The sequence below is a fragment of the Dipteris shenzhenensis genome, chromosome 30, assembly GCF_047967505.1.
Source record: "Dipteris shenzhenensis isolate YYH24624 ecotype China chromosome 30, Dip_SZ_1.0, whole genome shotgun sequence".
NCBI lineage: Eukaryota > Viridiplantae > Streptophyta > Polypodiopsida > Gleicheniales > Dipteridaceae > Dipteris > Dipteris shenzhenensis.
Window position 1 is genome coordinate 11,661,522 of NC_141625.1, and position 72,089 is coordinate 11,733,610.

Below are 72,089 nucleotides of genomic sequence, written 5' to 3' on the forward strand. Positions count from 1 at the left end.
TAGGGTCAAGTTGGCATGTTCCATCTGTTTAAACTCATGAAGCAGCCCCAATAGTCATGCTCAGTCAAGTTGGCATATTCCATTTGTTCAAACTCATGAAGCAACCCCAATAGTCATGCTTAGTCATGCAATGGGTCTAGGTCGTTCAGCTCAGTGACCTCAAGTGATGTCATAATGTTTGCTCGTAGCAATGGGCACTTCTGTAACACCATGCTCATGATCTGTTGTATCCTCTCTTCTACAATTGGCATTGGGCGTACTTGGTGATGTACGTCTCTAGGTCATTCTCTATCTTGATGAGGCCATGTATTTGGCATTCATCAAAGTAGGACCACACGGTGTTGCTCATTGATATTAAGAATGCCTCAGTTCTAAACGGTACATCATGGAGCATGAGATTGAAAAAGAAGCCCTCTGTATGATGTTCTGGGTGATATTCTGTAAAGCGGACCACACTTGATGCAAGAAGATCTATCAAGAGATGGTGACACATGCCTTCTATACAATAGCATGTCATGAGCCAATTGATATCTTATGAAGACTATTGAGCTTGTTGCATTGATTGCAACATCAATTTTAAAAAAAAACACATCACTAGAAGATTTCATCATTAGTCTCTCTTATCTGCTCAGCAACCTCTCTCTCTCTCTCTCTCTCTCTCTCTTCTCTCTCTCTCTCTCTCTCTCTCTCTCTCTCCATGTAATCTCCCTTTGTGTATTGTTGGCCCTCTTGGGCTACACTTTTTCATCCATCCCTTATTGTTGATTTATTGTCATACAATCATGGCCAAGAACATCTCCACGTGGACACAATTTTGTGGCCATTTGTATCATAAAATCAAAATTTCATTGGGTGAATGGATCCCGTGCATCTACAACTTGAATGACTAGATAGACATGAACAGATCTACTAAGGGTCCACATAAGCTACCCAAGAGCAAGAGAGGGGATGGTCTACATTAGTGGAGGGGTCCCATCTTGAAGTTAAGTTTGGGACAAAATGGTGGCTTGCAAGGGTGGAACATGTCTATGTGGGCAAAAGACATGTGCTTGCCTCCACCAATCAATCAAGCTATGATACCATCACATTGTAAGTCCTTTTGCTCTGCATACATTCTTTATAACATGATTGCATAAATTTACTATTAGGTTTGATAGAGTGCTTACTCATAGCATATGTATTTCCTTTGGGCTTTGAGGATGGGAACCAGTGGATTATTTTATAGGAAAAGTTCATTGCCATTCATGAAGATGTGGGTAAGCAAATGCATGTTAGGGAGAAGTCTTCTTCTTTACAAAAGATGAATGTGTATTGGTATAATGTAACCTACATTGTTCCAAGGGGTATAGGACACTATGGCTATCTTCAAAGCATTCCACCACTGCAACTTCAAGATATGGACTATAACATGGTAGACACAACAACAATGTACCTTTTGTTTGTACCTCCCTATTCAAGGGTTCATTTCTTAAGGCCACTCTAGTGAGATATATGCCATCCAAGTCCTTAATTGTTGCAATGGCAACAATTGTTGAGCCATGTTTTCTTGATCAACTTTTCCATAGCCTTTATCTCAACAAGTAGTTAAATATTGCTTGAAATCCATATACTAGCCCATGACCCTTATTTGCACTCTACTATAGTGCCTAAAAATGTATACATTACCCATGGCCCTAATCTGCACTCTACTACTACATACACCACACTTGACACTACATGCTACACATGCAACTCCTTCATGATATCTCAACCTTTATTTTTCACAATATCACACATTTATCCACCTCTAAGCTCTAATCTCACAATGACACAACATATGAGCTCTAGTTGCATCTCCTCTTGATCAAGAGATTTGTAGATACACAATGATGTAGTAGTCAAGGAGTGTTGCTTACTCCTCGATTCTCCTCCTCCACATAGCCCATGACCTTCTGCCTCTATCTTGCACATAGAGCTCTAGCCACATAACACATAATAGGTAGATAAAAGATCAAGTGTCTAGCTCCACACATAGCATGTGGTAGATAGGCCATGTTAGACTAGGATGCATGGTAGATTAGATAAGTCCACCACACCTTATGACACGTGACATAGCTACGACACCTTATGACATGGTAGATTAGATAAGGCCACCACACCTTATGACATGTGACATAGATACGACATCACTTTATCTTTCTATGTCACTAAGGCATGTGGGGTTTTGACATTTTGTGAGTAAATTTTTTTGCGAGTTTGCGAGTTTTTCAAGTATTTTTATGTGTGAATTTTATAGCTAGTGGCTAGTTATAATTCTTGCATATCACCATTCAAGTATAAATAATAATAAAACGAGGCAATATATTTCATAAACATAGGAAACACTCAATGGAAACCATGGAGCTAGTTCTATTAGAGGACAAGATCTCATCATAAATATCTTGGATCAATAGATCACCATTAAGCTATAAAGGCAAGCAAGCAGTAGCCAAGCATCATTGCATTCGTGGTTGAGCCAAGCATAAATAGCCAAAACAATAGCTCGCCGGCAAGCTATAAAGACAGAGTGCCAAAAATGTTTTTTCCAGATGGCATTTTGGGGTTTCATCTAAAGGTACCCATGCTTGCAGTTGTTTTCAAGGTTTTTGGGCCTTCTAAGCTTATTTTTGGTGTCAAAGAGATTAAATTGTGTATGTATCAAAAGTTTTTTTCTTCCAAGGAATTTATACCCCTCTGGCAACATAGTTCAAGTTTTGTTTTGTTCCAACAAATTTGTACCAATGGAGCAAAGTAACGATGGTCATCCATAGGTCAAATATTTGAACATCTGTAATTTCTAGTTTTTGTGGGAGATGTGTCTGTTTGTACTAGGTCCTCTGCATGTAAGAATACAAGTTGTGCAGAAAACAATATTTTAAATTTCCCCCAATGCTAAATGCATAGTTCTGCTTAAATTTTCCCATTTAAAAAAATCATTATGGTTGAGTCAAATCAATCCTTGTAGCTAGAGATCAAAGTGGTTGTAAGAGTTCTACACCATACGATCTTTAATGGCATGCCAATAGCTATAGAAAAAATTCAACAAAAACCCACAAAACTCACAAAAACTTACTTGCAAAATGCCAATCCCCAGACATGTGATAGTGCCACATCATCACTACCAGAGAGGCAGTCAATTTACTACCTCAGTATCACTACTACTACAAAGGTAGTCAACTCAACTCCCACCTCGATAGGCACCTCAACAACCACATGGCACATAATGCTACCTCATTCTATGCCATCTAAGCATAGTGTGATGTACAAGGACATTTGTACTTCAACATATGCATCCACATGCCACATCATCATCATCACTATTTTGAACAAAATTTGGCAAACCTTTCAATTACAATAACTTTTGATCCATAAATAAGTTTCATGTGGTGAAAAGTACATGGCATCTCATGTTATATGAAATTGTCACCTCACAAGCGCTCTTTTACATTCTTGATTTGTATTTTTATGTAGCTTCATCATCAAAACCACCTCTTCATTGCTTGAAGCTTCTTTATTGACCACAATTTGATAGCATCCTGCATTCAAACTGACACCTAAAAAGAACAAAAAAAGTTCCTCTTATGCCTCGATGTCTAGTCTAGATTTTAGACTAGCACATCTTTAGAGGAGAGCAAGCTTCACAAAGACAAGTAATCCCTTATCTTGAAAATCTCAATTTGTTCCTAACAATGTTAGTCACATTGGATCTATCATTGGTTGCACATTCGTACATCTAACACCTCAGTACTTTTGGCAATGGGTAGTATTAGAGTTTACCACATCGGTGAATCACTTGGTATAATAATCTCTTTTGGCTATAGGACAATTGTGGTCTTATGCACTTTGCATGCCATATTTATAAAGCCATTGGTATGGCTATTTTTGGTATATTCTTGCCATAACCTTGTTTTACAATTTTTATACATCAGGTTTATGAATGCTCATAGATCAACCTTCTTTCTCTTTCTATTTTTGGCATATTCTTGCCATAACCTTGTTTTACAATTTTTATACATCTGGTTAATGAATGCTCATAGATCAACCTTCTCTTTCTTTCCAGATTCAAAAGCTTTCACACTAAAACATCTACCCTTGACTGTAGACCCTCTAATAATTGGGAAAGGCTTATAGGAGAAAAACCTATGAGACACATATGGCAACACATGGGACAAAATCATAAAAATGTAATAAGCTTCTCTGTACATGTAGGGCTCTTATGAATGAAACTAGATGTAGTCATGATATACGAATACCTCATGGGAATTTGTCCTCTCACATTACTAGTGGGTCTCTTGCCTTTGTTTAAAAGGGCATCTTCCCCATTCAAGAGATACAATTCCATAGCAAATCTAGTGTTGAAATTGATTATGCCAACGAAAAAAGAATAGGAACTATCTAAGGAACACATGACATACCTTACATCTAACCTACCCTACCTTTCCCACCTATTCTGACACTCCTACTTTCTTCCCCAATCTTGTAGGACTATCAAGAATCTCAAGCCATATACCTTTCCCTACCTCTGCTTCCCCTATTGCTACCATCCTATAGACTTGCCTTTCTTGATTCCATTCTAGATGTCGCATTCTACCTTTTATGAATGACCTTTCAAGGAGCATCTAACAACACCATAACTCATCCAAACTTCGATGCAGTGTCATGCCAACACAAGTTGAGATGCTAGCATATGAACATGATTGACCAAAAGTTTGCAAATGCTTCAAAGTGTAGTGGTCAATTCAAGGTACACACATATGATCACTAAAACAACATGGCATTAACATGAGAGGTAGTTTTTTTGTGTGTGTGTGGAAAATTCAAACATATATATTACTTAAAGTAATAGAAAATTGCCTCATAAGGGACGCATTGCAATTGATAATGACAACTGCCAATTTTTAGGAAAACTTTCATAAAAGAATTACTCCCTCTCAAGTGCCAAAAAACCATTATTACAGATTCCTCAAGATCCTCATACCAAAGCCTAGCCCTTCCATTCGATTCTTCTTGTAGACCAAACCATTTGGTGGCATTTCCAAACACATTGTATGACTGCTCTCACCACCTACCAAATCACTCAAACATACCATCATTTAAGCTAGCTTTATCACCCAGTATAGCCAGATTCTATCACAATAGAAAAGCAATGTGCATCTGATTAGACCACCTTATTGTTCTCCTCCAAATAGGCATAACAACAACACAATGCCAAAGAAGATGAAAGTGTGTCTCCCTGCACACTTTACAAAAAATGCAAAACAATGGAACTCTAGGATTCCATTTTAGGATCCTATATCTCATTGGTAATTTCCCAATTAAAACATTCCACAACAAAACATTATATTTTATAAAATGGAGTAGCAGACACCACATTTCTCAACCTTCTCTACCATACATCAAAACTATCTCTTGGGTCCTTATCCACCCAAATTTTGTGTGCCATTAAAGCAATCCATGGCCCTTGATGAACCACTAAATCTTTCAAGGAGCATTTCTAAAGTGCCTTCTCAGTTGCATTCACAAATCCCTTTAAATCCCCTTGGTCATTAATAACTTCATTCATCAGCCAATCATCACGGATGTTTGCCAGCAAAAACCACATAACTATAGTCTTTCCATTTGTCAAACTAAATGTCCAATTGAGATTGGGTTGTGATTAGCCATGGGCGATTCTTGCAAGTTATTCGATTAGTGTTTATGGACCTCGGGGTGTTGTAGGCCCATGGCAAGATATTGTACCATGTGATTCACCTATCAAAAGACCGCAGACTAAAATGCTTACCAAACCTTTTGGATGTTGGAAATAAATTTAACCGGAGTTTCATGGGTTGGGAATGCCTCTTTTCAACCACTTAGAATAGAGCCTCTTACATTTATGGCTCATTCGTTCCATTCCTATTCCTCCATCTTTCCTCTCCACAACTACAAGGTTCCAATCGAAAGCGTGCCATTGGTTCCTCCAAAGAAAATCTCTTATGACCTTAACAATTCTCTTAAGCACAATAGAATTAAAAGGGTAAATTGAGAGAAACATATAATGCTACCAAAGATAGCACATGCTTCACAACAATAGACCTTCCCACAAAGGACAGCTTAGCATTTTCCCATCTACTTAACTTTTCCTGAGTTCTTTGAACTGACCAATCAAATTTATCCTTAACTGACACTACAAACCCAACTTGGCATCCCAAGCATCCAATTACTTCACTAGCCTTATACCATTTGAAAGGGAAGTTAGTTGACCACCCAAGAAGATCTCCCCTGCCCAACCACACTATAGTGGTCTTGTCTTGGTTAATGTGTGAATTCAAAACCACAACAAATTCTTCAAATGCTGCAAGAAAAATTTTTAAATTATATTCTTTCCCATATAAGACACTTGTATTGTCATCACCAAAAAATTGAGTGCAAAGGGAAGATCCATTAGGCAATGGAAGACCTCCGATATATCCAATGCTTTGATATTAATTCAGCTAACATAACAATGGTTTAGTAACAATGGCAAATAGTAGTGGATCAAGACCCCTACCAAATGGAATGTTATAAAGCAAAGGATTGCCACAAATAGCCATTCAATAAAATTTTGGCATGTGCCTTAGAAAAGAAAACCCGTATCATATTACATAACCCATGCCCAAAACCCAAACTTTCCATAGCAACTAAAATGAACCCCTAGCCCTATCATGTCATAAGACTTTTCAAGATCCAAATTCAATGGAATAAACCCATCATTCTACCTCACAACATCATCAAACAAGACATGTAAAATTGCTTCACAACATCGTCAATAGCCAACAAGACATTTAAAACTGCATCATGTATGTTTCTTCCATATACAAACCCATACTGTCTAGTATGCACAACTTTGCTCAAAATAAATTGATCCTATTAGCTAGAGCCTTACGAAGTTAGCATTGACAGGGACCTTCAATGACTTGGCAAACATCTATTCTGACCCTCAGGATGAGTTTAACAATGTCAGTATTGAGACTCCAAGGCATCATGCCTTTTTTAAAGCACCAGTTAATTAATTATGTGATGTCTTCACCATAAATATCCCAATTGTCCTGATAGAACTCAATAGGCATACCATCAATTTAGGTCACTTTTGGAACCACATAAGATATCATGAAAGTAAGTTTTCAAAGCCTAAAGTGGATGTGAAATAGTTCAAAGTTTTGAGTACAAAAGACTGAAATGGTTTTTTGCAATTAACTCAACAAAATTCTTCAATGACCTTATAGATCCATTTCCTGTATTGTTGTGTTGTGCAAGGGATAAAATACACTCTTGCGTGATAATTAGCTTGTACCAAAACCACTTCTTAGATGCAAAATAGTGGTACATAATTCAAGTTGCACCAAAGAAGTGAGATGTGGAAGTCAAGAAACAAATGCAACACATCACAATAGATCCTATGGAAGCAAGCACTGCTCATTCTCCTCCCATATAGCTCGAGCCAATATAACCTCTAGAAGATGATAAGTTAAGCTCCTTGGATTATTACTTGGACTCTTCCTCTAATGCTTTTTAAGAATAGCTATACACACATTTGTTACATAATACTCACCTTTCAAGTCTTAATTCATGAGCTATATTACATTTTAAATCTACTTCTATCTATCTATAATCACCACATCCTCAAGTACACTATAATATGATATAGCTTTTAAAACGAATGCTCATTGTTTCCATTGATTTGGGATTTGTTGCTATAAATATTCCAATTAGCTAGAACTTTGAGTGACATAGATATTGTGCTCAAACATTTTGTTTGCTCTTGTACAGTGCCTATCTTTCCCTCATCCTTCATCTCTTCATCATGTTTCTTTGAGCCCCTTGTTTGTACTTACAAAATTTTGAACATATCTCACATCTATTTAAGAAAATAGCTACCTCTTCTCCTCCAGGGCATGATGATGATTGCTTTGTGTCCTTACATTACTACCTAGAGTTGTCACCCTACCCAATAAATTCCATAGGCTCTTCTTCTTCTCACTATACACCTTTACCTAAGCTAGCTTCCTCATTCAAATTTTGTAAGCTAGCTATTCATGTGGACAAAACTTGTTCCTTGATTCAACCTTGCTAATATTCAAGTGCCTTATGGAGATTGTTGAAGATACAATTCTCATAGTGTCCTTTATACCTCCTTGCATGCCTACCCATGCACTTCTCATTGTCTTCTCCTCATTCTAGACACTGAACGAAGCTATCTTCCTCATTTGAATTATAAGCTAAGTGTGCACCAAATCCCTCTATTGCTATATATGCGTGCTTGATGTTGCAAATGTGGATTAAATATTCTTACTATTCTCATTTAAAAGATTTTAATATAGTTGTCCCCCTTGTTTACCTTATCATATATATCTTTTATAGCTTGCTCACGACTCCATGCAATATGATATGTAAACTCGCAATGCACATATTAGAATTAGGTAGGGAATGTTTGCAAGATTTCAAGGGCATATATGGATTACCAAAGCTTATTTTGATAGATTTTTCAATAATAATACAAATGTTGCTTTCCCCAAAAAATTTTAAAGCCTATTTTTTACTCACTAGTTTCCATTAAAAATAGTCACAAACTTGCATTAAATTATAGTAGTGTATCTAATGATTCTTTCAAACTTTTGAAGTTAACATAACCATAACTCTTTAGCATAATCCAAATGTGGCATAGAAGGGTACTTTGCTAACATTTTCATGCAAATTTTCACTGATAGGATTGTATACCTTCCTTCTTTGACTAATTTTCCCACAAGTTGACATTATTTGGAGTTGTCTTTGATCATACAATCTATCACCATTAAAGATTAATATGTAACTTTTTTTCCTAGTTTCCCAATCGATAATAAATTCTTGTCAACCTTGGGAACATATAAAATATATAATCTCATTCATTTTTTACTAAAAATTTGTGTATGGGTACCATCCATGGGTATATACCCTTTATTAGTCATCTAAGTCATGTTCTTTTATCTTTTTAGTGCATTCAATTGTGCAAATACTCCTTGTGACAATCATATGATGATGTACCGCTATCAACATACCAAGGGTCTTTGCTATCGAATTCTTCATTTTGAACCGATCTTTGTAGATAGTTTTCATCTTGTTGAATTGCATAATATGATGTTATTTTTTCCATAACAAATACCTCTTCCTCTATAATCTTTATGATAGTTATTACAATAGCTTCCTTAATCATCATAATGCTCAAACTTGTGATAGTGATTGCATTTAATATTTGTTGAATTTTAAGTTGTTGAGAAGCTGCCTTTTCCTTGAAATTTTCCTTCATGTGATGTCTAAGAGTAGCAACGCTTTCACTATCTTCCTGGGAGAATGCCAGGGTGCCATTAGCAAACATCTGCACACTAAGTTGCTCACCCGATAGTAGGCGGGTGCCTTGCTGCACCAATCGTCTGAGGTTAAAACGCCCCACTACCCCTCCATTGATGCAGAGAACTGCAGTGTGTGTGGGTGTGTGGCCATCTAATAGGCTTAGTAACTGGCTATATTAAGTGCTCATAGAATATGTGCACATGCATAGCTAATAGCTACTCAGTTACCTTGGAACAGATGTACATCTGAAGCTAGTAGTATCCTTACCTTGGGGTGTGCATGCAAATAGGCAATGGCCCTTTACAAGAGATGCTTGTAGTATCCTTACCTTGGCGTGTGCATACAAATAAGCACTTGTAACGGCCCTCTACAAGAGGTGCTTCAAAAACAACAATTTCGGTTATATTAAATCAATGTATTATGATAGCCTCATGAAGTCCTCTTATACATCATATGTAACATTTTGGAATTGTATACACTTTCTTTGAACTTTGGAATTGAAGTCCTTTTCTTTAAAAATTATGTTTAAACACGTTTGTTAATTTATTCATGCATCAATTTTAGTTTTCATGATAGAGCATAACATTTCTACAATATGTGACATGCACTTTCTTTATGCCATATTTTCATTGAGCTTTTGACTTCTTTGCAAATATGATAGACCTTTTTTATAAATCTGCTTGATTCATTTTATAAAACATAAAAAGATTACCTTTCCCAAGGATTCAAAATTCTCAATTTGGTTCTTTGTCCTTCATCCAAAATACTAGGCACAAGGGGTTCTCTTTGGTTCTTTACTAGTCATTCTTAAATGTTTAGCACTCTTGGGTAACTATAAAAATAATACCCTTGAAAAATATTGTCAATGGTTCAATTGGAGCATAGCCAAATCTTGCGATAATCACAAACATGAATGCTATCAAAGCTCTTTGGTCCATTTTTATTCTTTGTGCTCTCAACTCTATTAAACTAAAATTGTCCTGTCATTTCCTAGTTGGATGTCTTGTTTTACAACTCAAATTTTATTTGAAAGTATTGCAATAAGTTTTGTTGGATTTGAAGTCATGTACCATCAGGTATAAATCCTGAAGGACCGGAACACAATCCTCAATGTCACCTTTTGTCTCATGTTAGTCATGTGTCTGGGTGGTTTGAGTTTGGGAACAATAAAGCTACACAAGTCTTTACCTTCATTTACACTGATAGCAAGTCTCCACAGACAGGTGTCAAAAAGAGCTTGAGATTGAGGCTGGTGGAAAATGAACTCAAGGTTGAGTTAAAACGACACCGAGGGCACTCGTCATCATTAAAATTTTTGACCCAACGGTAGAGGAGTGACACGTGCACCTTCCTCCCCCCCCCCCCAAAAACAAATCCCACCTCTCTCAGACACCCATGGCCAACGATGAGGGGCCAAGTGCATGTCGCCTACATTGGCAGGCAAGGAACATAGCTTTGGTGGGCAAACGCCTAAGGTCACCTGTGGTACGAGGGAATCGAATGCGGGCAGCCAAGCCTCAAGTGGCTGAGCTGCTAGCTGCTGGCTGTGCCCCTTAAAACCTTGATGTGTCCAACTAAACCTCCCCCCTCACAAACACTTAATTGAGAAGTAAACACTAGACAGCCCATTGCCATTGCCATTGCCATTGCCATGGCAGACGACGTGGAAGAGGAATTGGAAGCAGTGACTGCCGTCTATGGAGCTGATTGCGTCGTTCTCCAACGTTCGCCCCCTCACATTCTTGTCAACATCAAGCCCCGCACTGCAGATGACACCTCCCAGCAGGTTAGATCCTGCTCGGCCTGCTTTATGGGTTGCTTTGGTGCACTTGGGTCTTACCCTCAGAGCGTGAGCTTTGGATGCTGATGATAATCAATCTGGAAAACGAAATTGGCTGCTTGCGTGCGCTTTTTGGTCTCCCGACGCCAATCGATGCAGCACTTCATCGTCAGTTGACTTAAAGGCTTCTGAGTTGCTGAGTGCATGCCGTTGTATATGTATTGCAATGACTCCACCGTTAAGTTTCTTATTCGTATTTGATTCTCATAAAAACTATGGATACTCCTAGATGATGTTTTCTGGGACGAGAGGTGAGTCCGTCAGAATAAGCTCCGAATGAAATTGAATGGTTAACCTTGACGCAGCACATTGGTCGTTAAATTTGGTTTTCAGTACAAGGACATGGTTTTGAGTGCAAGTATCCTACATCTATTTTGGCAACAAGCAAGTGGGAAAAGCAAGTGAGTATTGATAGAGCATCTAGGCTCCCTACAGATCTCAGCAACGCTTGTGGATGACTAAAGTCTGAATTCTTCTTCTCTATCTTCTCCTTTAGTTTTCTGAATGTGGTTCTTTGTGTGTGTGCCCACTTGCATGCACTCGAGTTTATTTTGCTGCTTAGCGTTACTTCTTCAGTAGTCCCTAGACTCTCACATGGTATCAAAGCTGAAGGTGCCTAATGGACTAAAACCAGCCTTCACTAATCAAAGGGTGGTAGAATCCACTTTAACCACATCATACACAGGAAATAATCAAATTATTAATCACCACATATTAAACCATAGGGAGCTAGAGCGCTCATACTCAGAAGCAAAGACACCGATTGGCCCCAAACACTGGCACCCCTTGCGGTATTTCTTTAATATTCATATAAAGCCAAGAGGTTGATTACAAGGTCTCCTGAAAGCTGCACATAGGCAAACCACTGCCCACAAACTTCCAATATCTTGCACACCTTGCAATTCCCGCTTAACTTTATATGACGGATATGCATCCAATCACTAGGCAATCACGCACTTTCCTTCCGAGTCCCGACCAAGCGTGCAACAGATCCCAAAGGCATAAACTCTCTCTCTGTCCTCTGCACCTGCACAACCAAGTGCCCAACCAGCCAAGCACGGCTAAACAGTTGCAGAAAAGACATTGACAGCTAAACTCTAGCACAACTAACCAAGAAAGCCGTTCCAAAACGGTTTGTTCCAATCTGTAGCCACCCCGGCCATTGCCCAACATCATAAATCAGCCTTTCCCTGCCTGGAAACAGTACCAAACACAATAACCAACCGACAACCAATTCAGGAACGGCGAAAGCAGGCAAAAACAGCCTTCCTTTGCCAGGAATCCTTAGAAAACAAGTCGTTTGGGAAAACCCTGAATCCAACAAGGAACTGGTGATTCAACCCTGGAACAACCCGAAAGCAACACAGGACAGGTCGCCCCAAGAAAGCATGCAGATGTGGCCTGTATGAGCACTCTCTATGATGCGGATGAGCCAGCTTCATTGAAGAAGCTCAAGAAGATTAGCATTGACAAGAAGCCATACAACATGGAATGGATGCTATTCATAAAAATAGCACCTGGGATCTTTGTGGATCTACAACATGGCAAGAAGCTCATAGGCACTAAGTGAATCCGAATTTAAGAGAAAGTCTGATGGCACCATTGACAGGGACATGGCTAAAGGCTATGCTCAGCTGAAGGGCATAGATTTTGAAGACTTTTGCTCCTACTTCTAGGATGTCCACTTAAATAGGGATTGGCAAGAAGTGAATCAACTATGCTTTTGTTGTGTCTGGTCAGGAAACCAAGGTGTAAAAGCTAAGAAGAGCACTTTATGGTCTCAAACAACCAAAACTTGGTATGAGAAGATACATGCCTACTTCATCAGGCAGAAATTCAGATGACAGAAACGTCCAACTGAGAGCACTCTCTATGCTATAGGGGATCACTATGTTCTACTTGTGCTCACTCCATACATAGATGACATGCCACAGCCTGGGAATAACTTTCAAACCTGATTTACAGCAGACATTTGAGATGTCATATCTGGGTATATATGATGTAGGAGAGTCCTATGATATGGATATGTACAGTAAGGCAGCTGGCTGTCTAGAGTCCTATGATGGGTTTATACAGCAAGGCAGCTGGCTGTCTTATCAACTGTCCAACACTATACCAGATATTCAGTTTGTTATTTCCCAGGTCAGCAAGTTAATGCAGAGTCCCGGAGCCAAGCATTGGCAAGCAGTTAAGCGTATCTACCGTTACCTAAAGGGTACATAGAATCTTGGATTGTTTTATCCAAAGAGGGGCAGCTTGCAGATATATGCTTTCAATGTCCAATAGCCCACCCATATCTTGGTTGAGTAAGAGACAACCCCCTCTATCTATGAGGCTGAGTACCCAATTGTAAAGCCATGGTACTAGGGAAAGAGGTACACCAAGTGAGGGCCAAGGAGAATGGGGCTCTCCTCCACAAGTTCCAGGGTAGTGACCGGAGAGCTCAATTGGAGGAGGAAGACACCTCTCCTGTAGATGGTGATATCCTGAATGTGGTCCCCTTCTAGCGCCAAGCTTGCCTAAATACCTGTCTCCTTGGGGCGTGAGACCAACTATTGTGCCCTCTATTGCCTTGTGCTGAAGTGACTGAACTGCTTGCTTTAACTGTTGCTTGTTGGCTGGAGAAAGGAGAACCTTTATGGCTTGGGGATTTGAGGGTGCTGCCATGAGAGCCCCTCTGTCCAGACCAAAGGTCACCGCCAAGTTTCTTTTTCTCCAAAAGAAAGAAATAAACTAGCTGCTGCTGAAAGGAAGGGAGGGGTGAAAAAGGGAAAGAAAAGGGAGAGAAGGCCACCCACTAGTTTGGGCAAAAAGGCTGCTCCAAACACTAGCTGGACTGGCTAAACAAAAAAGGAAAGGGGCCTAAGGATTGGCGAAATGAGACTGAAAAAGGAGCCTTAGGAAGCTCAAACTTGGGGCTGCAAAGGTGGCTGCTGAAGTCAAACCATCTTGTCTAGCAGAGAACCCTGCAAGTTGGGAGGTGCACAAGGGGCCGGTTAGGAGCTGCTCAAGGTACACTAACAGCCAAGAGGGATTTGAAAGAGCAGACATGAGCTGTAGGGGGCTCCCAAGAGCACCAGTGCTGCAATGCTGCCCCTTATCAGCTGGTCAAGGCACAAAAAACAGTCCCTCCGAGGCTCGGGACTGGCGTGAACTTGAACAGGAGTGTGAAACCCAGTACCCAAGTGGTTCGAGACTGGTGTGAGCTTGTTTGAGAGCCTGAAAGCCAGGCGAATCAGGAACTCGTTGCTGTGTGAGAGCCGCTAGAGCACGTGACCATGAAGGAGCTCTACCTAAGCGTACAAATAGCCATCCCTTCGTTTAGGGGTCTGGAAGTGTGCTTGAAAGCACTGTTGCTCTAGTTGGGCTAGAGCTCCTTGTCCTCATGTAAGCTGTGCCCTCGCTACATGGATCATTGTGAAATTGGTCCCTTGAAGACTACCTCGAGATAAGTGTATGACTGCACGATCTTTTCTAGCTCTCCTCGGTAAGTGAAGCTTTGTCGATGAACTACTGATTGTGATGTGTTGAAAATCATAACCTTGGACTTGCCAAGGTCGAGGGTCAAGTCTCTCCCTTGCAAAAAGACCTTGAGGGCAGAGAGAGAGAGAGAGAGAGAGAGAGAGAGAGAGAGAGCTTCTCGAATTGTCAAGAGGGAGTCCATTGGGCACGTTTTTACAATTCTTTCTCAAATTGTTACAAGTCATGTGAAGATAAAAACTTGAGTTGTTTTTTATGTATACGTTGCATTTCATGCACTTCTATTATGTTACTTCAATTCAACTAACGTCTATGTAAACACTGCCTATCTGCAGTTTGTTGAAGCAGTGCTCGCCATCAAAGCTAATGCACAGGTATAATAATATTCAACATGCTGAGTAGAGTAATGTCGATAGATATAAAGATTTTCTGCCTTTTTGCAAGGACAAATATAGATCATGACAACCCTAAGTTTTCTCTTTGTGTACCTTCTACATTTTTTTAAAACGGGGAAACTTGATTTCTATCTCCTGCTTTAAGAATGAAGCATTATTTGGAAAACTTGGATTTGGGTTATGTAAAATAATGTGCAGACTAAAGTGTTATAAAAGTCCTGAATAGAGTTGGTAGAATGCCTTTAAATTGACAAATATCTATCTGAGGGAAGGCATTCAACTTGTTATTAGTTGGAATGAGTCACAAACATCGAAATGCTAGATTTCATGGGACATTTGATAATACTTCCTTATCAGTGTGCATGGACAGATTTGCTATTATCAAAGCATTGGCTTTCACTTTTGCATTTTGAGAAATGTGTTAGGTAGACGATGTTGCTTGCCTTGATTTGCCATGTGTTTTTTCTTGCTTTGTATTCTTTTAGTGTTAAGACAAAACAAAGTAAACCAATTGAGTCTATGCTAGGTTACTGTTGCTGCATAGATGATATGCACGTGTTGTATGGATGAACATAGATGGATGTAGAGTGTGGGTTGTGCTTCGATGAGGTGGAATCTTTAAGGACACCATGTAAATAGACTTAAGGACAATATGAAGGAGATGTGATCAGAATTGGTTGCCATATGCTTCACATGAAGTGAGTGGAAATTGGTGTGCAGAAAATTCAGAAAAGAGCCTTCACTTTGGGTGTTGTTGAATTGCATTTGGAAGCAATTATATGCATAAAGCTTGGGAATCAAGCATGGATGAAACCTCTCAAATTATGCAAATTGTGGGTACTCACCAAAGACAACTATAGTGTCTAGTCCTACAGCATGGAAAATTTCCTCATGGACAAAGGCTTATGAGGCTTGATTATGGGAGAAGATGAATGCCCTGAATTGCCATGGGAGGACCCATCGGATGAAGATAAATTGGCATATAGGACTTGGGTTAAGAAGTCCAGGAATGGATATCAATATGGATTTGAGAAATTCTCATTCCACATATCAAGAAGGCTAACACTCCAAAAGAAGCTTGGGATATAATTCAGAAAATGTATGGTACAACCACCGAAGCAAGAAAAATTCAGCTTTGAAAAGACTCCATGGAAAGTGGAGAGAGAATAGAATTATTACAGAAAAAGGGTCAAGTAGTTGTGGAAGAGATAATCTATTCTACCATAGGGGTGGTGGAAGTGATTTGAGAGGGTGGAGGGAACCCTCACGAGGCCGTAGGAGAGCCTCATACGCTCATGAACACAATATGGACAGAAATGAATACATGCCAAGAGGCTGTGGTTACATGCAAAGAGGAAGGGGGAGAGCCCCAAACCATGGCTTGTACAACAAGCTTGAAACTTCCATTTTGTGAAAAATATGGTCATTTTGAAAGAGATTGCTATGCCAAGCAAAGTTCCAGCCGTAGAGGCTGTGGTAGAAGGCATAAATCTAACAATTATGGTGGCCAAAGGGAGTATGGTAATAAGCATAGACATGGAGCTCATTTGTTTAGCATGGAGCATGTTATGGGCAGCATGTAAGTCCTCTCACAAAGTGATGATTGGTTTGTTGACCTGGGTGCCACTAGTCACACGACCTACCATGGTGAATGGTTTATACTTAAAAAGATAAGATGTTGGATGGTGAGTTTGTGGCTATGGGTGATGATACTATGCATACAATCACCCACATTGGAAATATTCCATTGGTTGATAGAAATGGTGTAGAGAGCACTTTGGGGGATGTGTTATATGTTCCCACTATTATTAAGACTCTAGCATTAGTCGATTAAATGGCTGACCAACATTATCAAGTGAGATTTAATAAATTTGGATGCTTTGTGGAAGAATTTTACAATGGAAAAGTTGGAAAAGTGGTTGGAAAAGGCCATAAGAGAGAAAGACTATTTACTTTTGATGTAGGAACACCTTCTTTACAACAAGGTATGTTTGCACAAAGTGGCCACAAACACGTGTGATCAAGAGGCTGAATAATGACATAAAAGGCTTGGCCATATCAATATAGAAGGTTGAAGGAGATGCAAACAAAAGAGCTTGTGAAAGGGTTGCCTATTTCTGGTCGTGTGGATTTCAGCCGTGTATGCCTAGCATGTCAGTTTGCCAAGTGAACCCACTTGCCATTTCCAAAGAGGGGGAGAATGAGTAAATCTCCTTTGGAAATACTTCACTATGATATTTGGGGTCCTATGGATAATGTAACCCTAGGAGGAGCAAGGTATTATATTCCCTTTATAGATGATTTCAGTTGCATGATATGATTATACTTTTTGAAAGTAAAGAATGATGCTTTCAAAGTGTTTTGTCAATATAAAATAATGGTTGAGAAGGAGCTTGGGTGTCAAATAAAATGCCTTCACATGGATAATGGTGGAGAGTACATGTCTTATGAGTTTGATGAATTCTTGTATAGTCAAGACATAAAGAGATGGGTTACATACATATATACTCCTCAATGAAATGCTATTGCAGAAAGGAAAGATAGAGTGATTGGAGACATGTCTAGAGCCATGATGGATGAAATGCATATGCCATTCACTTATTGGGCTGAAACAATGCACATAGCGGTGCACATAGTGAATAGGACTCCAATGGATGCCATACATGGGATGACACTCGATGAGAAGCTTTATGGGTATAAGCCAACCTTGGCATATTTGAAAGTGTTTGGCTGCGTTTGTTATGTGCATGTGCCCAATGAAGTAAGAAAGAAAATGGAGCCAAGGGTTGTAAATTGTGTGTTTGGGATACCCCACTGAAAGAAAAAGGGTATAAATGCTATGATCGCACTACAAAATAAGTATATGAGAGTCATGATGTCAACTTTTCCCCCCCTAGAAAAATGCAAATTCTATTAATGCTTGAAAAAAACCCATACAAACAGCTTTCAAAAGGAGCTGTTGACAAAAGAGAAACAGGTTGCCAGCTATAAGAAAAGACACGTGTTTTTAGATCTCGTGGCTCACCGCCTAGAGAGATTCCGAAACAGGAGCTAGCAACCAAGATGGTGGTCTATACAACCAGCGAAAAACCCTCGCGGAAAGGGTGTAGAAGACTTATGCTGGCCATGTCTGACGGAAACACTTCCGCCTTTCGGCAGTCGCTCTCGAGCTTGGAGCACCTCGCTCCCAAATGGCACGCAAAGTGAAGATGATATCCTGCCAGATGGCTACTAGAGTAGCCGTCGGAGAAATCGACTAGCCTTCCATCACTCGATTGCATGGAGCTACCCAGATGTTCCAGGCAGTGATGCTGGAAATTGTCTCTCACACACCATCCTCCGGAAGAGGTGGTGGGCGTGAGTGGGAGGGCTGAATTGCATTATGAATCTCAATACGGAAAACCTGCTGTTCATGTATCCCTTAAGCCGGAGTGACAGGGTCGATCGCAAAGGGTGTCCTCCCTCTGTGAGCCAGGCCACCATCCCCCGCGTGAAATCCCAGATCATCGTCTGTGTGCTTGCAACAATCTTGAACGATGCTAGCCATATCCGCTGTGTGATTGTGCAACCCCATAGACAATGAGTGATTTTCTCCAAAACTCCATCCACACAGCCAATGCATCTGCTCTAGCCAGGGGCCAATGGGTAGGCCCCAATGCGCCATCAGTTCCAAAAAAAAAAGAAATCTTCTGGGGGCGCAAGCTCCTCCAAAGATGAGGCCAAAAGCGGGCTATGACCTCTCTCGGGAGATCCTGTTCTAACCAATGGCATTCCCTCGAGGGTGACCATGCTACCGCCTCGAGCTGTAAACGGCGCCCGATGCAAGTAGTGTACGAGAAGGAGACTTGCTCCACTGGGTCCGATTGACCTATGTGGGTAGGTTAGAACTACTCTTGTGGATCCCATTGAATGTCACATAAGGGTCAACCCTCCCAAATCCATAGGTGCCACGCTGCTCCCTCCGGAGTCAATGTACCGAGTCCTGCCTAAATGGCCCACTATCCTGCCACTCTGTCACTCCAGGTCCTCCAACTCCACCTCTGCCTCATCCTCCAACTTTGCCTCAGCCTGCAGCGAGCCTTCTGGTCCTAGCCTATAAAATCGAGACTAGTGGGATTCGAGAGACTCTCGAAAGAAGCGTATCCGGAGCGGTACCCCTGTCTGCGCGAACCAGCAGTGGGGGTTCCAAGGGCTTCATAATCCCTCCACCATGAGTCTGGGATCACCGCCTTAATCTACATCATCCTGGTGCTTGCTCCTCGGAGGTGACTCGTGAGAGAGGGCTTGTTTGTGAGCCTTTGTCTCTCTGGGAAGTCGTCTCCATGCCCCAAAGGATTTGGCCGGTCCATTGTCCTGCTATGCCTGTCCGATATGAGTCCTTTGCCCAAGCATGCGTCCCTTCGAGAATCTCTGATCTCCGGATGCCAAATGAGCGGTTGTCTCTCAAACTTTTCTCTACAAGGCGGCCTAGCCCGTATGAATCGTCCTGCCAACCTGGTAGAGGCACCTTATCAATGGAGAACCCTTCCCTGTCAAGGGAGCCTTAGAGAAGATCCACCTGTAGGACTACTGCGTTGACCTTTAGTGCGAGGCGTGTTCTTGTTCCCAAGAAGCCCCCGTTGGAGTAGGAGCTTCAGGGTTCCGCTCTTGGGGTGAGGCCTCTCACTACTAGCTTGCCCAAAAGGGCTGTTCCTGTTCCCAAGAAGCCCTTGCTGGATAGGGCTCCTGTGACCCTCTTAGACTAGCTGTGGTCTCGTCCACGCAAAGCGCTGTATCATCTGCAAACTCAGAATCTAGGAGCTCCTCCTTCTGTCGAATCGGAAGCCTCATTCATATAAGGCCAAGTGCCGAGAAGGCAGAAAATAGCCCAAGGCTTCCGCCACAAAGAGGAAAAGATAAGGGGCCAACAGGCAGCCTTGCCTCACTCAATGGGAAAGAGAAAAGGTCTCGCTTGTATGGCCCCCAATGATCACCTGGTTGGAGTTGCCTGCATAAAGAGCTGAAACCCCTCTCTGATCCAGCTCCTGGACAAAATCAGTCTGTATCTCGTGAATGATATTTGGAAGGTGGGGAGGTGGATGGGGACCCTGGACAACTTCGCTATCAACCTTCGTCAGCATTAAATTAGTGAATATTGGATAGGCAAGTTGGATCCACAACCTAATTGGCGCCATCCCAAGATCTTTGATATAATCTTCTTGAAAGAGTACCTGCATGCACCTCCATGTCTTAGAACCCATCCCAAGTTCTATGTAGTTCCACGACGTCATAGATGGGAAGCCAACATACACACTTTGGGTGACCATCGCACCATTAATTGGCCAATGATCGAACCATACTCTGGTGTAGAATGAAATATTCAAGACACAATGATCCAAGCACTTCAGCAGCATGAGCAAATAATGTGTGGTAACATTGATCGCTTTCTTCAATCTCGGATCCATTTTATTACCCGGGATGCCATGTGTGTAATCCAGTGGCTATGAAGCTTGTGTCGTGCTAGTTGATCACGTTGTAAAGCCTTGGTACCATACGATTTTTTCTCAGTTTCTAGGTAGCTTGTATCCACTATTTGTTTAAACAGAGATATGTGGCGTGCTTCTAAGAAGATGACTCTTTGATAGAGTCGGCTTGTAATCTAAGCATCGATCCATTCATTGGGATTGAAACAGAGTGGAGGACAATGGTGATTGAGGTGAATGGGGAGCTCCAGAATGTCTTCCAATGTTTTGCAAAAGCCTATCTTGCGTAGGTCTACCAGAGCTAGGTATCCTGTGGATAGGCTGAAATATGATGGATTTATAGCCATTCACTATGTCTATATGGTCAAAGTGATACACGAACCAGAACCCATTTCTTTTGAGCAAGCCATGGGAAAAGAAAAATGGGAGAAAGCCATGGATGAAGAAATTGATGCCTTGGAAGCAAATGCTACATGGGAATTGGTGCCTTTGCCTAAAGACAAGAATGCAATTGGCTGTAAGTGGGTTTATAAGGTGAAGCACAATGCAGATGGTTCTGTGAACAGATACAAGGCAAGATTAGTTGTCAAGGGGTATGCACAGACATATGGCATTGATTATGAAGAAACATTCAGTCCGGTTGCAAGGATGGCAACCGTAAGAGTAGTCATTGCTCAAACGCAGACTCAAGACCTTAGCCAAGACCTTGCAAGCTGTGTCTAGCAGGGTGATCGGTCTCCATTGGCGAATATCTAATCTATCTCCTCCCTTCAGAATCATGCATATCCAACCTCTGCTCAAGGAATGTGGAAGGGATCTGGAGTCAAAGATCTCCTGGCAGGCTAACGGGAGTGGGGTGGAGATATACTCCTAGAATTAGTGAAAAAAGGTCGGGGTCAAGCCATCCTCTTCTCCACACTTCTGGGCTGGATGAGCCTGCAGGCCTCCCACAACTCCTCAACAGTGAAGAGCTCCTCAAGACGTCTTAGCAGACCCTTCGAAACAATTGTGGAGAACTACTTCCAAATTGCCTCTCTAGCCAGAAGACAGATGGGTGACACCTCCTTCGATTGAAAAAGCTGGCAATAGAAGGTTGTAGTCATCTTGAGGATCTCTTGGGGGTGTGTGTGCATATTCTCCTGTGAGTCCCTGAGACGTTGTAACTAGATCCTTACCGACCGTGGTCCTATGGTCTGGAAGAAGTGTTGGGTGATCTTGTCACACTGCTGGACTCTCTCTGCAAATCCTGTGACCTTCTGGGCATCCAATCCAAGTGCACCACTAGAATGGCAATCTTAGGCATCCCATTCTGACGTGACCCAACTGAAAGGCATCCAAGCATCCAAACCACTGGCAAACTGTGCTAAAGCAGTCTCAAGGCTTTCACATGCAAGACACTGGCCCTCTGGCCTTTCCCTTAGGCATACTCTTTGCCTCTGAGTGCTTGCTTAAACCTGTGGGGACCAGAACGGACTCCAAACACAAGAAATACACTATAGATAACTTCAAAATAAGAGATAACAGTCAAAAGGAAGAGAATAACCAAATACGCACTGTCCGTGGTAGAGGGGCAAGTTCAGTCCTCGTGCCTATCCCCTGATCGGGCTCCCAGCAGGGTGCAGGTGTTTTCGAGCCTTTGGGTGAAGAGAGAGAAGAACAAAAAGAAGATGGAAGGAAGCCAAGCAAAGAGCTGGAGAGGCTAGGGTTCACAGATTTGCCCGAATGGCTAGGAAAATCGCATAGAAGGGATAGCTTGCCTCGGGATCTGTGTCCAAAATCCGTACAATCGTCTCAAATCTCGCGCCAAGGAGTTTGTACAGCTGCACGAGATGTCTGTACAGCTTGTACGACAGTTGTACAGTTGCCTCGGGAGTCGTGCCTAGGTTGTATAGCCTCAAGAGTTGTGCAAGAGTTGGAGCATGCGTCAGAACAACAACATGCAAGCACAAGAGCAATAGAAACAGGCAAGGAGATGCCTATACCTTGCCCCTAGGACCTAGTGGGTGCACTTTAAATTTCCCCTAGGGACTGCTCGTATTGCGATAATTCTTTCTATCTTAAATGGTGCGTTGCCCTACCAGCTAGATTTATATTTAGATGCTCGTTTGGGAGAGACTAAAATGAAATCGTTTAGACTTCACAAGCAGTTGTAGCTTGAATGCAAAGATTTGGACTACTTTTTGATTAGCCTTCTCCTTTAGTGCTAGCCTTCATCATGGCTGAGTTTGCCCTTCACCTCCGGAGTGCCGACAAAAACTCAGTAGGAAGACTTTGTATAAATGGATGCTCAAGTATGTGTGGGTGTGTGGATTTGTATGTGTGAGAGCATACTTTTATACTATGGTCTACACCCACTGTTGGGCGCTGATGACGTCAGTGGGGATGTCATAGTAGCTAGTCCTTGCTATGCGTGATGGAGTTTATGGTTTTCAATCTTATGAGTGACTCTCGTGAGATTGAAACTGCACTATGTTGTGTTTTTAGAGGATGAGTTTGGGAATGTTCCTGGATTCATCTAGGTATATGCTTTTGCCGTATTAGCGGACATGCAAATTTCACCTTGTGAAGTTTTCGTCCAAGTTGCGGCCTACTGGTATTGCGATAATTCTTTCTATCTTAAATGGTGCGTTGCCCTACCAGCTAGATTTATATTTAGATGCTTGTTTGGGAGAGACTAAAATGAAATCGTTTAGACTTCACAAGCAGTTGTAGCTTGAATGAAGAGATTTGGACTACTTTTTGATTAGCCTTCTCCTTTAGTGCTGGCCTTCATCATGGCTGAGTTTGCCCTTCACCTCCGGAGTGCCGACAGAAACTCAGTAGGAAGACTTTGTATAAATGGATGCTCAAGTATGTGTGGGTGTGTGGATTTGTATGTGTGAGAGCATACTTTTATACTATGGTCTACACCCACTGTTGGGCGCTGATGACGTCAGTGGGGATGTCATAGTAGCTAGTCCCTGCTATGCGTGATGGAGTTTATGGTTTTCAATCTTATGAGTGACTCTCGTGAGATTGAAATTGCACTATGTTGTGTTTTAGAGGATGAGTTTGGGAATGCTCCTGGATTCATCTAGGTATATGCTTCTGCTGTATTAGCGGACATGCAAATTTCACCTTGTGAAGTTTTTGTCCAAGTTGTGGCCTACTGGTATTGCGATAATTCTTTCCATCTTAAATGGTGCGTTGCCCTACTAGCTAGATTTATATTTAGATGCTCGTTTGGGAGAGACAGACTTCACAAGCAGTTGTAGCTTGAATGAAGAGATTTGGACTACTTTTTGATTAGCCTTCTCCTTTAGTGCTAGCCTTCATCATGGCTGAGTTTGCCCTTCACCTCCGGAGTGCCGACAGAAACTCAGTACGAAGACTTTGTATAAATGGATGCTCAAGTATGTGTGGGTGTGTGGATTTGTATGTGTGAGAGCATACTTTTATACTATGGTCTACACCCACTATTGGGCACTGATGACGTCAGTGGGGATGTCATAGTAGCTAGTCCCTGCTATGCATGATGGAGTTTATGGTTTTCAATCTTATGAGTGACTCTCATGAGATTGAAACTGCACTATGTTGTATTTTTAGAGGATGAGTTTGGGAATGTTCTTGGTACTAGACTTAACTACGGTTAACCTCGAGTTGAGTTACAATAAGCTTTACATCACTTTTCACGTCCCCTTTTCACGTCCTCGTGATAGGAAGACTAAAGGGTAGTATGCATGTGGACAAAGGGAAACAAATAGTTGAGGTTTATGAGGATGAAAGTGGAGATGAAGGGAGTGATTTACAGCTTGTCAAACTTCCAGATACCAAGCATGCCACAAAGTATGTGCCATCACATGCAAGAAAGCAAGTGTCAAATCCACAACCCTAAAGGAGATCGGAAAGGGTGGGATAGGTTAATCCCTTTCTAAATGGTTCATTCTAAGAGGAGGCATATATGCTGCAGCCGGAGGGATATGTACACTTTAGGTTTCCAATGCATGTGTGCAAGTTGAGAAAAGCTTTATATGGGCTGAAGCAAGCACCTAGGGCATGGTGTGATAAGAGAAGCAAAACCTTGCTGAGATTAAACTTCAGACAAACAATCCAAAGCTGATTGCTCCTTGTATGTGCAACAAGAGGAGTAGAAAATGGTGATTATAATCATATATGTTGATGACTTGATCATCACGGGCAACTATGATGTAGGAACTACAGCCATAAAAAAGCTATTGGCAAGGGAATTTGACATAAAGACCTAGGACAGCTAAGGTACTTCCTAGGCATTGAGGTCATTGGTACTCCTCATGGTATTTGGATGATTCATAGACAATATGCTTTAGATATCCTGGAAAAATATGGTATGATAACATGCAAACCGATTGAAACTCCTCTTGAGCAAACTGCAAAGATGATTGATGATGGTTACTACTTGCAGGATGTCAGTATGTTCTGGAAGATGGTTGGAAGCCTAATATATCTCACCATCACTAGGCCGGGACTTGAGCTATGCATTAGGTGTGATGAGTCAATCCATGCAAAAGCCTTGCAAAATTCACCTTGATGCAGTTAGGAGGATACTTAGATACGTGAAAGCCACAATCAATGTTGGCTTGTTCTATGCAAAGGAAGGAGGAATATGCTTGCATGGGAGATTGGGCTAGCAGCATTGATGATAGAAGATCAACTAGTAGGTATGCATTCTCTCTTGAAAGTGGTGTGATTAGTTGGAGCAACAAAACACAACCCACAGTTGCATTGTCTAGCACGGAAGCTGAGTATAGAGGGGCTGCCATAGCAGCATGTGAAGAAACTTGGCTGAGATTACTTCTTCATGAGTTAGGTGTATACATTGATGGTCCGATTGTGATATACTGTGACAGCATAAGCACTATTATGTTGGCCAGAAATCCCATTTACCATGCAAGAAGTAAACACATAGAGGCCCACTATCGCTACATCAGAGAGAAGGTGATAAGTTGAGAGATTGACATGAGATATGTCAAGATTGATGCACAAGTTGCAGATATCTTTTCCAAGTCATTGAGTACAGATACAATTTACTTTTTTAGAGATGCCTTGGGCCTATATGATGTACAAGCTCATGTTGAGGTTGAGGGGGACATTGTTGGTGCATAGATGATATGCACATGTTGTATGGGATGAGCATAGATGGATGTAGAGTGTGGGTTCTGGTTAGACGAGGTGGAATCTTTAAGGACACCATGTAAATAGACTTAAGGACAATAAGAAGGAGATGTGATATATGTGTAAGAGGATAGAGGGCTGTATTAGAGGTAACATCTCCTGCATCACTGAGTGAGGGCCTTGGTTGTGGGTTTGCACGCCCATGTGAGGGAGAGAGAGGGCCTTGCTTGTGGGTTTGCCTATTTGGGAGAAGTAGGGGGGGTACGATGGCTGTCCACACTAGCATGCACACGGGCCTGTACAGAGTAGGAGAAAGGGCATACAAAGCTCGGATTTGCTCGCCATCTGTCTGCCTTTCGAAACAAGAAGCTTGGGATGAGGACGGCGGAGCTGGTCTGTGGGATCTTGCCTGAGAACCTGGGGTCTCCTCCTCTACCATCGAAGCAAGTTTGTCGGCCTGTAGAGCGGGTCCCCGTATACCTATTGGGCCATGCTGTTGTTGAGTGGCTGCTTGTGTGCCTTGGGTCCCTTCCCTAGCGAGATCTGCCTTGGGGACGGACTTCTCCATGGTCTGATCTCCCTGTGACTGAGAGTCTGCCTTGCGCTTAGCATTCGCCCTCATTTTAAGACGGGCTCTCCTTTGTTGGTTCTTGAGAGTCTTTTTGCTTGGTTTCTTCTTGTGCTCCACTCTCGTCCACTTCCCACTAGAGGGCTCCACCTAGGGGGTCTAGGACTGCTATTGCTGCCTATGAAGGTGACTCTGCCTGTCCACCTGAGGCTCTCACTAACAGTCCTGCGCCTGGGGGGGGTTATCTTTGGCCTCGAGGACAATCCCTTGCTAGGTGTCCATGTTCTCTGCATTGGGGGCATTGGCTCAGTAATATAGACATCTCAATCCTGTGACGGAGCTCATCCCCTCTAGAGTCTCGAGAAGAATCCACTCTTGGATGGACTCTGGGTCCTCTATAACCAATGGGACCCCCTCATCTGCCACCACTGACACAGCTGACTCTGGGGGGACCTCCAGTACTGTGCCAAATGCTTTGCCAATGGAGGGGAGGATGGGCTTGTACTCCCAGGGAAATTCAAGAAAACAAAGCGTCAACGAAAAGCAAGGCACATGATAGGATGAGTTCGTGTCATCTACAGTAAAGCCATGGTATGAGGGGAAAAGGAAAACCAGGTGCGGGCCAAGATAGATGGGGCTCTACTCAACTAGTGCTTGGGTGGTGTCAGGTGAGCGCAGCTGGAGAAGAAAGACTCCTTATCCATAGATGGTGACCTCTTGGATGTGGTCTTGCTCTAATGCCAAACTCGCCTATAACCAGTCTTGGATTTGGCTTCGGAAGGGGTGAGCCCTACTATCTGGCCCACTACTGCTCTATTCGTGAGGGATTGAATTGCTTGCTTGACTTGTTGTTTGTCTGGGGGAGAGAGAATAACCTTGATGGCTTTGAAGGTGCTGCCATTTGAGCCCTTCTGGCTAGACAAAAGTTGCTACTAGGTTCTCTTTCTTCCATGTGTCAAGAATTAACCCAAAGCTCCAAAAAAAGAAAAGAAAAAGCCACGCTAGCGCTGTGGGGGGAGGAGGGGTGGAGGAGAAAGGCGCGGGCGTGGGGGGGCACAGAGGGGGGAGCACCAACAAGAGGAGGCGAGGAAGGGAGAGGTGCAGCAGGAGCTGCAACGGGGGAGACAGAGGCAGGGTGGATGGGAAGGAGGGGGGCTATGGTGAGGAGGGAGCAGGGAGCAGCTCTTTCTTTTGTTCTCTTAACACAAAATGGTTGCCATTTGGACATGAAGAGATTGGAACTACTTAATTCTTAGAGGCATTCTATGCATCATTAGTAGTTGTATGTGAAACAAATTGGCTGCAGAGGTTACTTGGTGATCTTGGAATGACATACAGGGTGCAGTCCTTGTAGGTTGTGACAATCAATCATGTCTTGCTTTGGCCAATGACTTGGGGATCTCAATCATGTGTGCTGCGTTTCATTTTGATATTGTAGTTCAATTGCTGCTTGTATGGAAATAATGGCTATTTGAGGTGGAAGGTTTCGCACTTTCATGTGACAATCAAGAGTGCTTTCTTCATGTTGCATGGGATCGAAGAGCTCTTGCTTTAGAGTTTAGCTCGACTCCATCACTCGATGTCACCTCCACCTAGGCTTCACTAGTGAACAAGCTTGGCTTTATTGCTAGGCAAGAGTCACTGTGCATGTATGCATTAAGATGAAGCAAGTATAGGGAAAAAAATTTCCCCTCACAATTCAACCTAGTTACTAAATATATTTTCAAGATAAGCCTTGTTGCTTTATTTTGCCACATAATACAAAATAATTGAATTTTAGGTGAGGGGCAAGTAAAACTTTATTTTGTATCAACCAATATTTTAAGACTCTTTGTAAATTATCATTCGACGTTAACTCTTTAAAATTTTTTGCGGATCTTTGTAAATCACGGTGCATTGTGACATTGAAATGATGGCAATGTAGTTTCCTCACGAATGTAGGGCATGATTGATTCAATGCTGGATTAAAATAGGGATTTAATTTCATATATGATAGCATAGTTTTGTTAATGTGGAGGAGTTGCAAAGGACACTCTTTTGAAGTCAATGGCTTGTCTCTAAATTTGCTTTGAAGTTCTTTGTTCTAGTATCCATGTGATCCACCAAAGCTGGAGCTTAAGGACACCAAAGGTTTGGATGAAGAGAGGCTTGCTTGCTTATTATCAAGTTTGCAGGTGTTGGCAAACGAGCTGGCATTTAATCCAATGTTGGTGGCACTATGTGAGGTAGGCATGATATGAATATATTTCATTTTTCTAACTTCTTCTTGAACTCATAAAATTATATTGTTCTCATCATTGAACACTAATAATGTTTGCATTGTCTACCCAATGATAATGTATGTAAGTGTATGAGCTTGTTAAATGTGAAGTTCGAGTACACAGTTGAGAGACTAAGACTTGCAAAATTTTGTTGAGCAAATTTCACAAGGATTGTCTCCTTGGAGAGTCGAGACATCTAATAAAATTTAAAAAGGAACATTAATGAAGCAAAAAATGTTTTGCAGTCTTAATGATAGTTTAACACTTCTACTGCGATTTTTGCAAATATATTGAAGGGACACATACATGTTTTGTGCCTTGTATGGGATTGCATTGAAGTTCGAGAAAGTTATTTGCTTTTGTACATATGGCAATTTTTTTCTATATAAGGCTATCAAAATAAAAAGTGGAAGTTTGATGAGGAACTGCTATAGAGAGATGGTGACTTCCCCTACCCTAGCCCTTCGTTCTCCTTCGAGCTTTCAGATTTTGGCGCTCAAGGCCCTTACACACGAAGGTCTTATTTGACATTATTAGTTATCTTGACAAGGTCGAGAATATGGGTAGTCCGATGTAGGCAGACAAAGAGCACCATGGTTGGCTCTCTCTACCATTTGTGTAGCTTCTAGAGGTTGGGGATGACAGGTGTTGGCATGCAGGTGTCACTAGATAGTTGTTTATTAACTACCTTCCCCCACACCACTGCTTTGGATGTGCCTTCCATGTGTTTGATACAATAAGAGATCCACCAGATTATTAGGGATAACCTATGGCAGGTGTGCATTCAACATACTTGGGTGTCTCTATGCTACCAAAATGGCACTCTAGAGAGAGAAATTTCTTCATTTGACTAAGGATAATGACATCGAGGTATCTGGATACGTTACAGGTCCACCTTTCACATGCGGTACAGATAGTGATGGACGAGTTCTAGACATTAGCTCATAGAACCCAAAGTGAGATATGGCAAGGGGTTGAGGCTACATGACATTACCTTGAGTTAAGACTTTGTACCCTGCGTGACATGTGAGAGGTGGAATAAAAGGAGCACATACTTATAAGATCCCGCTAATACTATGAGATCCAAGGTGAGACCATTTCTCTTTGAGAAGGGGCTGTAGTATCTAGACCGGCATTGTGTTACCCTCTTGGTGTTAGAGGTCATGAAGCAGGCACACATTCAAGTGACCAATGGTTGACTAGGGCTTGCGATAGCAGAGCATCATCGATTTTCTCCTCTAGCTTGCCTTTGAAGCACAACCACAAGGCCAGTGAGAAAGTAGTGTCCTTGCAACATCATAGCACCAGGCTGCCTAATGCCGCCCATAGGCTTATATCACAGAGCAAAGTATGGGCATTTGGGGTTTCTCCACATGCCAAAAAGCATCTCATTCATTTTATTGCAACATATGACATGTTCCCAAAGCTGAACAAAAATATTAATCCCTAACAAAATGTCTACCTTAGCCAAATTCATCAGATGGAATGACAGATCTTTAGAATAGTAATGAATCTTCACTCAAAGACTCAGAACCATCTCCTTGCAAGCCTTTGAAGTTCTCTGCACGGCCAAATTCATCAGATGGAATGACAGATCTTTAGAATAGTAATGAATCTTCACTCAAAGACCATCTCCTTGCAAGCCTTTGAAGTTCTCCGCGTGCAGTTGACCACATAGTGATGGTCACTGGGACACGAAGCTCTGCACAAGAGAGACATCAATAAAGTTATAAGTACTACCATTAGTATGAATACCCTTTCATAAATGGATGCTCAAGTATGTGTGGGTGTGTGGATATGTATGTGTGAGAGCATATGTTTATACTATGGTCTCTATAACCATCGTTGGGTGTTGATGACGTCGTGGGATGTCATTGTAGCTAGAACCTGCCATGGGTGATAAAGATTATGGTTTTCAACCTTGTGAGTGATTGTCATTTGAAATTGCATGCTATATTGTGTTTTTCAGAGGACGAGTTTGGGACATGTTAACTGTCACATGAAAACCCATTTTGCCTTGTCGAAACCTCGAAATGACAAAACAGGCGAAATGTTTCAAAACAAGACAAAACACTCTCAACGAAACCTTTGTTTTGCCCAAATCAAAATACACGTTTTTGTCTGTTTTTGTCCCATTTTTCCTAGAATCAATATGCTTTTAAGTTTTGATTCCATAAATATTAAATTGTCTATAGTTGAAACTTGAGAAAGGAGATTGAATGCTTGAATTTAAATAAATTTGAAGAATGTGTTTGTATTTTGAATATCCTTTTTTTCCTGTGTCTTGACTTGTATTTCTCTTTGTTCACTGTAAACTTGTATATAACATATTTTATTTTCCCTATCCTTGTATATAATCAGGATCATTTCAAAACCTATCCGAACTTGAGAAATGAGAGTGAAAGCTTGAATTTAAATAAATTTGAGAAATGTATTTGTGTCTTGAATTTCCTTTTTGGACATCTTGACTTGTAATTCTCTTTGCTCACTATAAATTTGAATATAACATATCTTATTTGCCACTATCCTTGTATGTACTAAGTATCAATTTGAAACCTATCCGTTTTGTCCAAAAGGGATGAAATGAAATGTGTGGAAACGATGAAACAGACGAAATGTTTCTTGTGATTGGACATGTTCTGAGATTCACATTTGGAGGAGAGCCCTTGGAAATAGTCGGCTCATATAACTTAGGACTGGATTTCACGGACAACTGCAAATGGAATGCATACGTGGAAAGAAGGATTTTGGGAGGTCTGAAAGCTCTATATAGCTTCCAAAATAAATGCAGGAAGGCACATCTGTGGAATTGGTAAATACAAAAGCTTCTTTACACCATGCTTGTGCAGACAGTAATCCTCTACGGATGCTTTGCCTAGGCACCTGGGCTGTCTAGGACATACTGGGACAGGATAGAAATTATACATAAACTTGTTTTGATAGGGAGCTAGGGTTTAAGGCATAAACACCTAACGGGAATGATACCTCTGGAGGGGGAAGAGTTGTGTCAAATTCATCCAGTAGGATACCACATAAGGCGATGGAAGCTACACAAAGCATGGGCTGGCACAGAGAGGGAATGAAGTGGATGCAATCATGGGGTATAACAGCTGCTGATATACCATAAGATGCATGTGAAATAAGGGAGATTGTGACACAGAAAATGCTACAGAAACTCTAGCAAAACCTGGGTACAAAAGTGCAGTTTTATAAACAAGAAATTAACTCAATTGACAGCCACAAAAGACATATCAACATTTAAACGACATATAATCTGCAAAATCAGAACTAGTTCATATGATCTCGAGGTAGAAAAGGGTAGATAGGCAAGGCCACGGATTCCTAGAGAGGAAAGAACCTGCAAAATCTACCCCACAGGGAGGTAGAAAATGAGCAGCATGTACTTTTACGATGTAGAGCCTACGCACACATCAGAGAAGGCTATAGGGACAGCAGAGATATAAAAATTCTGTTGGAGCAGCCAGCCAAAAAGCTATGAAGCTACCTGAAAGAGATTTTAGAACATCGCAAGTAGGTCTAGCACACAAGCTAGCCCAACAAGTACTCAATACATGACAGGTTTGTAATGTTTTCTCTCATTGGATGTAAGGGATCACTATTAGTTAATAGTGATTCAGAGTCCCATAGATCCTAAAGGGTCTCCCGTGGACTTTAATACAATCATATAATGTCATCTCTCTCTCTCTCTCTCTCTCTCTCTCTCTCTCTCTCAAATGCACGTTATCTCGCAGGCCCTTTTGGGGCAGTTTGGCAGCCAATTGGTAGGCCCTCTAGGTCGTCCGGGGGCAGCCAATTGGTAGGCCCTCTAGGTCGTCCGGGGGCAGCCTTCAATAGGGACCAAGTTGGGTCAATTGACCCGACCCAAGTAGGTCTGTCAACCGACCGGCCTGGTTGGTCAACCAACCAGCCAGTCGGCCCATGTACCAACCCTATATAAGGGACTGTTTGCCCCTCATTTCAGCATCAGTTTTGTATGCCGATTTGGCAATCAGTACAACAGTAGTCATGGCATTTACGTGGACTACATGGGGAGAACGAGTCAAAGGCGCATATTGATGAAAATCTGTGACGCAGGGAATTTTCATCAGTTGGGACTCGTTTTGATTGGTTGAGGAGCTCTCGGGCTCTATTTGCCAAGAAACTACGTCCATGACTTCCCTCTATTGTCTAAGACGTGCGTGCAAAGCAACTTGGCCATTGATGGAGGGATTTGTGCAAATGAATCTTTGGAGCCCATGGACGAAATCGGACGGATATTCGCAAAGATGGACGGAATGTTCGTTTTGATCATGGTGTGTGTTGATTCGGCGACGTGGCAATTCCAATAAGTCTCCCACGTTATGCAAGCTCTGGGCTATGGGACAAGGGTCAAGCATGGGTTGAGGGGGGGGGATGGTTTGAGTGGTCCTCGGTGTAAGAGGAAGGATCTGGCAGTGCCCCCTCAAGATGATGCAATGATGCGACATACCCGTCGGGACTTCACTTGTCTAACATGCTTACTATAGTTTCAGTCATATCTTCTTTGTGTATAGCAATGATTCATCGTTCAACTATTCCTGTTTAAAGATCTCAATCTCCTCCATCTCTGTGCATGTGGATCATTGGAAGAGCAATTTTGATCTTCACTTTCTCTCATTTCCTTCTGAACTCTCTAAGGTTTTCAAGGTGGAATCTGCACAACATGCTGACATGTTTCAACCTAGGTTGGCTAATAGTTACGGTTAAGATAAAACATACCTTTAAACTTTCAGCACTTGAACCCTCTACCTCTTCATGTCATTAATTAAAATGGTTGTAGGACATGTGCTTTTTCTTACACTTCTAAAGCTTATAATTACATGATTCTATCATGTGCTGATGTAGTAGTTCAGGGTAACCCTAGACAACAATGAGAGGTCTACTCATGGTAAAATGTGTCCTGGAGGTCTTGTCAGTAGAACTTGCATGGTGACTCCTAGGTGACCTAGCTCGTCAGTTTTATATTTTTGTCCATGACACCAAGGCCTCATATTGCATTTCGGTTTAGGTGATCTAGTAATAGTAGACTCGGGCACTCCAGCAAAGCTCGATAGCTTGTAATCTTATCAAAATGAGATCCATGGCATGCACTGCATCTTTGTAGGTGACTCATCAAAAGGTTGGAGGTCAATGCGTCACCCTCCATCATCCTTTTAGCTGTCGCTCGCCTATACGGTCCCCATATAAGGAGAAGCCTCCCATCACCATTATTGAAGGGGCTGCATGTTATGGACAAGTCTTTGCTGTCCAAGACAGCTCCTTGCTGTCTTTATGTGGCAAAACAGCCACATATGATGTTGGCAAATGATATGGCAGCAACCTTGTGGCAAAGTCATCATATGATGCAGCGTCAGCCGTGTGGCAGTGAGCAACAAGTTTGGCTGTTTTGGTTGGCTCCAGGTCAGCTTCTGATCAGCCAGTTAGGGTGGCCTGCATGTAGGGCTGGTCTTCCCTATTGGAGTCGGCCCATACCTAGCCCTACTAGAGTAGACTATATAATACATTCATTCTCCACGCACACATTTGCCTCTTCACCTCTTCATCCCATGAAGAATGCAAGAGCGATCAAGCAGTATTCAATCAACGCACATTGTTCCTTCATCTCGATCTCAGGAGTTGTGCAAGGAAGGCATTGACATCCAGTACAGGAGAGCCTGGTTTCCAGATATTGTACGTGTGGTGGAGCTTCAGTTTCAGCCTGTTTGGGTTGTGTGCATTGAGAGGTGCAAACTTCACATGTGGCACGGAGAGTGCCGAGAGCATGCACGATCGAGGTCTGGTCTATTTCAGCCCTCCTCAGAGGAGACCACTAGAGGCGAGGCATCACCCTTAACATAGCCCATCGGATACAGAGGTCGGGGAGACCACACCCTCTGCCACCTTGAGAGACAGCTCGACAGACAGATATACAAGAGCTCCTCACATCCCATTAGAGAGCCACGAGGCTACCTGGATATACGGAGCTTGTGCGTGTACTCGGAGCATTAGCTCTGAGCACATGATACTATTTTGCTACTTTGCTATTTTGCTCACAGTTACTTTAGGTTTTGTACTTTGTCTCATAGGCCCGCGAGGCCTTCTGCAGACGTTAATACATCTCTCTCTCTCTCTCTCTCTCTCTCTCTCTAGTGTGAGCTATTCTTGGTCAAAGATTTCTCATGCTGATGTGCATTGTCATGCATTCTGGAATCTCCATACGGGATGGAGGAGATCAAAGGTGATCACTGTTGCAAAAGGTGCCCCCAAGGTGAAAGAGCTCATCGCGATGGCTAATACAGTGAAAGCTGACATGCATGCATATAACAGTAATAGAAATGTCGCAAATGCTTTGAGAGGCATAACCAATGCACTGAATTTGTGATGAGGCGGCAAAAGTGATATGGATGTATGGTAGTAGTCTATAGGAATGTCAAGAGCTCTTGTTGTGGCTGGCAGGATTTTGAAGCTTTCTCAAGAGGACTCACTGGAGGATCGAGAGCATATGCACAATATAATAAAAATAAAATCTGATGGTATTCCATTGGAATGAACTTGTTTGTACACGCATGCGCGCGCGTGCACACTTATAGAAAAGGAAAAAATAAAGGAAGTTTATTAGACTCTTCAAAAGGCCGAATGGTCTAGGAGACTGAAGAAAACAAGATACACTAAAAGCTAAGGGGTGAAGCCACCCTAGGAGTATCGAGAGCGTATGCACAAGATAATAAAAATAAAATCGGATGGTATTCCATTGGAATGAACTTGTTTGTACACATGTGCGCGCGCGCACACACACAGAAAAGGAAAAAATAAAGGAAGTTTGTTAGACTCTTCGAAAGGCCGAATGGTCTATGAGACTGAAAATACAAGATACACTAAAAGCTAAGGGGTGAAGCCACCCTAGCGGGCAGCCAAGGAGAGAGGGGCAGAGAGAGAGAGAGAGAGAGAGAGAGAGAGAGCTAACGGATTATATTTTGTTGTTAGGCAGCAACCTACAAACTCACGGACATGAACCAGCCTGAAGGGAATTGCTGTTTTTGTATGTTACCACTGGTTATTCAGGACAAGATTTCAGAATTCAGGCCTTTCATGAAGCTTCTATCTTGTTTCCATTGCTTTCACAGGTTATGAGAAATTTGTTGAGGGTGGTTTTCTATTGTGATCAAGTAAATGCATTTAAAAGCTAGGTCTGGTGTTTGCCTTTAAACAATGTGTCCAGGAGGCGATGTTTAAGTGTAAACAACCGGGTGTGGCAGTGATTGCTTTGGAAAATGGTGGAGATGGGTATTAAGAGAGCGAAACATAGAGCTAACTGATGCACAACGAGGATTTCTTTCTCAGCAAGATTATGGATCAGGAGACTCTTCTATGAGGTTCGAGTTTTGATGGCTATCAGCCCCCTTCGGAAAATAAATTCTCTTTAAATGCATTTTGTAATAGCTTGTAGAAGATTTTAGTTCCTGTTTCATCCTATTCAAGTGTAGTCTTCAATTATAAGTTTGCTTAACTGTATACAATACTGCTTGAATAACATGAGTACAAAGGATAAATTCAGGATATGAGTGCCAGTTTACACTTGTGGGCTGAGTCTTTTCATGTTAGGACTGTATTCTCTTTGTGATTTTGATTCTATGTTTGGGATTAGACTTGAGACATTTCACCTGCCATAAAGTTTTTTTTAATAGCAAAGTCTTTATCGAAGTTCTTATCCAAGCTGTACAGTGTGACAGAAAATATGAGGAATTTTGTACCACTGTATAATTGCATACAACTGCAAGCATGTGAACATACGTGTGTCGAAAGACATAGGGTAGTTCTTGCTATAGGCCACTTGCAGCAGAAGATTTTCCTTGAGATCACAAGACACTATAAGAAAAACACAACTCAACTGCATGTGCTTACAGAACAGTAAAGAGGATAACACAGATCTCAAGTGTTATATACATGCATACATATATATATGTGTGTGTGTGTGTGTGTGTGTACACACACACACACACACATTTTTTAATAGTGAAGGCCATGATTGTTTATATTACAAGAAAAGCCACCTCAAAGCAAGGAGCTAGAATTACATCAGCTGAAAATCTCTGTATATGCTAAATATACATCATGATCGATGTAGCGAGTCTGCAAGCAGTCAAAAAAAGATTGCTGCAGAGAACGCTTGAAGAAAGCAAATAAAGAAAATATTGGATCACCAAAGACTTTACAATTCCTCTTCATCCACAAAGTCTAAAGTGCCCAATAACGAACCCAAACAAAGAAAAGATCAAACTCCTGAGCGCGCGGATGAAAACCAAAGAGCCAGAAGAATTTCCTAAAAGCAAGAGTCCGGAATCTCGTTCTCAACCCCGCTGTCGAAGAAAATCCAAGAACTCACGGGAGGATGGGAAAAACGAGAACAAATGAAGCACAGTCTCTTGAGAAGCCAAACATTTGCGAACACACACACACTTTTTTTTTTTTGGTGAAATCTTTGATTGATTATATTATAACCTCAAAAAAAGGTGCTACAATTACATCAACTGAAAATTTCAGTATATGCCAAAAAGACCTCATGATCTATTGAGCGGGTCTCCAAGCAATCAAAGAAAGATTCCTGCAGAGAACGCCTAAAAAAGCCAAACAGAGAGAAAGTAGGATCACCAAAAACTTTACAATTCCTATATGTCCATAAAGTCCATAGTGCCCAGCAACGAACCCAGACGAAGAAAAGATGAAACTCTGGTCTGGATGGATGAAACCCAAATAGCGAGAAGAACTTTCCAAACGGAACACATGGGAATCTCACTCGCAGGTGTTGTCGAAGCAGATCAAAAAACTCACGAGAGCACGGACAATGTCAAAATAAGTGAGGCATAGTCTCCGAAGAAGCAGAACATCTTGATGTGTTGATGAGCTAATAGCTGTCCAGATGGAAGCACTCCCAAAAGAACTCGCCAAAAGAAAACCTGTTGCCGAAGCGGTACTTTATAGGCCCAAAGTTGTTGTAATCTTTTCCTCCACCACTTGGCTGGGCGATGTATTCGCCAAACAGAATCACTTCTCTCTGAAACCCAAGGTTGAGGCAAAAGGATTTTATACAATGCAGGTACAGTAATCTGAGATAGCCTCAAAGGACGAGAAGAGGACCCTGGAGAAGTCAAAGTCCAATCTTCCAGTCGGTCCTAGAGTTCCAAAGGAGGAACTGGAACAAAGGGCGAAAGCATAGAAGTAATTTGTCGTGACAAAGGACGATAATGAGAGCCCAATCCATATGTAGTGGTCCCTAGAGAAAAGGGGAGCACAGTACCAGCATCATCTATAACATCAGCAACCGAGGTGATGCCTTTAAATTAGACAAAGTAGGAACGTCGAGGTTCCTGTAAAGCCAAGGGAGGCTGAAAGACTTTCGACTAGTGAATGCTTTCAGCTCTCAAAGAATTCCAAGCAAAGTTTGCCGTCCATTCCATTCTAGATGAGAAAGAACATGCTTCCAATCAAGAAGCAAGCGGGAGACAAAAGGGCATCTAGGCAAAGTGCCATCAGTGCAACCAAAAAAGAAATCCCAGTGATCGAGTTGCCAATGACCAAACGCAGAAATACTGATATGAGTGACCAGAGTCTTAATCATAAGAGCCCAAGGCTGATCACCTTGCAGAAATTGCAGCAACATTTTCCCCCTGTGGGCAAGAATATGCACATGAATATCCGTGATGTTCAATCCACCATGCATCTTGGGAGAACAAATGTGATGCATCGAAAGCAGCCTGAGACTTTTTCTGCCATGTTTGGATCGCCAGAAGAGTTCCATAAAGACAGACATGAAAGATGTAAGATCTGCCTCAGTGAACATGATCAATGGCAAGTAAAATTGAATATATGCCACAAGGATGGACTGCACTATTCGAAGACGAACGTGCAAAGGCCAGGTTGCCAGTTTCCAATACTCAAGCTTTTTCCGAAGCTTAGCCAAAACCCAATCAGTTTGTTGTCGGCGAGTGAGTTCCCACGCCAGAGGGTAACCAAGATGATGAACAAACTGAGTGGGTGGAATGATATCCCCGGGCCATAATAGACTATGCCAGTCTTTGGAATGCAAAGGGAGCAGCTTAGACTTCTGAAAATTAACATGAAGACCAGCTGCCAAACCATAAATAGAGAGGGCCTGCATCAAGGCACCAAGATCATGGGGCGTATTCTTCGGGGTAAAGAAATAATCATCAGCATAAGCTTGAGCAACCATGCTGCGATTAGCATCCAATTCCAAGCCATGAAGTGATATAGTAGCCACAAGATGATCAATATATTGCAGCAGAGGATGAGTAGCAATGGCATACAGTAAAGCACTGAGAGGGCATCCCTGGCGGACCGAACAACGAAGAGTCTACTCATCAGAGATATCCCCAGAGATAATGCAAGCCGGATTGCTATCTCAGTAAAGCTAGTAAATAACTTGCTGCATTTTTTGTCCAAACCCCAAAGCTCGCATAGTTTGCGAGATGAAATCCCATTGAACTATGTCAAAGGCTTTTGCAATATCTACCTGCAAGAGTAGAACATCCTGCTGCATGTATTTGGCATATTCAATCGCAATATAAGCATTGGCAATATTATCTGTGATATGGCGACATGGAACAAAGCCATATTGGGAGGGATGCAACCCATCATGAAAAATCCGATCAACCACCATTTTGGCAATGATCTTGTAAATGACTGGCATGAGCGTGATTGGCCTCCAATCACCCAGTGAATCACATAGCTGCTTTTTGGGAATCAGCTTGAGAAGACCCTTTTTCCATGACAAAGGCATCTACTGATTTTGCCATGCTGTATTTACCATTTGCAGCAAGGTGAATTTAAGAAGATCTCAGAGTGCAAGAAAAAATTCAATAGTGAGACCATCCCATCCTGGAGATTTCCATCTGCCACAAGATCTCAGTGCATCAGACAATTCCCTTTCAGTGAAGAGATGTTCAAGTTCCAAAGCCTGAGCATCAGACAGAATTGGATGAATATGCTGCAAAAGAAGCTGACGTGCAGACACGACTCGAGGAGAAAGAGTATCCAGATGCCCAAAATGAGTGGAGAAGTGCTGCACACATAAATTAGCAAGCTCTGAACGAGATGTTGACAAAAAACCATCAGGCATCCGGATCTGACAGATCTTGGCAGCCTGTCTTTTGTAGTGTAAACTCTTAAAAAATTGCTTGGAAGAGCAGCCTTTATCCAAAAATGCCCGTTGTCTGGATTGAGTTTCCCATTTAGCAAGCTTTCTGCAATCATTAGATTGAAGAGAGAATTGAGCCTGACATAAGAGCATGCTTTCCTCTGAAGACAAAGGGCGAAGATGAGCAAGCTCAGTCAAACTCTGACATGTAAATTTGGCATGTGCTACAGTCTCCCTTGTGGCTTGCATATAGGATTTGCCATAATCTCGAATAACTGCTTGCATCCGAGCAACAAAAGCCTGCCAGGCATAATCCAAACCAATGCGTATCTGACAAGAGAGAGGCTGAATAGCATCAGAGTCGGCTTTGAAGTCAACATGCTCCAGATAACTATTATTAATCAGCAAAAGCCTTCGGCAAGGCAATCTGTCAGTGGGAAATTCATGTAAGGAAAGCCTCAACCAAAGAGGAGCATGCATCACAATGCTGTGGATTAATCTGATACCATCTGTCCAAGCGTGCCCGATAAGAAGATTGAGCATTATGCTGAAAGGTATAACCCGGAAGCATGGGCTGTAATTCCTTCAAGGGATCAACCAGGCGCAACTGAAGCAAAAAATCAGACCATGCCTGTGTTTCAGAAGCCAACATATGAGTGTGGCTTGAGGTGTTGTCACTCGATTGAGGGGCATTATTAAAGTCACCACAAATGAAGGCATGTTGTCGCCATGGATAAGTATGCATGGCAGCCCAGATCAAAGCTCTATCACGAGAAGACTGGGGGGCATAAACCGATGCAAATTCAAAAATTTCCCCTTGAACAAGGCATTGAACAATAATTCATCTACCATGGCGATCATTGAGAGCCACAATAGGTTGAAGGTCGTGCTTTACCAAAAAAGCCACATTAGAAAAGGAGTGCTCTCCAGCATAGAAGATATCATAACCAGCAAAATGGCCTATTTGACCAGCATACATATGCTGATTATGCTCTTGCAAAGCAATTATATCAGGCTGCAATTGCCTGATATACATCCAGACGAGTTTCCATTTGCGACCATCACACATTCCGTGTACATTGAGAGTAACACTTCAGATGATCAAGCATATTTACAGTTATGGGACAGGTATGTACAGCAACTAACGGGCTGTCTACGTCTGCATTTCCACCTCAATGTTTGGGCCTCTGCCCTGGGATGAAGCATCACCCTGAGGAGAGGACAAAAGTGCAGCAACTTCTTCTTAAGGAAACAAGGTTCGATTTGCAGTCACAGCAGCCCAGGTCCGGCCAACACCAAAGTTTTCAGCAGGTGTTTTCTCATGAGAGGATGCACCACTCCAAGTTCGAGAAGGCAAAGGTCGCCTGGGGGAGATCACTTTGTGAGGAGTTTGCCATCCATCAGTCAAAAAATTTTCCCCCTTCCCCTGAGGTGGAGAGGACAAAGGCACAGGAAAAGAAGCATTACCATGTGAGACAGCCGGGGCTTTGCCTTTGTCTTGAACATAGAAAAACTGTTTGACCCCTTTGTTTTTTACCATAGAAGAGGCATTTGCATTCTTATTCAAAGGCTGAACCATTTCAGCTTGCACTGGCATCCGTGGAGCTCGGGAAGGGCATTGTGAAGCCATGTGCTTGCATTCAAAGCAAGCACCTGCAAACAGCCCCCACTTGAGCTTGTAAAAGGCACTCCCCCATGGAAACATTATTAACCGAGTATGAAGCTGGAGTGGGATGATCTGTATCCCACAAAATGCAGAAGCGATTTGAATTTCCATTGGGTCGCGATGGACATACCACCTTACCGAGGGAAGCTGCAATTTTAGGTAGAAGAGAAGACAAGCATTGAGGAAAATCCACAACTTCTACCCAAACAGGGCAACGATGCCGAATCAATGCCTGATAATTCCGAGTGGGAGACCAGGGCAAAACATGGACCATCTGCTGGCCATAGAAAAGAGGAGAGTGCTCCAGCAAAACCTGACGGTGCTCCTCATCAGTCATGATGATCTCAAAAAAGCCCCTCGCTGCATAATGAACTTTTTTGACATAAGAACCACCCAGGGTTCGAGTCAACCAATTCCCAACATCTGCAGTAGCAGGCATCCGTCCTGGGAAGGAAATTATAATGGCATGCTTTGCATACTCCTTAACTGGATCAAATATATCATCCACTTCCACCATAATGCCAGTGGTGGGAAGTGGATCTTTCCAACCTTTACGGGTGTCTTCAAACCCTTCATGCATAACCTCATAAACAAGCTGAGCCTTAGCATAGTCATGAAGGGAATCATCTAAATCCATCACCTGTTTTTGTTTCTTGTTGAAAACCGACTTGTCTTTGTGAAAGGTTTTCTCATAGGAATAATCAGCCATTCGAGTTAAGGAAAAAACTTGGAAGCAGCAGCACTTTACAAGGAGGAAAGCACAGCAGGTACAAAACTGTACGGTTTTTTCCTGGCTATACAGACAAAATCGTATGGATTTTTGACAGTACGAGAAAAAAATTCTGATAGGCAAACTGTACGGACTATACGGACAAAATCGTACGGATTTTTGGCAGTACGAAAATTTTTTTTTCTAACATGCAAACTGTACTGACTTCCCTGACTGTACGGATTTTTTTGGCTGTACGGACAAAATCGTACGGATTTTTGATAGTACGAAATTTTTTTTTTCGGATTTTTTGACAGAACGCACGGACAGAAAACGGACGTCAAAAGGAACCTCGAGGGTGTCAAATTGAGGGAGAAACAAGTAGCTGTAGCGTGGGAGCACGATGTAAAGACCAGTCAGTAAGTTGATTTGTGAGCTCCAATCTGGGAACTGGGAAGAAAGAAGAAAGCATTTGAGAGAGGGAACGCCAAAATTGTCTGTAATGTATTCCCAATCCATACTGTTTGGCTGCAAATGGAAAAGGCAATAAAGTTCCATCATCCTGAAGGAAATCACCAACAAGCAAAATACCTTTAAAAGAGAGGAAATAAGAACACCTGGGTTCTTGTATAGCAAGTGGCAGATGAAATGCTTTTGACTAGTGTAGGTTCTCAAACACATCCCACTTTGCCAGATTGGCACGAGAGGAGGGTGAGACATCGCCATATGCACCCTTACATCCGCAGGTAAGTTTTGGGGACTTCAATGCCAGGACGAGCACGCGCCAGGTACCACTCCTGGACTTCCGAGACGACTCTATCATGCTACCAGACATGGACCTAGATGGAGCAGGTATGACCAGGATCTCATCGGACCGACACGGGCCTGTTACACCATATGGACACGCGCTCCTTGATCTGGGCAGGATGCCTAATCTCATCATCTACAACGGGCTTGACCTATGGCCCTCCTCAGGTGGTTTTACTTGCTTCCCACACGAGGGGGGCACTAGTGTAGTAGATTACATCATGGGATCCCCTACCTTCACTTCATGTATCACCGACTTTACAGTAGCACCACCTCCTTCAAGAGCTGATCACACATACCTATTCTTCACTATCGCCACCCCACGCTTAGCCACACCACACACACCACATAGGAAGCATGACACCTACCATGACATACACTTTGATCACAGTCTCTCACTTGCCTACTCTGGACGCCTGAACAGACTCCTAACCTACATCGACTACATACCACTCATAGAGGACCGTGCTGCCCTGATTAGTCGCACACTCCACGAGGCTGCCTCCAAATCTTTCCCCACACCACACGGTCCACTAGACCACCACCTCTTGGTTTTGTACCCTGCAACAATTGGTACGATAGGGAGTGCAAGGCTAATCGCCGACAACTCCGACTTGAAACCAGATGTCACCCGAACACACCAGACACGGTACGCAAGTACCGACGTCTTGTACGTCGGAAGAAGCATGCGTTTCTTCGTCGAAATGAGGAGGAGCTGCTGAACATCTTGTACAGCAACAACTCTAAGGATTTTTGGTGGAGATTCCTTGAGCGTAGGTCTCCATCACCCCTCACCGACACGAGAGTCTGGCACACGTATGCACACCATCTTTATGATGTCCCACACCAGCCCACTCCAGATCTCATACACACACCTCGCCCCACCACTTGCACGTTGTTCACTAGAGAGGGAGTCGAGGACGCGACATTGAAACTGCACAATGGCCGAGCTAAGGATTACGAGGGGCTATGCACTGAGTTTATCGCATATGGGATCGACTTGTTAGCCCTGATCCTAGCAAAGCTATTTAATGACGCTGTTTGCCTTGGCTTCCCCCACACTTGGACACTCAACACCATCACCTCCATCCACAAGGCAGGGGATCCCATGGACCCAAGTAACTACAAGACTATCATGATTGGATATGTGATGTCCAAGATCTATGCAGTTGTATTGGATGCGTCGGTCAGCCTGTTCATGGAGATGAGAGGGCTCAGAGCAGAGGGTCAGGCCGGTTTCAGGTGAGACCATGAGACTATGGATCACATACTCACACTTAGGAGTGTCATTGAGGAGGCCAGATCACGGAAGGAGAGGGTATATTGCTGCTTTGTGGATTTCTGCAAAGCCTTTGACACAATACCTCGAGCTCGTCTCATCACACGCCTACAGACACTGGGATTTGATCAAGAGATCATCTTAGCAGTCATGGCACTTTATGAAAGAGTCTCAGGCTGAGTTCGGATAGGCGAAAGTTAGACAGATGAGATCTTGAGTACCATAGGGGTCAAACAGGGTTGTCCCTTATCACCAACCCTGTTTGGCTTCTACATCAATGAGCTTGAGACTTTCATGGGGGCTTCCAGAGGGACCGGTTGCTCACTTGCCGGGATCATCATCAGGATTCTTCTTTATGCAAATGACGTGGCACTCTTGTCGTCCACACCCGAGGGGCTCCAGCGACACCTGGATGCACATCATGTTTTTTGTTTATCCCATGATTTGGAGGTCAACCTTGGCAAGACCAAGGTCATGATCTTTAACACGTCTCGAGCAAACATGCAACGGAAGCAGTTCACTTTCGGTGGGTCACCAGTTGAGATCGTATCCTCATACACTTACTTGGGGGTCATCTTCTCCAGCCCGATCTTCACGATGAGACCAGCGATGTAGGCCTGACTGAGTAGGGGATACGCCTCACTGGCTCGGCTAGAGAGACAATGCTTCCACTCCCACTTCTAGGACCCTCGGACCAAGGCTCTTCTCTTCGACTCCTTGGTTTGACCAGCCGGTATGTATGGCAGCCCTTGTTGGGGACCTGACATGTCAGAGATAAAGTGGGCATGGGTGGAGCGCCTGCAGATCCTCATGCTCTCACGGATGATCTAGGGGAAACCATCTGTACCACATCACATCATTCAGGCCGAGTTTGGTGCTTCTCCACTCCAGCTAGATGCAGCCTTTCAGACCATCACATATCTACACCAGGTTAGATCATATGGGGACTGCACATCAGGGAGATAGAGGTTGCCATGGTTGGCTCTCGATTCCTCCATGAGGTTGGCAGCAGAGGGAGACGAGCGATGCTAGTATGCACGGACTCACAGATGGTTTGTGAGACTAGGGTTTCACATCGATAGGATGCCCCTCCGGTACTCCCACCCACCATCCCGATCGGGCCACACACCAACCAAGTCATTCGAGAGGATCTCCTGCAGCTACACACCTTTAGGACCCGGTTGGAGTCGAGGGAGCTTGCAGTGAAGCTGAGTTTCTACAGAGACTACTGTCTTCGTATTTCGGAGGAGGGATTCATCACACCACCGGGGTACACTGAGCTTCATATGCCTCACTCACTACGGATCTCCATCAGACAGTTTCGAGTATCATCACACGGCCTCTGCATAGAGAGCGGCAGAGCAGAGGGGATCCCTAGGGAGCATCGCATATGCATATTGTGCGACTGTCAGGAGGTTGAGTCGGAGGAGCATCAGGTGCCCAGTGTGCTACGAGATCCGAGGTCACTACCACTGTCTCTTCAGAGACAACTCCCGGCTCCTTTTTAGATTCCTCGCCTATCCAGATCAGGGATGCCTCGCGGCCTTCATTCACAAGAGGGTCCGACACAGAGAGTACTTACTCAGGCGACGGGGCTTGGCCACATCATCAGACACTTCTCATAGCAGGATCACAGGGTTCTTCCCATTGAGTGACATTGATCGTCTAGTCTCTAGCCGCAGACGTGACAGAGACCCCGACCCGACGATTGCAGCACGACACACGAGACATTGAGGGGACACACAGATCACTCTGGGGGACCTCCCATCATTGTTTAGACCCGGGATACGTCCCACGGGAGTCACGGTGGCTCTAGTCTTGCGTCGAGCCTCGTCCAGGAGACCGAGACGCATGGGACCCCTTGACAGACGCCAGCGTCCCATCACTAGCTATGCACCAGCCAGGGCGACATGACATACGGAGGATTCCGCTCAGCTCCAGTCTTGTTTTTGTCTTTTCATTGTCACACTCAAATGTATTTGATTATGTATGATCAGACTTAGGATTCAGCACGGGTGATGATGCTCGTTTTAGTAGCTCCACCCTTACTGTGATTTGTATTAGGTTTTCTTTCAGTCTCATAGACCCATCGGTCTTCCGAAGACTCTAATAAAATTTCTTTCTTTCTTTTCAGCCCGCAGAGAATTGCCTTGCAAAGAATCATGCCCGGTCCATTTAAGATGGGATAACATCTCTTTCCAGGCTAAGAGCATATGAGAAACAAAAGGATAACCTTTAATCTTGCCATCAATGTGTCCCAGAATAAAGCCCCATGAAGTGGGATGCCAGTGCCCAAAAGTGGGAGTAGACAACTGCAAAAGCAAATGAGAAATCATAGCTGCCCAAGGTGGATTACCTTCCAGAAAATGCAGCATCATTTTACCCTTGTGCAAGAAGATGGATATGAATATTGAGTATGTTCAATCCACCATGCATTTTAGGGGAGCATAAATGCTCCATAGAGAGTAATCTGATAGTCTTATGGCCTTGCTTCGAGCACCAGAAAGTTTCCATAATGATGGACATGAAATCAGAAATATCTTTCTTTTGAAACATCATCAAGGGCAAGAGAACTGAATATAAGCCACCAAAATGGATTGCACAATTTGAAGACGGACATGAAGAGGCCAAGTGGCTAATTTCCAACACTCTAGTTTCTTTTTGAGTTTTGCAAGCACCCAATCTTTTTGCTGTCTACGAGCGATATTGCTATGCGCGCGCACGCACACACACACACACACAGAGAAAAGGTAGATACCAAGTACAAAAACTGCCAACAGATGTGACAACACCTTCAGTGGACAATGACTGAGAATATGACTACGATTGCTGCACCCTCTGAAGTGGACAGCTCCTCTTTTGCCACATGCCTTTTTGTAGGTTTTACTAGCTCTTCAAAGGTAGAGCACTCCTGCAAAGTTCTGCTCCTGAGTTGACTGCTGACAGAGCCCCTCCTATGCACCTCCTCATGCTAATAACTACAGACCGTTGGCCTGCACCTAGGTATGCTCCGGATCTATCGACGATCTCCTCCCACAAGAAATGACTCTGCTGCTCTGAATGCAGCCTACTCTGAAACTCACGCTTTTCAGATCAAATCCACAGGCTGGCAGTCTGTCAAACGACCCAGCCTATAGGCAGGTCAGCCGACCTGCTTCTGTTTCCTTGCCTATTTAAGGCCCTTCCTGCAGGCTGTGGTTGGTTGTATGCCCTCTCCAGGCCCTTGTACCTGACACAGTACCTGCAATACCTGTCAATCAGACCTACTGTACCTGCCGACCAGTCCCGCTGTCCTGCCAACCTGTACCTTCCGTAGAGTCGTACTGTGCCGTAAATGCCCCTGAAGGGCTGAGCCATTGATGCTGGCCAGGGTGGCCCTTGAGGCTGCCTAAAATGAATCCAATAAGGAGATCTGTGTACTGCCCATGTGGCAGCCAATCTACTATTCACAATGCAGTCCTAAATGAACCCCCTTTTTCCTATCCTATACTGTATTTTCCCCATGGCCTCCTCTTATGGGGACTCACAAGTGGGGAGTGTGACGCTGATATTACCTCAAGGTTGATACATTAATGTACACAGATGGTTGGAGGTGATGTTTTTTAACAATATGGAAAGTGGAGATCCTCACTTTTATACACAGATACCCCCAAACTTGAAGCTCCAAACGTTTGAAAACATTTGGATGGTCAACTGGTCGCATCCAAAGCTGGGCCCTAATACTTAGAAATTCCTTGGCCCCCAATTCACCCGAATGCCCTAGGATATCATATTGAAGCTTAAAATTCATGTCCCATATTAAAAAAAAGCCTACATACAAACCTCTACGCAACTCTTAAAACCTCTACGAACCTTAGTAGCCATACCTAAACTTAGTAGTTAAGAATTAAACAAATTAAGCACGGCATGGCAACTTTATCAATGCTGCAGGTTCAAATAGGTGGGTTAGATTTACTAAATGTAAGATTTCAGCATAAAGGAATAATTGCCTTCCAAAAGACCATAGTCTTATGAGTGCTCCAGAATACACACCCTGGATCATATGAAATCCAAACGTTTGAATATATTTGAGGGGTACGACCACAGCAAGAAGTCCACGCAAAAGACAAAAAAAATCAGCTGCATATGGAGCCAAGTGTCTCTTAGTAAATTTGCCTTAAAAAATCTGCAAGTCATCCTCATGTGGTGCTGAGGATGCAAAGAAAGACAAAACCAGCAGCCCGTGATATGGCCAAGGCTACACCAAAGGAACCATGTTAAAACTCCAAAAGGCTGCCTCCTTTGATGTATAGAAGGCTGAAGCTCAAACTGTCCTAAAGAAAGCCAGAAAAGGTCAGCGTCAGAAGGGGCCAAGTCTGAAACAGTGGGCTGCTTAATTGTCTCTGCTGCTTGTTGCATTCCAGTTTGAATGCGACATGAACTTCCATGGATCAGTTGACAAAAGTGACCTTATGATAGTTTCATGTAGCCCGTGTATGTAAATTGTTGTACATATTGATTTGGGTTTATGTATGTAACCATGAGGAGGTTTGCTCAAAGAGGGTTTTCTGTAGTGATTATGCACATGGTGTGCTACAATTGGTCACCTATGCTTTCAATTGTGGATCGTTCTTGCAGCTGTGAATGAAGCTATGACGCAACAGATTTTTATGTACATAATAAATTGAGCAAAGGTTTGTTCAATCTCTAAAATTGGTGTGTTGAATCTGCTTGCGGGATTTCCCATGAAAGTAGTGCTCCTCCTTGCCGCTTGGCTTGTTGGTTTGGGATTTAGCTTGTACCTGAGTAACATTTACGGGGCCAAGGCGACGATTGGAGTGGTAAAAGGTTGTTATGCACTTGGGTGGTCCAATTGAAGTTGGTTGTTATTAATTATCTGTTGAAGTGAGGTTGGGAATGTGGCAATTGTGCATGCATATGTAATCCTAGCGTTCAACGACCAACTTTCACCTGCCATGGGAGATATACCTATTGTATTGGCCAGATTCTCGATGCTACAGGACCCATACAGAAAGACTCTCCTTCAACTCCCATTTCTTGCTCAAATTCTCTTTCCATGTTTATGGGTGTTTGTTTGCTTTTTCAAATGAAAGCTCGCTGTGTATAAAAAATGTATCTTTTTCCAATGCTAGGAAAATCACTGTAAATAAGAACAGAACCACAACCCCAATGCGATCAACACCAAAATTAATTGCAATGGAAAGGTAAGAAAGCTTCCTGAAAACCAGTATGTTTATCTCTATGCATGTCCACTAACACTTGTACGTCGTGATCAGACAATGGAGTTTTGTGTTTTGACAGTGCTCCTCATTAGCATCTTCAGCTTGTTTCAACAACCCTCCTCATGGTCTTCCTCATCCTCCTCATGATCACCATCATCATCTTGCATTTTTTACTGGCTAGAATGAAAGCATACGACTGAAAGTGCAACAACTGCTGCAAAATGCACATAATGAACCCAACACAAAGAAAACCTAACTGAGGAGGTGAGATGCCTGGTAGGTGTTTATGCCTACACGGAAAGCCTCTCTCTAAAAAAAGAAACAAAAAGAGGTGTGAGGGTGAGGCCACTTGGTGGCTTCTCAGGAGTCACAGATGCTAGGATTTCACCTCTATCTATGTGGCATTGACCCTAATAAATGCATCAAACACATGCACAGATGCAATACTATCATTGGATCACCTGCCCTAGAGTGAGCGACATGGAGAGTGCTTTGCTTGTGTGACTCTGGCAAAGGCACATGAGTTAGACCAATAAAATGGTGTCATGTGGCACCCATCCTCTCCAACCATGATGGATGTATGTGGGGGTATGCTGTCCCTAAAAAATCTCTAACCAATGTCCGTGACATAACATCATGAGTGGCCTAACCTAAGACCTAAGGTCTAACTATCACTCTTTTTTTTCCTAAAATTATCATGACCCCAAATCACCCGCAGGGTGATCTAATGAGCTAATTCCATGGTTCATCGCTACTTTTTCAACAGTCTCTCTTGATGAACAAGGGGCTAGGCTTTACACCCACCATGCTTGAAAACTTCTCAGCTTAATCCCTGTGAGAGGTTTGGTTAGTATATCTGCCACCTGAAGCTCTGTCGGACATTATTTAAGTTCTATTTCATTGCTCAAAATCGTTTTATGTATAAAATAATGCTGCAACTCAATGTCCTTTGTCCAATTGTGAAATAGGGGGTCCTTGGCCAGTTTAATAAAGCTCTAGTTATCGCCAAATAATCATGTTGGATCCTTTTGAGTAAAAAATTATCATTTGAGATCCTTCTCAACTCGATAGGCTCTCAGAGTTTGCATTTGTGGATGCTATATTATCATCTTCTGTGAAGCATAATTTAATTATGACTTTGCTTATGATATCAGACCAGAGCTTATTGAATCAATACCTAGAAGTAGATCTTTTGTCATTTGAGCACTCCAATCACTATCAGTAAACATTGATATTAAATAAGTGCTTCTAATATATTCTATTTCATAAGTTAACATTCGCTTGACGTATCTAATAATTCTCTTAGCTACCTTTTAATGGCTTTCTTTCGGATCAGCCATATATTGGAACACTACACCGACTAGAAAAGCTATGTTCACTTGGTAGTGGTCAAATTTATCAGGCTGCCTACATGTTACTTCTACAAGGTTCTATCAACTCTAGGACTATCTGGATTCTTCATTAATTTGTCACCTGGATCCGTTGGTGCATTAATCAGCTTGCCTCCATTCTGAATCCTTTGAGCATTTTATTTGCATACATTGTTTGGGATTATGAATGTTTTATCCTTATGTCTCCAGACTTAATTTCCCAAACAATAATGAATATAGCCTTCTCCTTTAGTGCTAGCCTTCGTCATGGTTGAGTCCGTCCTTCACCTCCGGAGTGTAGACAGAAACTCAGTACGAAGACTTTGTATAAATGGATGCTCAAGTATGTGTGGGTGTGTGGATTTGTATGTGTGAGAGCATATTTTTATACTATGGTGACTGGTCTACACCCACTGTTGGGCGCTGATGACGTCAGTGGGGATGTCATAGTAGCTAGTCCCTACTATGCGTGATGGAGTTTATGGTTTTCAATCTTATGAGTGACTATCGTGCGATTGAAACTGCACTATGTTGTGTTTTTAGAGGATGAGTTTGGGAATTTTTGTGGATTCATCTAGGTAGATAAGGTCTTTCATGTCGAAGGCTTTATTCGGGACCTCTTTGGTCATTAGTCTCTAATGATATTGAAGGATCGGTTGAGAGAAAAGAGAGTGCAAGGTACAAAGCGTCGAAGAGTTGCAGCCGTCACGTCAATCTTGAGTAGTGTGTGAAAACAAAGTACATAGTACTTGTACCTAGACCTAGGACTAAGTGTCCTAGGTGTCACATAGGACTAAGTGTCCTATGTGGCATAAAAGGCACACAATAAACTAAGTGCCTATACCAATGCCTACAAGGCACATACCAGGGCCTATAGGGCATCACTAGAACTAGGAGAAGATGGCCTACAAACCCCCCTCCATGGTATGGGCTGAAGTATTCTGGAAACGTCTCAAAATACCTGGTATTTTTTGATCATGGTGGCACATGTTCATCCAAAAGGATATAGCCACCTATGAATGTACAAGGTATGTTAGATCATGTAACAAAGGAAACCAAGTGTAAAGCTTGGCGGAAGACTTCGAACTTGGGAAGAGGAAGTGCCTTTGTAAACAGATCTGCTATGTTGTCCTCTGTGGGAAGATAGGACAACTTTATGTCTTCTGTTGACAACCGCTCCCGAACATAATGATAGTGAACTTCAATATGCTTGGTACGCGCATGAAACACTGGTTTACGCGCAATGGCCAAAGCACTTTGGCTGTCAGTGTAGACCATAGTGGAGGATGTCTGGCGAATACCAAGATCTGTAAGTAATTGTCGAAGCGAGACACACTCTACTGTAGCGGTGAAAGCTGCCTTGTACTGAGCCTCACAGCTAGATGTGGCAACTGTTGGTTGCTTCTTGCTGAGCCAAGAGATACATCAATTGCCAAGCAAAAAAACAATTGCCAGTACGTGGAACATCCTGCCCAGTCACTATCCATGTAAGCATGCATGGTAAGTGAACCCTGATCACCATAGAAGAGGGCTAAATCCTGAGTGCCTCTGAGAATCTGAAGACTCTTTTCACTGCCTGCCAATGCTGTGAACTAGGCATGTTCATGAATCTGCTGAGCTGAGATACGTATCCTCAGAATATGTTGGTAAGACTATGTGTATTGAGTTTCCATCTTTTTTCAGCTTTGGTGGTAGCAGATATATCTCGAAATTTTGGGTTTGTTCACTTTGGAATGCTGGTCTATTTTGCTGGGGCTCTTTTATCTACTTGTAAGGATATTGATGTTTTGTTAAAATTCTACAATGTGTTAGGATTTTTACCTATCACGGAAGACTTTTAGAAGGTGTTTTTCATTTTCCAAAGGTCATAATGCCAAGAGATATATCTCGATGAATCAATGCCGATTGTTAAAAAGGTTTTTGTTTGCGAGTGCAACTGGCATTTGTAGTACAGCTATGAAGAACTTGATTGGTACATGAGTTTTCTATTTTTGCATGCAAGGTATTTGTGTTAAAGTCTAATCTATACAGCCTTGACTGTTTGAATTTACAGCCAAAAGGTTATGCTGGAGAAGCTGTTGGAGGAAATTCAACTGAAATGTCCTGTGTGCCGCAAGTCTATTAATTCTAAGGACATGGCATCTGTGGGGAGCTTTTTAGCTGCTGATCCCACTGCAGAACAGGTGTTTGAACCTCGACATATAAAAACGCCAGCTATGAAATTTGTGATCACATATGCTGAAATCTGTTTTCTAGGATGAAAATATAGCTTCTCTTGGATTGAAATGCTGAACTCCACTGAATTTGTACTTTCACAGGATCAGGGTCAAGAACAAGAGACGAATTTGGAACCTGAATTTCTCTTTAGTGAAAAAGAAATCGCTCGGAAAAATGAATTTGAAGACCATTTCAAAGCCCAGCAGCTCCGTTGTGGAATTATTGAGCCCAAAAAGTTGGAAGTTATTACTCCTGGAATGTTTGTGGCTCCACCAGCCAGGGTCTCCTTGACTAGTTCTTCGGAACCCAGTCAAGGAGCTGGGCTGTCCTCCAGTGCCATTCAGAATTCGGATAGAATGTCATCGTTGACAATTGGAACTATCCAATCATCATCATATGAGGTTGACAGTACAATATTAGCTCCACAACCAGCAGATGCTCAAGAAGGGTCAGACCCTGATAGCTCTTCCAAGTTAATGAGGAGGTCTAAACGTGAACAGAATGGGCATGTTCAAACGAGAGGAAGACAACCAAAATTTTCTGGTGCCAAGCAGAAAGGTCAATGGATTAGACGTGAAAGGGAAGGTAGCAAGTAAAAAAGTACCTCAATTACGGCTTCGAACCGACAAATGCTGCATCTCATCAGCATGGTTCAGGAGCAATGTTAGGCAAGGCTTCGCTGGCTACAGCAGTTAAGGTATATGATTACTGTGGGCCTTACCTGTGTACTTTAATGATGATTATGATTGCGCTGCTCAGTTTAGAAGAGGAGTAACCCTTAGTTCCATCATCCTCACATACAGTGCTATATTACATCTTCTATCAGGATTTGGTAGACTTTGAAAATTGAAATTTAAGCTTGCTACCTACAATGGTGTCTTTGAAGATAGTAAGTGCAACTCGCTATTAGATGCGATGATATCTCCTTTTTGCGTCTGTAGGATGCTTAATCTCAATCACATGCTACCAAACCAGTTCCACAAATACGACTTTTGGGGCTCCAGTGTTCCCATTTATGCTACACAGGCTACTGATGGTAAATGTGCATGGAGGTTCTATGATATCATCACTCAATAGTAATCAACTTAGTTTAGACCAATTTTCCATCAACTGGATCACAAGTCTTGGATAAACATCTGTTAATAATGTGTTTCACAGCTTCTTTTACTCTCTCTCTCTCTCTCTCTCTCTCTACATACATACATACATACCTATCTATCTATCTATCTATAGATAGATAGATAGATAGATACATACATACATACATATCTATCTACCTACCTACCTACCCACCTACCTTCCTATCTATCTATCTATCTATCGATAGATAGATAGATAGATAGATAGATAGATAGATATGTATGTATGTATGTATGGAGATATATATATATATATATATAAAGTTAGGAATGTAATTTTGCATCTTTGTAAGAAGCGGTACATAAGTGTAAGGGGTTCATTAAGTTTTTATTCCTATGAGAAAGAAAGAAATTTTATTAGAGTCTTTGGAAGACGGATGGGTCTATGAGATTGAAAGAAAAGTTGATATAAATCACAGTAAGGGTGGAGCTTCTGAAGCGAGCATCATCATCCGTGTCGAACCCTAAGTCAGATCATACATAATCAAATACATCTGGATGTAACGATGAAAAGAAAAGAAAAGGATTGGAGCGGAGCGGAATTCTTCGTATGTCATGTCGCCCTGGCTGGTGCATAGTCGGTGATGGGACGCTGGCGCCCGTTAAGGTGTGCCGTGCGTCTCGGTCTCTTGGACGAGGCTCGACACAAGACCAGAGCCACCGTGACTCCCATGGGATGTATCTCGGGTCTAAACAATGACGGGAGGTCTCCCAGAGTGATCTGTGTCTCCTCTTGATGTCTCGTGTGTCGTGTTGCGATCGTCGGGTTGGGATCTCTCATGTCTGCGGTTAGAGATTGGACGATCAATGTCACTCAATGAGAAGAACTTTGTGATCCTGCTCTGAGAGGTGTCTGATGATGTGGCCAAGCCTCGTCGCCTGAGTAAGTATTTTTTGTGTTGGACTCCCTCGTGAATGAAGGCCGCGAGGCATCTCTGAATCTGGAAAGGAGCCCGGATCCGTCTTTGAAGAGGCAGTGGTAGCGACCTTGGATCTCATAGTACACTAGGCACCTAAAAATAAAATGCTCCTCTGACTCAGCCTCTTGACAGTCGCACAATATGCATAAGCGATGCTCCCTAGGAATCCCCTCTGCTCTGTCGCTCTCTATGCGGAGGCGGTGTGATGATACCTGAAACTGTCCAATGGAGATCCGTAGTGAGTGAGGCATATGAAGCTCAGTGTACCTCGGTGGTGTGATGAATCCCTCCTCCGTCCGAAATACGAAGACAGTAATCTCTGTAGAAACTCAGTTTCACTGGGAGCTTTCTCGGCTCCAACTAGGTCCTAAAGGTGTGTAGTTGCAGGAGATCCTCTTGAATGACCTGGTTGGTGTGTGGCCCAATCGGGATGGTGGGTGGAAGTACTGGAGGGGCATCTAAATTGTACTTATCATCATCATCATTTTTTAATCTGCTATTTGTATTTTTCACTTTTTCTTTCTTTCTTTCCTTTATTTTTCACTTCTCTCAAAAGACATTCTAAGAAAGAGACTTCTTCTAGTTTCAAAGCAACTTTCTTCAATATATTTCCTTTCCATTCGAATACGATATTTTGAACTCAAACTTTGAGATTCCCTTATCAATAGCTTTTAAAGGCAAGACTCTTTAAAAGAGTATTTCATGAAATTTCGTGCCTTTCATGAAAAGGTCTCTTAAGTTACTAGAAAGCAAAATTGAAGTATCAGCTGTGACTACATGTCCTAAGTCAGCATCAATAAATCTTTGGAATCTCTTACTTTTACTACAACAAGGTTTCTAAGGATAGAAGATTTTGAGAATGATGTGAAATCCTTTTACCTATGTCTCGATGATTGAGAGCCTTCTGTCATAAAGTTTTTACATATTTACAAGCTACTACTGGATGTTTCCAAATTCTTCTCACATAAAGAGTGAGAGAATCCATTACTTCAGAGACTTCAAAATTAAGTTCAAGCCTACCTTGTCAAGAGAAGGAGAAGTGAAAATAGAAATCAAGAGTTTCTTATTTAGATAGAGTTCTTTGCTTTGAAATGAAGCTTTTAAGTTTAAGAAGCGATCCAAGAAAGTTTTAAGTTGTATTGAGCTTATTTAGATTCCAATCCTCAAAAGAGAAGTTTTTCAAGGTGTATTGAAGTTTGAAAAGAACTTTGACATTTATAATTATAAAAAAAATTTATTGATAAAAGACCCAGAGACATGTCTATCTAGGTAAAGAAGTCTTTTTTTATAGTCAAAAACTCATGGACCTGAGGAAGTTAAAGGGACTACATGAGAGAGAGAGAGAGAGAGAGAGAGAGAGAGAGAGAGATGTTATTCCAAAATTTTGGTCAATTTTGTTTCTTGATTTGCTTCTTTATTTTTGCTTAGTCACCTTCTTCCTTTCTTCTTTTCTTTCTCTTTTGTTTGTTTGACGTATTTTAGTAAGCACTGGGTTTGCCCAAGAGACTCTGCTAGTCCTTCGAAACCCAATATAGCTGGTTATGCTTGGGCATTGGTGATGACATAAGTTGCTCTGCTTGCTAAGTATGCCTTTCTTTTGTTTTGAGAAAAAATTTATTACCTCTTTTTCTTCTCTTTCATTTTCTCTTTTATTTTCTATGTAGATTTTTGGACTTTAGAACAACAACAAATCTAAATTCGTACAATTGGATATATTCTAGTTTTACAGAGGGGTGTGTGTGTGTGTGTGTATCTGTACAAAGTTCTACGAACATTGTGATAAGAATCTCATGTCATGAGCACTCACTCTTACTGGTGACAACTTCAAATGGGAAAATGAATGGTCTAGAAACAAATGAGACATTTACTAGAGTTGAATTGTTTGCACCTTTCTCAGTACAAATTTGCATGGTTTCCTAGGTGTATATGAAATTTAGTTTCTGTACCAAGTTATCATCAAGGAGAACAAATAAATGTGCATGTACTCTTGGGGTCTTGAAATTGTCCTTGGAATCTTATTTTATATTTTGATCTACCCCAGTGTAAAAAATCTCCCATAACATTTTAAGGGAAAATCCTCTCTGTATCTATGTAAATATAGACTTGGAAATCAACGTAATGCTTTTGTTTGGACTTGGTGGATGTACATCATTAAACTGAGTATGGGTTACTCAAATTAGCCTTGTTCATCAGTGAGAAGAGGTTGCGGCTTCCAAATCTTGAAGAAACATTTATTTTAAGGGTTTCATATAGTGAATGCATTTTTTTTCATTGCACATCTAGGATTTTGTGGATGCCAAGTTTGAAAGAATGCTAAGGTGGCAGTTCCCACTAGAAATGTGCATAAATGCTTATAATTTACTTTGTTCATTCAATAGAGTGTATGTAATTTATGTAGAAGCATAACTGCAATAAATTTTGTCTCCATATTCTTTTTCCTCTTTAGAAAAAAGCTATTGTTATCAAAAATGTCCGGAGTGTTCCAAAAGAATTTTATCTTATCATAAGCCAACAATTGTGCTAAACTGATATTTTTCCTTTTGTTATCAAGGAATTATACCGTTGGGAGTGTTTAAGGGCCCAGCCTTGAGCTAACTACCTCAAGTGTCTAAGGGCCGTGCCTTGAGTTGTACTGCCACGGTAGCAAAGAAGAGAAATGAAAACAATTATGGGTTATGGGTGTCAGAGGTCACAATACCCCTTTTTCACAATTATGGGTTCTGGATGTCAGAGGTCACAATACCCCTTTTTCATGGATCATCACGGCCTAGTCTACTATCAATGAGCACTAGTGTTCCATACTAGACACACCAATGGGCCTTCATAGGAGACTTGGGGCTATTCGATGATCTTTTCCCATTGATGTGAGCACCAGTATAGTTTTATAGCTTCAGCCCCATGAATATAATCAGCCAAAATAGATCTTCCCCTTTTTTTACATGCCAACTTTAAGCCTATTCCCCTAGCCAATACACCCTTTTGCCCTAGGATTTACCTTGCCCATGTTAGGTATAACCTTCTTTTTCCTTAGAAAAATCAACCATACAAGTCAGCTATCTCAAGGGGGTTGGCCATTGGAAATGCAAATAGAGAAACTAGCTAAGAGAAAATCAGCTTGTTGCCTGAGAACCCAACTCACTACCTAGGGTATCTTTGGAACAGGGATTAACAACCAAGGAGAAGGACTATACAACCAGCAAATCCCTCACGGTTTAAAAGTGTGAAACAAGCCTGTAGGTTAAGCCTTTCAGAATGTTTTTGTCTTTTGACGGTTGCTCGAGAATCCAAAGTCCCCCGCTCCCATGTGGCACACAGTGCCAAATGGCTACTAGAGTGGTCAGGGGTGGAATACGGTGCACTCCCATTACTAGGCGGCATTGCACAAACCAAATGTTCCATGTCATGATGTTGGCTACTATCTCCCACAATCCATTTTTTGGAGGAGAGAGGACGGTGGCATGTAGGAGGGATTGCCTTGTAGCTTGATCCATTGAATGCTCTATCCATGTATCTTGTCAGTTGGAGATACCTCATTGATGTGGAAGGCATGGCCCCCCTTTGTCAATCGGGTCACCATGCCCCAAGAAAAATTCCACTATAGGTTGTACAGTCAAGCTATGATCATGGTCCAATATGGTAGGAGAATCTATGAACAACTCCTTGCCCAAACGGCCCACTACCGTGATCATTTTCCAATGAAGCAAATCCAAGATCCCATCCATCTCTGGGTCCAGTGATGGTTGGAGAATCCCTCCTAGTCCTACTTTGTAGAAACTAGGCTCAATTCGTGCCTTGCCTAATCATAATCCTTTTGGGTACACCTGTCTTAGAGAAGTAGCCCAGCCAATGACTATCTGCACATGTCTAAAGTCCTACATGCCACAACTCAGGGATGGTTACATCGATCTCTTGCATCTGATACCCTGTCCCTCAGAGGTTGGAGATGGCCTTTGCCTTTGGTGGGAGACTACTTCTCCAGGTCCCATTCTGGCTGGGACACTATCCCATTGAGCCCATCTGATGTGAGTCCATTGTGGGAAGCTTTTCTTGTAAGAGGGCTTCAAAAAAGTCTATTCTTTTCACTAATTCCATCTATATTTTAGCAAAACCTCTCCTTTCTTTACACAATTAAACCACAAGAAAGCTACCCAATTGGTGTGTTTGAAAATAGTTGGTATGATGATGTATGCAAAGAGTTTATGTAACACTCTCAGTTCAAGACCAAAGCAAGGACAAAATAAGGATACCTTGACATTTTGTGCGAAAAAGAAATGATGATTTCTTGCCCATCATGATAGAAGTAATTCCAAATATTTTTTCTATGAAGCTTTTGGAAAGGATATCACCATTAGAAGCTTGGTTCTTGAAAAGTTTATGTGGACACCCTTTACATTCTTCCTAACTAGCCCATGTCCATCTTACGCAGCACTTGCCAAACCAACTCTATGTTCTTCACCACAAGTCACCTAAAGAAAGCCATCAAAAAGTTACAGAATGGCAAGAGAAGGGTGAGGAGGGTCTCCAAGTAGAACTCTTAACCCATGAATGGGGAGTACCTGCTCCAACCTTAAATAAGGTATTTAATAAAGCAAGCTGAAGGGGTTTTTTTGCATTCTTGGATCACATATACAATCATATGTATCCACAAATCAATCCCATGGATGTAGGTAGCTGTTGTTAGTCAATTGTTTATGGGTCAACTCTTGAGATATACATAAATGAACTTGTTTCTAGCATAGGCATGCCAATGATTGAGCAAGTAGATTTCAAATGACATCAATCCACACTCTATCACATCTTCATTCATAGAGTTCTCATATATGAGGGATGATACTAAAAGCTGGAGAGTATCCTATTGTTTTGTGGAATTCTAAAAGGCATTTGATCATGTGTCACATGATCACCTCATTGCACGGACTCTTGGCCTTGGCCTTATGCACGATGTTTATATGGATAGTCATGGCTTGTATCAGAGAATTATAGGCAGGGTTCTTTAGAGGAAAATTCAGCAACACCATTGGGATGAGGCAGGGGTGCCACTCTTCCCCACCTCTTAAACCTTTATATTGATGATTTAATCTCTTTTGTGGATACACTAGGATATCAAGGATAAATTATAGCACATCTATCATGTCTATCCTATTCAATTCTAATGATGCATTCAATATCTTTGTGGGCCTTTTGTGAGAGACTAGACATGAAGGTCAACCTAGGTAAAAGCAAGGCTATGTTCTTCAACACCAATGAAGCATAGCCTCAGAGTGAGAATTTCACACTTGAAGAGAAATACATGGGGTGCATTTTCATATGTACCAAGTTCACCACGAAATGAGTAGCACATGCACGCTTGAATAGAGGACATGTATCATTGTCAAGACTAGAGAGAGAGTTTTACATACACACTTTTAACACATGAACATGCATCCATGATTTTTTGTTTGACTAGTAGTCCCATAAATAAGTGCTTTTTGGGTAGTAGACATTAGAGAGAGGGGAGCTTAATTCCAAAAACTATTGCTTGAAATTTGAGCAACTCCTAGTTTTCTATCGACACTTGCATGATTGAGTATAAAAATGAAAGGAGCAAGGGGACATCCATATCTATTAACCTTTTTGGCACACGAGGTGGAGATTGAAAAGCATGTCCTAGATAATAATGTGATGTCTGGGAGCAACACTACCTTTTCACCCATTGATACTTAGATATGAGAAGTCATTGTCTACCTAAACCAAAGACGCATCACAATCTTCTTGTAGATCCACCATGGGATATTTAGAGTCGTGAGATCCATCATGGGACATGGTTTCAGACAACATTAGATTATACACTTCTTCACATGAGAAAAAGTGTCTAGAAGACATTGGGATTGACAACACCAAATTAGGAAGAGACTCAACACAAGCTCACATCAAGCACCTACCATCTCATTTGAATTACTGTCATTATGGCATCTTGACTCACATTGCCCACAAGTACACACTCTATAGAGAGGAATCAAGGATACAACAACAAATTTCAAACATATTTTAGGGACATTGGGATTCCCAATAGGATGCCAGCCCCCAGGCAGATCTCAAACCACTCACAAATCACATATGATGGATGGCTCACAACAAGACATGATAGGAACTACTCTCCAATGCATGAAGTTTATTTCTTATTATTTCTATGTCCAGTTCATTAATAGTTTCTTGGACATGTGATAGACACCTCTAGTTCAACCCCAAGATCAAGAAGTAAAAATTTAGGTCCAATTGTCAAATTGATAGTGCCACATCATCAAGGCAAGCTACTAATACACAGCACCAAGCACTAATTCTTAGAAAATGTCATCAAGGCTAGCCAACACATCATCATCTATTAGCCTCGATACACATCACCAAGCACTAACTCTTAGAACATATCATCAAGGCTAGCCACCATATCATTAGCTATTAGCCTCGATGCATATCATCATGGAGTGGCCTAGATACACGTTAGCAATGCACACCTTAGGATTCTCATTCCTACAATTTACTCTCATTTTGATTTTCTTTCATCTGATAAGCTTTTTTTAGGGTTACACAAATGTTAATATATCTTTCTTATTTTCTATCTGTCTTATGTCTTACTAGGATAAATCAATTGTTCATATAAGGACTTTCTAATTCTGGAGGGTACAATGATATGATCATAGCTTTTCTAAGGTCCTGACCTCACCTCAATTGGATACATGTGAAGAAGAGCGATGGCACAACAATTATGAGTTCTTAGTGTTACAACTCACCACCAACTATCAATCATAGCATCTTTTTTAGAATCAAAACCTAAGCCTAGTCCATTATTAATAAATCCTAGCATCCCATATTACCAAGACATACCCCTGGGCCCCCCTAAGAGACCTAGGCTAAGACATACCCCTGGGCCTCCCTAAGAGACCTAGTCCACTATTAATAAACCCTAGCATCCCATATTACCAAGACATACCCCTGGGCCTCCCTGAGAGACCTAGGCTAATTGAGGATCATTGCCTCTTGTGAAGAGATAACCAATCTAGTTTTGTAGTCAAACCTAATACTTGACCTTTTGTTATGTGCTAAGTCACCTCATCCTTGGCCCTTTGGGACTATACCCTTAGCCAATCTCAAGTGTTATAACAGGAGTTAACTTGGGAAATAATACTTTTCCTTGCTTAACAAACATCTATGTCCTCATAAATGAAAGGTAGGAAAAGCCTTTCAAAGACTATGAAGTATTTCATAAGAAATTTCATCTTTTGATCTACCTTTCCATTAAAAAATATTTCCATTCCAATATTAGTGGAATGGTTTCTTGTGGCAAGGCCTCTTTGTAAAGAGTGGTAAAAGAAAAGCTTCGAAGACAACACGGAAGCAACAAGAAAGGAGAGGCTAAGGAGGTTGTGCAAAAGAGTATGATAGAGAGAAAATGTTGTCAAAGGTAAGATTGCGAACTAAAGCTATTACTTTGTGTGGACCTCACTTTTAAATGAATAATTAGGTAATGCATACACTATCGTGTACTCATGGAAGACCTATCCTTAGAATATAGGGTTGATGCTAAGACCAATGAAGTACATAGAGCAAACATTATTCTCAAAGGCTGAAGAAGGAGATCAACTAGTAGACAAATGCAAAGGTAGAATTGAGTAGCCATGAATTTGGGGGGGGGGGGATTCTGATAATGATGTCATCCTAGAGTTGCCAAGCAGGACACCCCCATATATCCTTCACCACTTTATGTTAATTAGCCTCTCACTCCCTTTCATCCTTCTCTTTCCTTGGACAAATCAATTATTTTTTAATGATTTTTAATTTTCTACAATGTATGAGGATATGATTAGAGCTAAAATCCAATAGAACAAATTGGCAAGACTAGCTTCAAGTTGCTTTACTCGCATATGAAATAAATTCAAATTTCAAAGTAACCTCAAGTTGATTTATTGGCATATAGAATAGCATTCAAAGTGAGGACTGACACACCATGTAGATTGAGGTCGATTTTGAAGCAGTTATCCTAGAAACGTTCACACTTTAACAACTCCTCATTCTCTCCTTTTTTAACACATCCATCTACTTTTAGAAGCTTTTCCTTTCCTGAACTAATTATTATGATTATAAATGGGGTAACATACCTATAAAAATAGGCATAGGATGGTGGCTCGCCTTTTCCTATGTCACACTCTTTCTCAAGTAAGTATCTATTTGCACTATTATTAATTGAGGCATTATGCTCTATCAATGTGACTGCTAGTATATCACACATACTAGTGTAATAGCTAGCAATGCTTGCATGGGAATCTACAATATTTTAGGTTTAACCTAAAAAGTGTTACATCCTATATACAACTTTTCAGCGTTCACTTATAACATTTCATGTAAGTCAACTAGACCTTGAGATAGAGAAACCATCCATTTGTTTTGTCGACACCCTCTTGGTATAATTGGATGATTATAGAATAGTAATAAGATTGCATATCACCTTTTCCATGTCCCACTCTTTCTTGGGTAAGAATCTATCTACATTATGATTATTTGCAGCATCATTGAATGTTCACTTATAGCATTTCATCTAAGTCAACTAGACATTGACATATAGAAACCATCCATTTGCTTTGTTCCCTCTTGGTATAATTGGATGATTATAGAATAGGCACAAGATGGCATGCCACATTTTCCCCAATTGGCTTGTCATAAACCTTTTGTTGGAACAACACAATCTCACCTACATAGCCATCACCTGAAAAACTCAAAATACCATGTAGTATCTATCATAAGTATACTTACAAAACTTTCTTGACCAAGCATCTATCTACATTGCGCTCATTTGCAACATCATGCTCTATTGCGAATGTTAGTATTTCACACACACTAGTGCAGTAACTCTAAACGGTCCATTTGTTATTTCTAAAACTACATAAGTTATATGCTAAACTTAAATCCTATTTTCATTTCTCTATTTTTAACTCATCTTCAAAACACTATAGCATACTTTTGATTATTTTATTGACTTTTGATTATAACATGCTAACATACTTTTGATGTTTTATTTTGAATTTTGTATCATGCATGAAAACCTAACGAAACTAACCATTCTTATTATTTTTATGTCTATATTCAATATGCGTGTATACTATAATCTATCTAGAAATGTTGCTTTTTGAACAAGTGTACCAGGTTGTAAATGACACTTGAAATGTTTATTTTATAATATATCTTCATATATGATATAGTATTTAATTCTCATTCATTCTATATCAAACACACGTATTTGAGTTTCTAACATCATGATTGTGGGTCAATACATGCCGGCATATGTGACCCACACAACCAAATAGACTATGAGCAAGTGTGACATAGGCCGGCATAAGTAGCCTCATAACTCATTCAAAGTCTATTAATATCTCTTAAATTACAAAAATATATGTTACATCCATGTGTGGTTGTTAAACGTTGGTGTAAATGAATTTGTAAACCAATACATGAATCTTTTCTTTAAAAAATTACTAAATTATAAAATCATGATGGTTTTACTTTTCATAATTATTTAGTATTATTTGTAATACCATGAATTAAACTCTAAAAGATCAACGGTCCTATTCTATTTGCCAAATGAGATGTATTATTATAGAAAAATTGTAAGAAATAAATATACTTGTGCCAAGTTTTTGATTGACTTCCCACATATGCCTTAAGCATATCCAAAATAGCACTTTTAGCTATTTCTATTTGTCCATTAGTTTCTAGATGGAGCTTTGAGATTTTTTTTTGACTCAGTGGCTGGATTCTCTAATAATTTTGGAAGATCAATTACCACTATTATTTTTTATAAGCAAAAAATGGTGATTTGTCTTGGAATTAGAGATTCAAAATCATGAACTAGCTAAGGAGGCTTGAAGGGACCCATAGTTAAAGAGTAGCGATGCATCAAAGAGAGAAGTGGAGAACAATAATGGAATTCAAATCTAAGGCAAAATTATTGATGTCAATTGATATTGATAGGTGAGTACAAGACCCATTTGATAGGGTGGGCTAGCCTTATCATCCACACACCACACACCCATCACTAATGATGGCACACATAGTCAAATCTAATCTTGACCCTTTCTAAATCCAAGGTTCAATGACCTTTATAACTTGCACAAGTCTCAAATCCAATTCACCCTCATAATCCAAACCAAGACACATATCATACTCACACTAAGGCTCAAATTCCCAACAAACCCCCCTTTGGAGTGAAGTTGAAGAAGCCTAAGTGAACCTTTACCAGCCATGGTGATTTGGGCTCAAAACTCCAATCATGTGATATGAAAGAACACAATGATGCCAATAGCTAAAACTCAAAGTCAAACTTCATATGAGATCTTGACAACACATGACAACCAACGTCAATCTACCCAAAAAAAACTCTTACTCTAAGTAGGGCATGTGAAAGGACTCGTGCACCATTTATGAAACAAGGCAAACAAAACTCAATTGATTACAATCATTTTAGGGAACTAACTAGGTAGATTACCTTAGACAAGCACACTACAAAGCCAAATTAGTATCTATCTTATCCTAAAGAGACAGCTTGCAATACGCAATAAAGAAAGCTTTTTCTCCATGTGTGGTAGAGGGAACATCTTCATCCTTGCCATCTTCTTCTACTATAATATTTATTTGTTCCTTTTCTAGTACTTTGGCCATATTTTTAAAACATCTATCTTCCATATGACCAATCTTTTTGCAAAAGTTACATTTGAATAATTTCCCACTCTCTTTTGCTTTATTTTTGTAGAAGAATTTCTTCTTAGTCTCAAGTATAGCTCTTTGTGAGATGTTGTCCTATCAACTTAGAACTGCTACCATATCATTGCAGGACATTTCCTTGGCTACTTTGAGTATGAACAAGTACATCATTATATTTTGAGATATTTTAAATACTAGTAGATAGAACTTCAATATGATCATCTTGATTAACCTTATCCTTAAGGGAAGCTAGTTTTGTTTAAGAAGTGAGCTCTTGTGCTCAAGTTCTCGATGAGAGTACCAATCTTCTTCACCTTTAGATTGAATAACTTCCACTTGAGAAACACCTTTGAGGCTTGAGTTATTTATTTTTTAACAAATAGATTTTCATGCTTCTTCCAAGCTTCAATTGTTGTTTTATCAAAATCCGCGTGATGGATTAGGCTATCAACTAATCCAAAGCAAATGATTGCCATGGTTTAGTCATTTTGATTCTTGTTAAAAAGGAAAATTTGGGGATCAGTTTCTAGATATTGTTCTTTCCCATTGACAACATTCCAAATTCATTCTCACATTAAGAGATGCCACATAGGAAATTTCCATCTAGAAAACCTTTCTATAAGCATCTTGCTCATGTGTGCTCCACAAATAAAGGAGAAATAAAGATGGTTGATTACAAGAAGCAAGGTTAATGAAGGAAAGAACAAGAAATATCTAAGCAAAAATCAAGGTAGTGGGAGAAAAATATGATGTGCTAATTCCTAATAAAAGTGAGGGTGAGCATATGACCTCCAATGATGCCTTTGAGAGTGTGCTTAGCTAAGCAATGCATATTACAAAGGAGGTCATCCAAATGAAGAACATAATAGAGGTGATGATAGTTGGAAAATAGTTGACTAAAGAAATGTAGGACTAGGTAGCCAAGCTATCTTCTCTTGCACACAAGCTGACAAAGAATAATGATGAGGTATCATAATAATGCATCAGGAAGAAATGTTGTGCAGGGTCATTTGCTAGCAAGTACTCTTGGCAATCAAGATACAAGGAGCTTCACATTGTGAAATCCTTGCTAAGTATTGTTTGAAGATTGTAGTGCAACCAAAACAACGGTGGCATTTTTCTTCCTTCAAGGAATAGCCAAAAGAGTTGGTGTAGAACTAAGTCCATAGAGCCTGAACCTAGGGTAGAGGGTCTCCAAGGAAAGGTAAGTGGAGATTGTGGAATAGTAGGGCCAATGATTTGTTGCTTGAGAGGTCAAGCAACAAGTAGATTATGGCATCAAGTAGGGATGTTTGAGGCAGCAGTTTAGGGCATGTAACTAGAGGATGGGTGTGGGAGTAAATGCAACCAATGTCACATATTTAGGTGACGGTAGAGACAAAGAAACAATGCTAATAGAGGTGGAACACTCATCACTAGCAACACTAAGGGGTGGGTTCGGGCAGCACAATAATGGCGTTGGTTGACACACATCATAGGTAAAATGCACAAGAGCTATATAATAATGCACCTCAATGAAAACAAATGCATTGATGGTGACAAAAGTAGTAGGAAGATGAAAAAATGCATGACTGTTTCATGTTAACCTTGATCTTAGAATAGTTCTTGGAATCAGAGACATCGAAGCATGATTTAGCAATGCACAAGCTAGAAGTCATATCTGAGGCAAAAGTGCTAATGTTGGGTGATGTTGATAGGTGAGTAAAAGCCCCATTCTATAGGCTCAGCTAGCCTCCACACACTGCACACATCATTGATGATGTCACATAAAATTAGATCTAATCTTGATTCTTTATAAAGCCAAGGTCATTAAAGCTTTTCTAACTCGCAAGCCTCAAACCCTTTCACACTCATACTTAAACCAAGACACATGCACACTCATATTGAGGCTCAGATTCCATACAACTTTTATTCATAAGGTTAGTAAAGAAGCATCAACCTTTAGACATTTAAGGATAACCAATCCAAGAATAACTAAGAATAATAAATCCAAGAATAACTAAGAAAATATGAGGTTTAATAGGGAAGAGCAATCTGAGCCTACTAGAGATAGAGTCTGGAAGTATTAGATCTGGGAGTTGTGTGGCAACACTATATTTGACTTCTATCTGATTGGAAAACCAAATCTAGGTGTGACTAGAAAATCAAACTGAGGCATACTAGGAAGATTGGATTCAAGTCTATCTTAAAATATGGAATTTGACACTTGTTTGCAAAGACCGGATTTGAGTCCCATTTGGATGCACTGAGTATTGTCTATTAAAACTAGATCTTATTAGGAAGTGTTAGGTTTGAGTTTTCAATCACTAGAATCGAGTCTAGAAATACTAGATCCAAGCCTAATTGGAAACACTGATACTTGGATCTTAGGCATGTCTATAAAAATATAACATCAAGGCTAGACCTACCAAATTTGGGGCCTACTTGGAAATTTCAAACCTAGATTTAGGTCTATGAAGAAATAGAGTGGAGAAAAGCTCAGCTCTGGACCTTTGTGTAAAAGCATGATCCTAGAATCATTGAGAAACATCAAAATTGGTATTTTTCTAGGAAAAATAGACTGGGCTTGCTAGAAAGGTGGCATCTAGGCCTATTTAAAAACTTTAGATCCATGATACCTCTCTCAAGCAACAAGAAGCAGGTCATATCTAGAACCATAAGATCCAGTCTTTGTAATATCATTGGGTTAGGGTCCTATTCGAAAGATCTAGATTTCGTTCTAGTTGGAATTTACAAATCCTATTTTGAAATACTAAACTTGGAGACTACTTGCAAAAGTGAGTCCAACTATCTAGAAATAACTATAGAACCATTATCGAATAGAAAAATATGGATTTGAGCCTGTGTGGAAAACATTGAATCTAAATCTATAAGAGAAAACATTACAAAAAATTTGGACTAAAAAAGGGGCCCTTTGGAGAATTACTAAAATATTAGAGGCTTGGATAAGGGAATATGGTATCCATGAAGGAGATTATGCCATGTGGAATTCTCTGTAACAGAGGCTCCCCAAATCTAGGGGAAATTTTTAGAGTTTTTTCAAAATACCCCAAAAAAGGTCATTGGTGGTTCACAATAAAAAATTATCTTTGGCAGGCCTGCCCTGACCATGTTAGGCCTCCTTGTTTTCCTCCCAGGGCAAACTATCCCCTAGCTAGAACTATGCTCACGTTTTCCATTTGGTTCAACCATTTGGCCCAAACTTTGACTTCCTAACCAGCTCTCCCCCTATTCTCTCTCTTCCAAAACATTTCAAACATTCATTCTCGCCACTTTCTAGCATCCAGTTTCAATATATCTTCTTTCCATTCTTGCTTAGTCATTGTCTCTCCTCTTTGCTCACGTTTTTCTTCCACATTCGAAAATCTCTCAAAGAAACTTCTGTCCAAGCTCTGGTCATTCCTCTTCTCTTCCATTCATTCTCTACTTATTTCACTCTCTCTTAGAAACCAAAGTTGTGACCTAAATCTGCTTGGAAGGAGTCAAAAAAATATATGTTCTCTCATTTTCGGTTCTTTCCTCACCTTTTTGGAGTATAGAGAGTCACCTCCTGAAGTTGCGACCTAAATTTGCTTGGAAGGAGTGAGAAAAGCGGGTGTTCTATCATTTTTGGCTCTTTCTCTAGGCTTTTTAGAGTATATAGAGTCAACTCTAGAAGAAGGAACACATACTTTCCAAGTAATGAAGTGATTTCACCTTGAAAGTTTTGTTTGTATTAAGTAGATACGTTTTTGTATCACACTGTGTCTATATGTTTGGTTACAAGAGATAGGGAAGAGGGAGAGATTGAGGTACATGATATGTAAAACTATAAGACGATTTTTGAAATTTTTTTCTTCACTAGTATAGGAGGGGTAGATAGAGGAAGGGAAAGAGAGAGAGAGAGAGAGAGAGAGAGAGAGAGAGAGATTATACGAACTGCTATGTTGTTTTCTATTTGAGGGGATGAGTGAGGGAGATAGAGACATAAAATAGTCATTTTTTCCTTCATTAGTATAGGAGGGATAGATATAGGACGGGAAAGAGAGAGAGAACGAGAGAGAGAGAGAGAGATTATATTTGAAACTGCTATGTTTTTTAATCTGTTTGAGGGGATGAGTGAGGGAGAGAGATAGAAAATAGTCGTTTTTTATTTGCTAGTATAGGAGGGGTAGATAGAGGAAGGAAAAATAGAGAGAGATTATATTTCGAACTACTATGTTTTCTTCTGTTGAAGGGATGATTGAGGGAGAGAGACAGAGATTGTATTTCAAACTGCTAGGTTTTAGAAGTATTTGATAAAGAAGGAAGAAAAAGAGATCCTAATCAAAGAGTTTTGGGAGGGAGAGAGAGAGTGATATGATATTGATAATGTTTTCTTTGTTTGTGGAGAAACAGAGCAAGAAGAGAGCATATCATAAACTAAGTATTTCAAAAAAAAAAGATGTTTGTTTGTGTGAGGGGTACTTGGAAGACAGATTGAGAGAGAGAGATAGAAGTATTCTATGTTTTTTGTAACAATATTGTATTTGTGAGAGGTTTAGTTAAAGGAGAGAGGGAAGGAGGGGGAGGAAGAGAGAGAGAGAGAGAGAGAGAGAGAGAGAGAGAGAGAGAGAGAGAGAGAGAGACTTGCAAAGAAAGAGAAAGAGAGGGATAAAGAAAGAGAGAATAGAAGACATAAATTTGGAGGGCCTTTGGAAGTAGAAAGAGCTAATTTTAATCATATGGTACAGGGGCAGAAACTATGGAAGTAGAGAATCATAGATATAGAAGTAGTTTACAGTCTGTTGTATTGAAGAATGTTAAGGATGAGCATGGGGAATGGATTCCTTAGCTCTACAAGAAATATTATTGGATCACAATGCAACCCACTAATTGTGGGTGCTACAAAGTGGGTTAGAAGGATGCAATGGACATCTCCAAACATTGTAAGGGAATGATCTTAGATTTTGAAAATTCTCCTGGCAGTAACACAGTGACACAGGTATATATTCAGCATGTCTTTACCCATGCAAACACATATGTGCATCCAAATGTATGAACTTCCATATCGTAGGCCCAATTGTAAGTTTTTCAAAGTGTATTAGTACTTCATTTGCTTTTTAGAGTATCTACATTTATTTGGGGACTTTGACACAACTGTCTTATGCCTTGTATTTGTTTTACAGACCTATATCCATCTACTTACAAAGAGTGGGAGCCTGCAGCATGCGTAATTGGGGTGTTGCATGTCCTCCATGTTGAAATCGGGAGTCTTCAGTATGAAGGTCACACACCATCAGAATTAAAAAAGGACGGGATCTTCTTCTATGACTCAATGTTCATTGTGCCAAATGAAGAAGGACAGTATGGTAGATTAGAATCTCTTCCCTTGCCCTCTTTTGATAGTCCAGAATGGCTGCCTCCAAGCATGGAGATAAGTGAATCATATAGAAATAGAATGTTTAATGATGTGAGAAATGCTATGAAGCCAACCACTGGTGGAAGAAATGCTAAGTTGAGTTGGTTTCTTCTATTTCCATGCTTTGTTTATTTCTTTGCAAGTTGTAGGCAATTAAGGAAAACAAAGATTACTTACACTTGCAAGAGCTTAGAAATGGAGTGGCTATCTGAGCTATTTGACAATGGATGGACAACAAGAACATGTCATGCTAAAGATTTAGTACAATGTCGATTGAACACTTCAAATGTGACATTTCGGTGAGCAAATCTTACAATTCTTGTTTGTATAAAAAATGATCAAGATACTATGTATTAACAGATCCAAAATTTTGCAGGTATTTCATTGGAAGGCAAAATCTCTGCATGACTTTCACATATAGAAGGTTTAGATGGAAGAACCTTCAATGGGAAGCAATGGATGATGATCTATGCGATGGCACTCACAGTCATATTGTCAAAGTATCAATTTATCGTGGCAAGGACATCCTGATCTAATGTTGGAATTGGAAGAGGAGTGAGCCATGTGATTTATCAAGGAAGAATTGCAGTTGGCAATAGCAAGCCCACCCCAAGACTATTATTTTAGACTTGATAATCGCAAAGTTAGATATAGGGATGAGATAAGTATCCTTTGTAAGAATTGTTGCCCCCCCATACTCTAGAGATAGTAGAGACATGATGGTAGGTATTTCATATGATATCCCATTTCTTGGATCCTTAGTGCTTCAACAATGCACTTGGCAATGAGGTATTGTTACATGTATGGAACTGAAATCATATATAGTACAAAATGTCATTTCATTTATTGTTAAGATTTTTTAAATTAAGTCTGCACCTCTAGATTGATGGTTCTCTATGGTCTATGAATGATAAAGCAATAAATATTTGTAATTTTAAATTTATATGGGTATTTGTATATCTGTATTGTGCAAGAGAGAGAGT

At 41.3% G+C, this 72,089-nt stretch overlaps 1 protein-coding gene across 3 annotated transcripts; it reads left to right on the forward strand.

Moving 5' to 3' along the window:
* The first annotated feature begins 10,960 nt into the window (after positions 1-10,960).
* LOC147881724 (RWD domain-containing protein) lies at positions 10,961-53,991 on the forward strand. Of its 3 annotated transcripts, XR_015543960.1 has the most exons (8): positions 10,961-11,149; positions 15,019-15,057; positions 28,326-28,463; positions 35,502-35,641; positions 35,774-35,890; positions 52,776-52,905; positions 53,041-53,636; positions 53,881-53,991. XR_015543960.1 is itself a non-coding variant. In XM_087401790.1 (7 exons), the coding sequence occupies exons 1-7, from the start codon at positions 11,015-11,017 to the stop codon at positions 53,533-53,535; spliced, it is 1,194 nt and encodes a 397-aa protein (XP_087257916.1). In that variant the 5' UTR covers positions 10,961-11,014; the 3' UTR covers positions 53,536-53,865. The 3 variants fall into 3 exon arrangements, 2 of the variants coding, with proteins under 2 accessions (XP_087257916.1, XP_087257917.1); XM_087401790.1 differs by lacking the exon at positions 53,881-53,991 and having other exon boundaries at positions 53,041-53,865; XM_087401791.1 differs by lacking the exons at positions 28,326-28,463; positions 53,881-53,991 and having other exon boundaries at positions 53,041-53,865.
* The last annotated feature ends 18,098 nt before the right edge of the window (positions 53,992-72,089 follow it).

What these genes read in the sequence shown, in the direction of transcription:
- LOC147881724 (XM_087401790.1), top strand. Translation starts at nt 11,015, where the DNA reads ATGGCAGACGACGTGGAAGAGGAATTGGAAGCAGTGACTGCCGTCTAT. An exon ending in CAGATGACACCTCCCAGCAG is followed by an intron (nt 11,150 to 15,018) that starts GTTAGATCCTGC and finishes GCCTATCTGCAG; the next exon opens with TTTGTTGAAGCAGTGCTCGC. An exon ending in TGTTGGTGGCACTATGTGAG is followed by an intron (nt 28,464 to 35,501) that starts GTAGGCATGATA and finishes TTTTGTTGTTAG; the next exon opens with GCAGCAACCTACAAACTCAC.